The 72,089-nt window shown below is 39.8% G+C and overlaps 3 protein-coding genes across 3 annotated transcripts in view; all 3 read right to left on the minus strand.

The window, feature by feature from the left end:
* Positions 1-1,853: 1,853 nt before the first annotated feature.
* LOC117531392 (immunoglobulin-like domain-containing receptor 1) lies at positions 1,854-37,100 on the minus strand. The gene is made up of 9 exons (XM_034194490.1): positions 36,868-37,100; positions 33,570-33,740; positions 30,817-30,966; positions 18,075-18,194; positions 17,715-17,861; positions 12,212-12,334; positions 11,146-11,321; positions 2,831-3,445; positions 1,854-2,667 (listed from the first exon to the last, which is right to left on the minus strand). Exons 1-9 carry the CDS (start codon positions 36,914-36,916, stop codon positions 2,629-2,631), a joined length of 1,590 nt encoding a protein of 529 aa, XP_034050381.1. The 5' UTR covers positions 36,917-37,100; the 3' UTR covers positions 1,854-2,628.
* Positions 37,101-43,660: 6,560 nt separating this feature from the next.
* LOC117531403 (immunoglobulin-like domain-containing receptor 1) lies at positions 43,661-52,941 on the minus strand. The gene is made up of 4 exons (XM_034194501.1): positions 52,660-52,941; positions 50,302-50,472; positions 49,843-49,992; positions 43,661-45,163 (listed from the first exon to the last, which is right to left on the minus strand). The coding sequence occupies exons 1-4, from the start codon at positions 52,703-52,705 to the stop codon at positions 44,994-44,996; spliced, it is 537 nt and encodes a 178-aa protein (XP_034050392.1). The 5' UTR covers positions 52,706-52,941; the 3' UTR covers positions 43,661-44,993.
* A 15,548-nt stretch (positions 52,942-68,489) lies between these two features.
* The window catches only part of LOC117531413 (immunoglobulin-like domain-containing receptor 1), an 8,106-nt gene continuing 4,506 nt past the window's right edge, over positions 68,490-72,089 (minus strand). The window contains exon 4 of the mRNA XM_034194512.1: positions 68,490-68,821. Coding sequence (XP_034050403.1) covers positions 68,652-68,821 — 170 coding nt within the window. The 3' untranslated portion in view covers positions 68,490-68,651. The remainder of the gene's footprint in view (positions 68,822-72,089) is intronic.

Here is a 72,089-nt window from a genome sequence, read left to right on the forward strand (position 1 = left end):
TTTGTCATGGTAAAGGTTTTCATTTATATGTGAAAGTCAAAAGATGCAGTTGAGTTCAGAAAAGTACACATCTGTTTTTAACTTGATATTACAAATTCCTCAAGTTAATTAAGTACAAGTATGTATAAGTATTGAGTTAGAAACAGACATGCAGCCTCATTGGCGTCAAAGCCCACAAAAGACACCTGTATGAACAGCTTTTGTGTATTTAATTTGACGAATTAAAGTGTATCAGAGCAGCAATGCTTTCTATATACAGGTTCCCTGTTCTATTGTACCACTAGATGCTATGTGTATGCACCGTCAGAGTTGTGCCTACATTTACACACATTTCTAAATCAAAGCACAAGTTCATAAATTCCATACTTTGCGACAAAATGTTCGTACACAGTTTAAACATAAATCTGTGTGCATAAATGGCTGATTCAATTCAATTTATTACATTTATATAGCACCAAATCACATTTCCTTAACATTTCCTTAAGGTGCTTCACACAAGTAAGATCTAACCTTACCAGCCCCTAGAGAAAGCACACAGGTGACAGTGGTGAGAGAAAAACTCTCTCTGATGATTTGAGAAAGAAACCTCAAGCAGACCAGACTCAGAGGGGTGACCCGCTGCTTAGGTCATTCTACCAGTTACAAGGCTTTTACAAAGTTTTACATAACTGAAGAAACAGAAAACAGGAATTTAAAAAAATCTGCTGTATCAGCTTCAGGCATGACATCTCATTGTAAGTCCAGCATCCCATTGTCCACAGACACCACTCCCGCGCATTTCTCTTCACACCTCGGACAGAGAGAGCAGAATCAGTCGGCCGGAAAAACCACACCTAATGCTTAATCAACATTAAATTGACAGGAAAGCAGAGAAAATACTAAGGTGATCACCGGCCACTAGCCCTAAGCTTCACTAACAGACTCAGAATTTAGATAAAATTGAGGCCAAGATCTATTCCATTACTAATAAAATTAATTTAAAGGGATAGGAAGCATAGTAACATACTATGCCAGTAAGTAAGCCATACAAAAGCGAAAATAAGTGCGTCTTAAGTCTGGACTTGAAAGTCTTTACAGAATCTGACCGTTTTATCTCAGATGTGAACAGATACATTTTAACTTCCTGGAAAAGTTTTGTCATAACCAGACATTAGCACATTTAGTCTGCACAGTACCCATATGAGCATGCGCAGAGGCTCTCGCATCACGGGCCTGTGCTCAGTACTGCTTGTAGTCGACAACTTTAGTCTCCTACTCTAATGAATTGTGTCTAGTGCCCTCATTTTTGGAATCAGGAAAAGCAATCAAAGCACGACCCCCACCCCCAAAAAATGGCAAGGGGAGACCAGCTTAAAGCTGTATTATGTCCTTTCTCAGGAGTGAGCAGGTTTGCCTCCAGGTTCTCCGGCTTTCTCCCGATTCCAAATATGTACACGTTAACTTTAAACTGAGCACGAGTGTGAATGTGTGTTGGCGCTGTGATCGACTGGCAGCTTGTGCAGGATGTATCCCACCTCTCACCCAATAACTGCTGAGCTAGGCTCCAGCTTCCCTGTGACCCTTAACTGGAATAAGCAGGTACAGTAAATTAATGAATGTTGTGTAGACACTCAGAAATGTACATTTAGTCATCAACCAACAAAACCACCATTAGCCTACAAAACATAAAATGAGGAAATCATTTTATTTGTATTATTTAGAAGCTCAATATGTCAATTAAAATATACCACTGTCACAAAGGACCACAATATTAACATCAGGAGGAGAATAATCTCTTATCTGCTGTCAATTCCATGAAAATAATTGCATTAGTTTTACATACTGTACTACTGTGACATGAATTTAACCAACTATTGTGAGCCTGCCTCAATCTTTATTTGCATCATTTAATTCCTACATTAAAATCACACAAACTACATTACTTACACTTGGATAAGTACTGTATTAGTCTTATGTACATTTGATATAAAAAAAGAAAAAAAAAACATTTCAACACCAGTTAGAAACGGCAGTCAAAAATATTCAAAGAAAAAAGAAATAGAGTGAAGCCAGTCACTTCAACACATCCAAACTGAAAAAGCATTAAAAACAAAAACGTTTTACAAATGTAAGACATAACCAAATTTCCTGTTACTAATGCTAAAACAAAACTATTTTTTTTTTGTATTTTTTATTTACTGGCCCTGAGAAAGTCATTCCTTCTGGTGTCAGTTGTCTGGGTTTAAATAAATATAGGAAACAAAACCATGTTACAACCAAACTAAACCAATTGTAAAAGTCCAATTTGAAAATTATGCTTCTTGTGTACATTTCCTCAAAATATCACTGTATTTCCACTCATAATAATACATCTGTAGGAGACATTACACAGGCTTAAAAATAGTCTGTAAGAAGTTATTTAATCCAAGTAATTTCTTCATAAACATCATGTTTAATTTTTTTTTAAAACAGTGTGAATCCGTCTGTGCTGCACTGACCTGCTCGCTCCTCACAAAGCAAATGTCAGCGATTAATTAAACCATTACAATTAAAACTGGCGGCACACACTCCTTCCACACGACACGACCAGCTCTCAGGTGTCGTGAGGTTTGACACAGAGGTCACGGTGTGATTCACAGGTGCGGAGCTTCAGATGATGACACTGGTGCCACTGCGTGCACTCTTGTCCTGAGACAGACACACTGACTTTAGAGTCACACTACCAGCAGTCAAACATTGCATTTGTTACTATGTGTGCTGATGTTTCTACACCTCACAGGTGTGTGTGTGTGTTCAACTACAAGTATGTGTGACATTTAAAGTGTTTCAACTAAAGCAGCGAGTGCCTTACAGAGAAGCGCTCATTCTTCCGGGCTACTGGTTTTTGTCCGGGCTCATACTCCGTGTAGAACTGAGGTTTGTCCACCCAGCCACCGCTGCTTCCGCCGCCGCCACCTCCCCTCCCTTTTCCTCCTCTCTGACTGATGTCATCATCTGAGCACCAGGATCCGCCTCTTGATCGTCGTGATGCCGGAGGAGAGTAGTGTCCTCTGGACCTTGTGTCAAACAGGTCATCCCGGGAACGGGAGCGGGGACGGTCCATGCCCCCCCGCGCCCCACTGTGACTCCGTCCATCCAGCGAATCCTGGCTGTAGCTATGACGAACACCTCTTGATTGAGTCACTGAGGGGTAGCGTCTGGCCGCTGCTCCTTGACCATCACGACGCCCAAAGCTACTGCGGTTGCTCTCGCTGGAGCTTGGGGGCCGAGTCTTTGGTGCGGGAGGGGGAAATCTGCTCGGCTGCTGCTCTCGTATTGGTGGAAGTGTGATGACGCGGCGCTCCATAGGGCCATCATCAAGGGCGGAGATCATGCTGGGAGGACCAGGTGAAAATGGAACAGAGATAGGGATGTGCTGGGAAGGAGGTGGCACCTGCTGCAGGTGTGGGGGCGGAGCCAATTGTGGCTTTAGAACAGAAAGAAGAAATAAGTAAATACTGAAAACCACACAATCTGTGAACTAACAATCACACCAATAAAGACATTACCTCAAATCTAAGCAATTTATTAAACTATCAGTCTTCCATGATTCATACAGCACCAAAATAGAACGAAAGAAAGAGTCTGAGTATCAAGTGAAGAAAAGTCATTTTGGCAAAACGTATCCTCCTTTCTGCCACTCCCCAGTTTTCATGACCATAGATAATTGGAATGCAAATTAAAAGCTTTGCAGTCTGTATTTATGATGGTAACTTTACCTAATAGTGCAGCAGATAAGAGAATATTTAGAGTGGAATCCTACAAATGGTGAAGAAAAAAAAAAAAGCATCAGATTTGTCAGAAATAGTCCTCAGACAATCCTCTTTTGAAAAAACCGATTGGCCACTTGAATTTTCAGTTGGCGTTCAGGGAGAGGTCAATTGAAGAATTACACAGGAGTCAAAATTAAAAGATGCTCCAATCATATTGAAACCTATGCTACATTATTTGCCTGATCATAAAGATTCCAAAAAGGTATGGTTTGGACAGTCTGTAACTGAATTCTATGGAGTTATGGGATAAAAACGGCAAGAATGGTGACAAAGGTCAGTGTCGGTTTGTACAGGCGTCAAAAGTTAAAGTTGCTCCAATTTTGGTAAAAAGTGATGCAAATTACTAGTTAACACGGTTTTAAAAAGGAATAGTTTGGCCCATGTACCATCCTTACTTATCACGTTACGGGGTAACATATGTCACATGTCAGAATCCAATAGACGTAGACCTTGTTTGATCTTTACTTTGGAGACCAAGCATTCAACACTGTCAAAACGATTCCATTTATTAATCCTATTAGCTCAACCAATAATTTGCATCACTTTTTACCAAAATTGGAGCAACTTTAACTTTTGACCCCTGTACAAAATGAAACTGAGCTTTGTCACCATCCTTGCTTTTGTATCCCGTAACCCCATAGAATTCAGTCACAGATAGTCCAAACTATACCTTTTTGGAATCTTTATGGTCAGGCAAATAATGTGGAATATTTTTCAATATGATTGGAGCATCTTTTAGTTTTGACCTCTGTGTAATTCTTCAATTGACCCCTACCTGACCACCGACTGAAAAGTCAAGTGGCCAATCGGTTTTTCAAAAGAGGCATGTCTAAGGAGTATTTCTGTTGAATTTGATGCTTTTATCACCATTTGCATGATTGTTTCACTTATCTGCTGCACTATAACAAAAGGAGGCAGTTTCACACAGGTGAAAATGTCCAAGAAAGTTCCCTGGCACTAATAGGACTGGACTTGTGCTGAGCACAGACAGACGGATGGACAGACAGAATTTGCAATACTCGACGGCCATATTTTGGCCTTGAGTAATGAAACATTTAATATACTTTTGTCAGTTATTTTATAAAGTGAGACTTTCAAACATTTTAGATGTACTACATAGAAACAAAAATGTATCAGTTTTGAAAATGCTTGAAAACTATGGCTGACAGCTCAGAAAATATATATATAAAAATAGTATCTCAAAATATTAGATATTAGAATATTTAATTTCAAGTTTGAGTAGTAAATACCACTGCAGTGCAGTTCAGTACACACAGCCACAATCATGGGAAAGACCTTCGACTTGACAGTTGTCCAGAAGACACACACTGACACAAGAGGTCACTGGTGAAAGGGCTGGCTGTTCAGAGAGTGTTGCATCAAAGCATATTCGGGTGATTCTTAGACTACGGGCACTTTTATGTCCCTTGATCATATTTTATGAAAAAAAGAAAAAAGGGGAAATTTCACACTTTTATAGTTATCTTTACAATGAAAGTGTTAAGAAATTTGTCCTAGTAGTCTATGATGACTTTTTCACCTTTTTTCAGCATCATTATATGCAAATATTGCCATTTTGTGCTTGTCCCACACCCAGACTTATGATCTTCAATGATAAAAATGAATAGTAAACAAACATTTTTTCTAATGTTTTAAAACATCTCTGAATAAAATATCAGTAAAATAATCAAAACATAATTGGGGTATTCAATGTCATACAACTGTTGTGATTTTTTTTTTTAAACGAAATGTAGTTGTCCCACACTATTACCGTAATTTCCACCACAACAATAATGTCCCTTTAAAAAGTTTGTATGAAAGATTGTGTGGGTAGTTTCTATGGAGATAAACAGTAACATCAGAGCACATGTATATAGCACCAAATCACAACAAACAGTTGCCCCAAGGCGCTTTATATTGTAAGGCAATGGTGTGGTGGAAATTACATTTACAAGGCCAATAGTGCCCGTAGTTAAAGAATCACCCATTCACGGAAAGTTATAAATGGCAAATGGACTGCATGTATATAATACTTATCCATCTGAATCAGAAGCTCAAAGCACTTTACAATAATGCCTTCATCCATTCATTCACACACCGGTGTCAGGGCGTTGCCATGCAAGGTGCTCAACTGTACACCAAGAGTAACTGGGGGATTAAGGACCTTAACCCATTCCCCTGAGTGATTTTCCGGTTTGGGTGGGGAATGGTGGTGGTGGTGGTGGTGGTGGTGGGGTGGGGTGGGGGGGGGGGTTGAACAGAGGATTTTCTGGTCTCTAACCAACTGTTTGACCACAAAACCATAACCTCCCCCCTTGTTGACTGGAAGGGAAAGTGTGGTAGGAAAAGATGTACACACAACAGGAATGACCACAACCTTGAGAATTGTCAAGCAAAGCTGATTCAAGAACGAAATAAATCTTTATGCTATTCAGTTCCACGCATCACGGCCACAGAAACAGATAAACTTGAGTTGCGTGGGCATGTTGGTGGTTCACTTGTCTCTTCTTGCACAGTCAGTTTTTGAGAACTACCTACTCCAGAAAGACTTACCATAGATGCCATTCTGTTTGTATTTCCCAATGAGTCATGACAATTAAGTCCATGATACACATTCAGTGACTAGGAAATGTTCCATCCCCTGTCTAAACAAAACTGGTTGTAAAAGTGATGATTTGTACTAAAAATAATCCTTACAAAATTCTCCAGAGAATGTCCAATGCAAGCAAGACTTGGAAATAAAAAAAAAACTTATCAAAGAGCAGATTTAGAAAGATAATCAATGGATTAATGTTTCATTGAAACTGTGGCTAAATTTCATAAATAAAAATTAATTTACAGAGAGATTAAAGCCTTACGCTGGGCTTCTCATGATGCTCAATTTACGCCTGGTAAAACAGACGCAAGGTTTAAAATTTGGCAAAAACAAGGCTTATCAGCATATATTACTTTTTTCATAATGGAACAATAAGAAATTTTCAGTCTATAATGAGACGACACCAATTACAAAATAGCTTTTTTTCAGGTTTTTACAAATCCGTCATTATATAAATAGTTTTATGTCAAAGAGCAGGAATGTTTTTGAAATGCCTATTTTGAAGACAATTATAAAATTATATGCAGCAGATTCAGGTCTAAAATTGATTTCAAAATGATAGATACTTTCAAGAGATTAAAAAAGTAAACACAAATTACATCAAGCAACGTAATAACGGATAATATCTGGTTAAAACACTGTGCTTTTCAGTGGTAAATCACTAGTTCAAACACACTGAGAAGTTTTGGCTGGAAGAGCCTTTGTAGCCAGCTCAACCTGAAGGTTCCTAGATGTCGAACTCAGGTTGGGACTCGAGCTTTCACACACGCTGCACCACATGTGTGGAACTCTCTACTCAGTGACATTAAAATCCTAGATTTGGACAATTTTAAGAGACACTTAAAGCTATATTATTTTAAACAAGTATTTTAAGCTATTATATTTTATCATTTTAGTTATATCTGTGTTTTACTTTAATTTATTGTAAGTGCATTGAGATGTTTATTATTATGCACTAAACAAATAAACTGTTAAACTGTTAGATACTTTATCACTCCAGCACAAAGTTCACACTACTCTGGTTCTTCTAATTGTTGGAAAAACTGCAGGGCACAAGGAGTAAAACTATACCATTTGTTTTGGTCATGCCCATCATTAATTTTTTTGGGGAATTTGGTTCAAATTGAATTGAAAGCAATGTTAAATTTTCAGACAACCTTAAGCTGTTATTTGTTTTATATATATATATATATATATATATATATATATATATATATATATTCTATAGACACAGATAAAGGCACAAAATGTTTGTTTGAAATGCTGAGTTTAGCAGCACGGAAATGTATTACTAGGAAATGGTTGAAATCTTCATCTCCAAATCTGGATGACTGGCAGAAGCTTGTGTATTCAATATTTGTCATGGAATGCATTATATTTCATAAGAGACTTCAAAAGGTTCAAGTTTGACAGAATCTGGAGAAATGGAGAGCATATATTTTGCCTTGACGGCCGGAATTTCTATAATCCTGTGTATTACTGGTAAAAGTAACACTGAATGGTTATTGTATTATGTACATCTCTTGTTCTTGTTTGTTCTTTTTTGTATGCATAATGAAAAATTTTGAAGAAATAAAAAATAATCCTTACATTTAGTGTAAAACCCATCACTATAAAGTGCCAAAAAAAGTTTCTAACAGTTTGGCACAGAGCCACTCCAGCAGTACCCAAGGATCCACCTTTGGATATGAGTGAGCGTCTCACAGAGTAATGCTGCGTTCACGTCGGTGGCAGAAAAACCGTCAGAGTGTTTGTCATAGCAGAATTTCTGTCACCTGCATTGGCAGACTGTAGGCGATAACGTGAGGCACCTTGCACAGCTTTATAATGAAAACAGGAAGACCTGGCTCTGATGGCAGCCTAAAAAGTTTATTTACCTTAATAAAACCAGGTTAATCCATTTCTTGCTGTCTGGTTTTGCTCCTTGTTAAGATAAAACAATATCTGGTTTATCCTTGTCGTTGCGGTAAATGTTGAAGGCAAGTGCCGACATGCCGCATGGTTGCCGTGCTTACAGCCAGAGGCTGCAGAATTTTTCCGTCAACCTCTCATTGAGAATAATGGAACATCCACTTTAGTCTGCTGCTCACAGCCAACATGTGAAAGCGGCATTAGACAGGTAGCAACAGGAGCGTAAAGGCTGGGATCTTCGTTCTTCTGCAAAGACATAAGCATCGCCAAACAGCTCTGTCCAGAACCTCACTATGTCACCATCCCAATACTTATGGACCTGACTAATTCATTTTCCCTATTTGCTGTCTTTGTGGAATCATGCATTGGGCTACAAAATCATTATTATTCTGATCTAACAGTTGAAAATCCTCAACATGTGGACCTCAGCCAGAAGTTCCCAGGTTAAACTCACCTTTAGTGCTGGTTTCCAGTAGCCTCCTCCACTACCCCACCTACCAGAAGCATTTCACCACCACGTGATCAGCTGAGAGTTCTGTTCCCCCCATATGACCAAAGTGGACAGCACACATCTGTAGAGCTGATACTACATCTACAGTAGTACACCAATGAAAGCCCCAATATTCAAATACGGTGTTTTTTTGTTTTTTTTTTAGCTAGCGTAGATGTCCAACAACAAAACACCACTCTGGTTCATATCACACAGGTTGCTTCTCCAACCCAGTCTTGTGAGCATTAAAGTCCACCAGCAGAACAATGAAGCCACCAGGTGGCAGCCTTTCCACAACTCTACACAATGACTGCAAGAAGACCAGACACACAATCAAACAAAACACAATAACTTTCCTCCCCAAGAGACAAACTGTGTCAAACAACCAAGTAAACCTCAACATTTTGTGGCAAAATGTCCCCAAGTCAGCAAAGAGCAAATTTTGTGGATGACCCAAAATCTGCTTCAAAAGGTTTCTTTGTACCTCAGTTTATTCATATTTAAGGGGAAATCACTGGAATTTTTTTTACATGAATGTCTAGTTGCCAGAACAGAATTACAACAAAATGATAAAAACTGAAACGTCACATCTGATGCAATCTACAGACGTTAGAGTTGAATGATATACATAAATGTCATTATTTGACAAATCTAATCATACAGTGTTCTCATTGTGTAAATCAAGACTATAATAACACTCAGGAACAAGCCTTGGAAATGTCAGACCTCACCTCAGTTCCTAGTGTCAAGGTTGAGGTGAGTGTTGTAAACATTATCTAAAAATGACGACAACAAGCAGTTTGCTTTGTTGCTTGATGGGCATCCCTGAGGTGTTATCTGGTTTCAAAAATATTTTTACATTTAGAAGTGTTTATTTCTTGCTACGTTTTACAAAATATATGAGAAACATATTAGAATTGTAGAGAAATAAGCTGTTTCAGAGTGTATTCTGCCATCTCAGATTATTTTGTTTGAGCAAATATGAAGACAATCTGAAATTGTGTGTAGGGATATTTTTTAAGTTTAAATTTCACATGGAATCTTTAAATTCTCTGAATATTAGTTACTTGTTAAGGAATTACACACGTAAGTCAACTATGGAGGAACAGAGGATTTTAAACAGTTCTCATCTCTTACCCATCAAAATACAATATAGTGATGTATGCAGATGATTCTGCCATTTATGCATCAGCATGCTCACACAATGATTTAGAAACTGTCTTAAACATTGAACTGCTTAGGTAGATGACTGGGTTACATCCAATAAGCTAGTGTTAAATATAGCAAAGACTAATTGTATGATTACTGGCTCTAGTCACGTTATGAAAAATCCTGTATTAAAATTAGAATTAATAATATGAGAATAAATCAGGTACAAGAGACTAAGCGGCTGGGTGTAACAGTAGATTCTAAACTATGGAAAAAACATCTAAAAATATTTTTGTAAAAATGAGCAGAGGTATATTGATTATGAGAAGACATGCAAGGTTTTTAAGTTGTACAACACTGCATTACGCTATCAAATCATTATTACTAGTATACCTGGATTATTGCCCAGCAGTTTGGTCAAATGCTTCTGGTGAAATGATTAATAAACTACAGATTACTCGAAATAGGGCTGCTTGTATAACACTTAAATGTAGTTATAGGACCAACATTATTACAATGCATAAAAGTTTAAACTGACTGTTAGACTTTTATATTCACTGATTATTTTTACTAGAAAGATTGTCACCAAGTTACCTCGTATTTTGTTCTGGAATTTCTCCTTCTGTTCAGAAAATCATAGATACATAACCAGACATGCTGTGGTGAGAAATGTTACGTTACCTGTGGCCAGGACTAATGCCATAAAAAAAAAAAAACAACACACTGTCTTATTTAGGGGTATGAAGGAATGGAATTCACTGCCGCAATGTATTAAACTTATTGCAAATGAATGTTGGTTTAGGGAACTTCTGCAGCAGTATTTACTGACGTATTGAGTAATCTTGGTTTTTTTTCTATTTCAGACAAGTTTTTTGTGTATATTGTTTGACCAGAAGTGATGATTAATGTGAGAGGAAGCTGATAGTTTTTTTTCCTTTGTTATTTTTTATATACATATATTTCTTAATGCATTTTTGATTTTTGATTATTGTATATTTTGGTTGTTTTGTGTGGACCCCAGGAAGAGTAGCTGCAGCTAATAGGGATCCTAATAAATAAACAAACAGGTGATGTAAACCCCCCCATGTAAAGAAGTTGCACTACACAACAAAAAAAGAGGTACATTTTGCTCAGAACATATTTTGTGTTAAAAATAAGTGTTGCCGTAAAGATAATTGGATTAGGTGATGAAATTGGAGATGACACACCTGTAGGAGAGGACTGGTCATGTCCATCCCCCTCACCTGGCTCTCCAGGTAATCAAGCATCTGATTATTGTTGGCATGGTTACTATGGACACTAGGGGGAGGCATGCTGTACGCTGAAGACTGAGGAGGGGGTAGAGGCATCGGCTTCAAGGGGAAGCTTTTCCCTGAAACAGATCCTGGAAAGACACAAACATTAAAGTATATAACTAAAAACCCAATATATTCAAATGTATAGAAAACGGGATTGTACCATCAGCAACGCAATGCATTGTGGGCCTTTTGTTCACACAAGCTGTACATTAACACTAGCACTACCAGAGGTAAATGTTGTGTTTTGAAATTCCACAATGCAGTTAGACTTTTCAGATCAATCAGATTGCCGAGTGAACAAAGACAAGTACAAACATAGAAGCAAGTATTAAAATAAGTTACTTGGTTGTGACATGTTTGTGTTCGACAGTGAGACAGATGGAGTAGCAACCTGTATTTGTGCACATGATGGACTTCTTGTTGCTGCATTTAAACATCTGCACATCCTGCAGCCAGCCCCTGGTCAACTGAATGTGGGCATCGAGTGATTTGTAATTCAGAAACACCTTGTATGTGTAGGTGTTGACCCCTCAAATGATGTAGGAGAAGATCTAAGGGAACCTTAGCATCCACAGCTCATCAAAATCAGCAGAACACTGTGTTCAAACTGTCTCTAGTTTGGCCAAATAACACTTGTTTGCCTCCTTGCTGAGCTTCTTTCTCTAATTTGCTGTGGATTTTCTCACCCAATATTGTATTTTTATTTTTCCTTCGGTTGTTTGTTGTTACTTGTCAAGCGTCGCTGCGTGCGTTTATTTTTTATTACTATTCAGTAGTCATGACATGGAAATACAGTACACACAAACAAATTAACACAAATGTGCAAAAAAGAGGAAAAAAAAATCATTAACACACCCAGTCGCCGCTGTTGATTTCCGTGTGAGTGAACATGAACATGGCGGCAGCAATCCCAGAATGCAATGCTTTGTGACATCATGGCCCATTATCTATAGGGGTTATGCTTGAGTGTGAGTACCTGCGTATAACAGTGGGTTCATCTGGGAGGAGGCGTGGCCCATGGGCCCGTATATGGGCTGGCCTCCCAGCCACGGAGTCATGGCTCTCTGAGCTTGCTTCATCAAACGATGCTGTATCATTGCTGAAAGATGAGGAGAACATGGACTTTAACAGTATATTATACAGAAAGTCTTCTCGTGGAATAAATACATGATACAGTGACATTTCCTCAAAACAGTGAGTGAGTGAATGTAACTGGGTCTGTGTTCAAAACATACAGCACAACATTATGTATTAAGGTTTGTGTTGACATCAGCCACCAATGTAAATCAGCAATTAGCACCTTAAAACATTGCAAAGTCAACCCCTCTGAGCAGTGATTAGTGGAACTTGTTAAAGCACAGCTAACTAGTTAACCAAGTGTAATGACACAGAAACCGAAAATTCGGACTTATGATTTGAGAAGGTGGAGAAGGTTCAAGTTCAAGTTTATTCTGCACTTTGCAATAAAATAATACAAAACTGATTTCTGAGCCAGTCAACCCATGCAACTGAAAGGGTGTAGGTAGAAGCAAAGCTTATATACACCTACCCCTTTTACCTCAGTAACTTTTACTTATCACAGCAAAACCAAACAAAACAAAGTGAGCAGAACATCAGAGACCTTAAAATAATCAAACTCAAATTCCTCATCATATCCACACCAATAACAGCACACATTGCATAATCCAAAAAAAACAAAAAAACAAACATTAATAACTTCATTGTCCATACTTTAACCAACAACTATATAGTTCTTCAACCATATATTGAATTTTCAGAGAATTTAGACAATATTCACATATTCAGAGAACATCATTTCCTTATATTTGTGTTTAAACTGATTGACATTTGGACATCGCTTGAGGTCCTTTGACAGATTATTCCATATTTTAGGGCCACAAGTAGAAACACAAAAGCCTTTCCTGGTTGTCCGAGCGCCAGCAATTTTAAAATGATACAAGCCCCTTAAATTATATTTTCCCTCTCGCTCCTTAAAAAAAATTCTTGAATTCTGACGGGCAGTTGCTTATTTTTCACTTTATACATTAATTGCACAATTTTAAACGTAATCATATCATGAAGTTTTAATATTTTGATTTAATAAACGTGGTAAGGTGAGGTTTAATAAAGCGCGGCGCGGCTCCACCTGAAACCCGAAGCGTCAGCGCAGTTCCACCGGCGCGGCTTTACCGAGGCCCGAGGTGCCAGCGCGGAGTTATCTGACCATGGGTCCGAAGAAGGCACTGACGGCGGAGGAGGGAGATGATATCAAGAAGTCCCTGGACATTTTGTCTGAGGAAATCTCTGTTGTTAAAATGCAGCAGAAATCCATTATGGAGCTGGTGGAAGAAGTGAAGGCTCTCCGGATCCAGAATGCAGAGAAAGACAGGCGTCTGGTGTACCTGGAGAACCGTGTTGCAGAGTTGGAACAGTACACAAGGATGAACGACGTTATTACAGGAATTCATATTAAACCTCGATCCTACGCACGGGCGGTGTCAGAACACAGCGGAGGGGAGGCCAGTGAGCAGGAGGTCAGCTCAGTGGAACAACAGGTGGCTGACTTCCTGCAATCTGAAGGTATTCAAATGGACTGTAATAACATTGAAGTGTGCCACCCCCTGCCCAGGAGAGAGGATGGAGACAAGCGAGCAGTTATAATGAGGTTTGTCAACAGAAAACGGCATTGTTAAAACAGGGACGGAAACTCAAAGGAACAAACGTGTTCATCAATGAACATCTGACCAAAAGAAACGCAGACATCGCCAGGAAAGCTCGTTTCTTAAAAAAGCAGGGAAAAATTCAACAGACATGGACATCCAACTGCAAAACATTTATCAAATTGAATGGAACACCAGAACAAGCGAAGGTTATGGTAATCAGGAACATCAAGGATCTGGACAAATACGACCAATAAGGTATGAGGACACAAACACATCACAACACCATGACACAGACCAGAGGAACCTATTCATCTACTACATCATCTACATCTGGAGACAAGAAGGATATAACTCAAAGGATTGCTGATCATGGAGAAGAAGAACTGAGAACATTTAAATACACCGGACAATAATTTCTTCTCAAATATCAATGACAGTTGTTGCTATTATACAGATGAACAGTTTAATCGGATCATTAAAACGGATAACAAATTATCAATAATCCATTTCAACAGCAGAAGTCTATATGCAAACTTTAACAACATTAAAGAATATTTAAGTCAATTTAAAAAAATATTTAACATAATTGCTATATCAGAAACATGGATCAATGAAGATAAAGGAATGGATTTTGAACTGGATGGATATGAATTTAATTGTGTAAACAGAAAGAATAAGAGTGGAGGAGGAGTGGCTGTGTATGTGGATAAGAACATGGATTATAAAATAGTAGACAATATGTCAACTGTGATTGATAACTTATTAGAATGTATAACTATTGAAATATGTGAAGAAAAAAAGCAAAAATGTATTAGTCAGCTGTATATATAGAGCACCAGGATCTAGTATTGAAACATTCACTGACTGTATGGAAAAAAAACGTTCTCAAAAACTAATCAAAAAACTGTATTCATTTGTGGTGACTTAAATATTGATCTGCTCAATCCAAATAGGCATAAAATAACAGATGAATTTATCAGTATAATGTACAGTATGAGTTTATATCCAAAAATCACCAGGCCAAGCAGAATTACATCCCATAGTGCTAACTTAATTGATAATATATTCAGCAATGATATTGAGTATAACACTGTGAGTGGATTATTAATCAATGACATTAGTGATCATCTACCAGTTTCCATCGTTTATAATAGAAACCATCGGCGGAATCAGCCAGAGGAGAAAATAAAATACAGGCGAGTGTGGACAGAGGAAAACATGAACACACTAAAGAAGGATTTACAGGAGCAAAACTGGGAAAAGGTATACAGTGAAAGTGATGTTGATAGTGCATATGAAACTTTTTTACAAATATTTACATCATTATATGATAAAAATTGTCCAATTAAACAAGACTACAGAAAACAAAAAATCCAAGATCAACCATGGATGACGAAAAGGTTACGAAATGCATGTAATAACAAAAATACATGTATAGAGAATTCATAAAACTAAAGACTAAAGAGGCAGAAAATAGATATAAGAAATACAAAAATAGATTAACTAATATTATACGGGTATGTAGGAAGGAATATTATAGTAACATATTATATAATAACAAAAACAATATTAAAGGAATATGGGATATATTAAATAGCATTATCAAAAATGGTAATAAAAAACAGAGTTACCCTCAGTATTTCATTGATAATAATGTCAAGAAGGAAAATAAGGATGAGGTAGTCAACGGTTTTAAAATTTTTTTTGTAAATATTGGACCAAGCTTGGCAGAAAAAATTCCCAATTCCCAACCTGAGGATTGGGATAATAATCTCATAGAAAGAAATTCCCTGTTCAATGTTCCTCACAGCAGTGGATGGAAAAGAAATTATAGACATTGTGAATAATTGTAAATATAAAACATCTACTGATTTAAATGAAATTGATATGGTGGTGGTAAAACAGGTCACTGAATGGATTGTAGAACCATTAACATACATCTGTAACTTATCATTTCAAACCGGTAAATTTCCCAATCAAATGAAAATAGCTAAGGTTGTGCCGCTGTATAAGACTGGGGATAGACACCACTTCACAAATTATAGACCTGTTTCTTTGCTTCCACAATTTTCCAAATTATTAGAAAAGTTATTCAATAATAGATTAGACAAATTCATAAATAAGCATAAATTACTTACTGATAGTCAATATGGATTCAGAGCACATAGTTCAACATCACTTGCATTAATAGAATCAGTTGAGGAGATTACAAACGCCATAGACCACAAATTACATTCAGTTGGAATATTTATAGACCTTAAAAAGGCTTTTGATACAATCAATCATGACATATTAATCAGTAAACTTGAACAGTATGGGATTAGGAGGTTGGTGTTGCACTGGGTGAGAAGCTACTTAAGTAACAGAAAACAGTTTGTGAAGTTGGGGGAATATAGATCATCATGCTTGGACAATGCTTGTGGCGTCCCACAGGGGTCAGTATTGGGTCCAAAACTGTTTCTAATTTATATAAATGATATTGTCAATGTTTCCAAAATATTAAAATTAGTATTATTTGCAGATGACAAGCATTTTTTGTTCAGGGGGGGATTTGCAGGAGTTACTGAGGAGGATCAGTATAGAAATGGGAAAATTGAAAATATGGTTTGACAGAAACAAATTATCATTAAACTTAAGTAAAACAAAATACATGTTATTTGGCTATTGTAATACAGACATACAGGTTCAGTTACAAGTCGAGGGGGTAGATATTGAAAGGGTACATGAAAATAAGTTTCTGGGGGTGATAATAGATAAGATAAACTGGAAGACTCATATAAAACATATACAAAGTAAACTGTCAAGAAGCATTTCAGTTCTAAACAAAGCAAAACATATTCTGGACCACAACTCACTCCGCATTCTTTACTGCTCACTGGTTTTACCATATTTACAGTACTGTGCAGAGGTATGGGGTAATACTTATAAAGGCTATAAGAATTATTCATAATACTGGCTATAGAGATCATACAAATCCACTATTTTTACAATCCAAATTCTTAAAATTCACAGACTTGGTTCATTTTCAAACAGTACAAATCGTGTATAAAGCAATAAACAATTTACTTCCAGCAAATATTAAAAATATGTTTAACAGATCAGGGGATTGCAGTCTGAGGGGGAAATTTAATTTAAAGCATCAGTGGGCACGAACAACATTAAAAGGTTTCTGTATTTCTGTCTGTGGGGTGAGGATGTGGAACAGATTGGGAGTGGGGCTCAAGCAATGTCCAAGCATGAACCAGTTCAAACAGCGGTACAAAAATATGTTTTTTTCTAGGTATAGGGAGGAGGAAGGGTAATGAGGGTTAGGGTGTTTTTGTTTTTTGCTTCGGCTTGTAAATATATAGTATTTGTATGTAAGTAGGTATGTGTAGGTGTATATTTATGTTTGTGTATATATATATATATATATATATATGTGTGTGTGTGTATGTATATATATGTATGCGTATATGTGTCTATGTTGATATATATTGATATCGGTTTAGGTGTGTAGGAATCTATGTGTATATGTGGCAAAGGGTATTACTGGTTGTGGGGAAGAAGGGGTAGGGATAAATAAGCTGATGCTTCACCCTACCCCTTTTCGGACATGTTGGGTACACAGTAGGAACTTTTTTGTTGTTGTCTTTACTGATCTATCTTGTAATTGTTGTATCAAATGTTCGAAATAAACAGTTTTCATTCATTCATTCATTCATTCAAAGCTGGTACTAGTAACGTGTGCTGTAACACTCAATATGGGATGGGGTGTTACAACATCCATCTATGTCAAATGGAGGAACGTTTTCTCCATCAGTCACTGGTTTCTACCTTTTTCAGGACAGCAGCATTGTTGAGGGCAGCAGGGGCAGCGCACATAGCAGCAGCACTTCTGTGGGCAGCACTGGCAGCAGCAGATGCCGAGGAGAATGATGAGAAGGACCCCACCAAGGATGATAGCCAACACCGTTAACCAGTCTGAGAAAGGAGAAGGAGGGCGACTGTGTGACGCTACTCAACTGGCACAGGTCGTTCTAGCTCCCAACATCCAGATGACACCATTTACACAACACGCATTTTCAGGCACATTCAAACTTCGAAACACTGTGGCCCCCATTTGTAGCTACAAACAGCCATAAATGGAATTTTTCTTTTTTAACCACTGATGTTATTTTTGGTTTTATTTCTTACTGTACACAATGAGTTTGATTTCTTTGTCCGAGTCTCCAGCGGTATCTCCAGGAGCGTCGACAGAGCAGAAGTACACCCCGTTGTCCCACCACATCACCTCACTGATCACCAAGTCTGCCTCTGTACAAACACACAGAGATATATGCTGTTTGTTACACAGCGGTTCACCACTGGTTTTATAATACGGTCATATCAGGTAAAAGAGAAAGGTGCTTGTGCATTTTCAATGACAGTGACCTAAGTGGGAACTAACAATGTCAGAACAGTGACCAACTGGGCATGGCAGTCTCGATTGAACCCCTGTGTGATATGGTGGGATTTGACCACTTCTGGGGACAGCCTGCACAAACACAGCATCACTTCTAAAAATGGTGTACGATTTTGTTTTGGGCTGCACTCACTGAAGCATGATACTGGGGCTGTCCCCGGAAGTACATCATATACTCTTTCATTGAACCCCTGAATTGCCCGCTCACAAATAAGACAGTTCCCTATAAACAGGTCAGGGAGCCCTGGTGCTGCAGCTGCATGTCACCGGATTCACCACATGACGGAACTAAACTGGGTTTTGTTTGGCTATCTGGACTCGTGCCAACCAGTTTATTTCCGCCTCCTGAAAGTAGCCATCTATCTGGCACAGCCAGCTGTGGGCATCGTTATCGCTGAAGCGCCTGCACATTTGATCATGCACAGAGTAGCACACGTGAGAGTTCAGCTCAGCTAGACTGGCGGGACATTGGAAGGCCTTTTGTGGGGCGGGGCTGGAAAACACGCATGTCCCACACTCTGCTCCAAAAAAAACCCCAAAAAACTAAAACAAACCACCAACAACTGTCTAAATAAAACATTACTGTTATTTCGCAGATGTCCCAGAATATCTTGAAATACCGAGCTTGAACATGGTGGCAACACTGCGCTATCACACCTTCACAAATAAATCCACATATTAAACAAAAAGCCAGGCGGCCGAGGAAACATGTATTCATAATACAAGTACGTTTCATCAATCGCGTGTGTTGCGGATGCTGCATCTGCCTCTAAAGGGAAGACCGATGTGCCATCCCCTGTCAAGTACACCTACAGTAGTCTTCAGAATAATAGTAGTGCTATGTGACTAAAAAGATTAATCCAGGTTTTGAGTATATTTCTTATTGTTACATGGAAAACAAGGTACCAGTAGATTCAGTAGATTCTCACAAATCCAACAAGCCTTCATGATATGCACACTCTTAAGGCTATGAAATTGGGCTATTAGTAAAAAAAAAAAAGTAGAAAAGGGGGTGTTCACAATAATAGTAGCATCCGCTGCTGACGCTACAAAATCAAAACTATTATGTTCAAACTGCTTTTTTAGCAATCCTGTGAATCACTAAACTAGTATTTAGTTGTATAACAACAGTTTTTCATGATTTCTTCACATCTGCAAGGCATTACAGACATAAAGACATGGATGACCTCTAATTTCCTGCTTTTAAACTCAGATAAAACTGAAGTTATTGTACTTGGCCCCACAAATCTTAGAAGCATGGTGTCTAACCAGATCGTTACTCTGGATGGCATTTCCCTGATCTCTAGTAATACTGTGAGAAATCTTGGAGTTATTTTTGATCAGGATATGTCATTCAAAGCGCATATTAAACAAATATGTAGGACTGCCTTTTTGCATTTACGCAATATCTCTAAAATCAGAAAGGTCTTGTCTCAGAGTGATGCTGAAAAACTAATTCATGCATTTATTTCCTCTAGGCTGGACTATTGTAATTCATTATTATCAGGTTGTCCTAAAAGTTCCCTAAAAAGCCTTCAGTTGGTTCAGAATGCTGCAGCTAGAGTACTGACGGGGACTAGCAGGAGAGAGCATATCTCACCCGTGTTGGCCTCCCTTCATTGGCTTCCTGTTAATGCTAGAATAGAATTTAAAATTCTTCTTCTTACTTATAAGGTTTTGAATAATCAGGTCCCATCTTATCTTAGGGACCTCGTAGTACCATATTACCCCATTAGAGCGCTTCGCTCTCAGACTGCGGGCTTACTTGTAGTTCCTAGGGTTTGTAAGAGTAGAATGGGAGGCAGAGCCTTCAGCTTTCAGGCTCCTCTCCTGTGGAACCAGCTCCCAATTCAGATCAGGGAGACAGATACCCTCTCTACTTTTAAGATTAGGCTTAAAACTTTCCTTTTCGCTAAGGCTTATAGTTAGGGCTGGATCGGGTGACCCTGGACCATCCCTTGGTTATGTTGCTTTAGACGTAGACTGTGTTTCATAATTATTGTATGGCCTTGCCTTGCAATGTGGAGCGCCTTGGGGCAACTGTTTGTTGTGATTTGGCGCTATACAAGAAAAAAGTTGATTGATTGATTGATTAATTTTGTTGGTTTGGAACCAAGATTTTGCTGGTTTACTAGTGTGCTTGGGGTCATTGTCTTGTTGAAACACCCATTTCAAGAGCATGTCCTCTTCAGCATAAGGCAACATGACCTCTTCAAGTATTTTGACATATCCAAACTGATCCATGATACCTGGTATGCGATATATAGGCCCAACACCATAGTAGGAGAAACATGCCCATATCATGATGCTTGCACCACCATGCCTCACTGTCTTCACTGTGAACTGTGGCTTGAATTCAGAGTTTGGGGGTCATCTCACAAACTGTCTGTGGCCCTTGGACCCAAAAAGAACAATTTTACTCTCATCAGTCCACAAAATATTCCTCCATTTCTCTTTAGGCCAGTTGATGTGTTCTTTGGCAAATTGTAACCTCTTCTGCACGTCTTATTTAACAGAGGGACTTTGCGGGGGATTCTTGCAAATAAATAAGCTTCACACAGGCGTCTTCTAACTGTCACAGCACTTACAGGTAACTCCAGACTGTCTTTGATCATCCTGGAGCTGATCAATGGGTGAGCCTTTGCCATTCTGGTTATTCTTCTATTCTTATATCCATTTTCTTCCACACGTCTCTGTTTTTTTGTCCATTTTAAAGCATTGGAGATCATTGTAGATGAACAGCCTATAATTTTTTGCACCTGCGTATAAGTTTTCCCCTCTCTAATCAACTTTTTAATCAAACTATGCTGTTCTTCTGAATGTCTTAAACGTCCCATTTTCCTCAGGCTTTCGAAGAGAAAAGCATGTTCAATAGGTGCTGGCTTAATCCTTAAATAAGGGACACCTGATTCACACCTGTTTGTTCCTGAATGCCACACTACTATTATTGTGAACACTCCCTTTTCTACTTTTTTTTTTTTTACTAATAGCCCAATTTCATAGCCTTAAGAGTGTGTATATCATGAATGCTTGGTCTTGTTGGATTTGTGAGAATTGACTGAATCTACTGGTACTTTGTTTCCCATGTAACAGTAAGAAATATACTCAAAACCTGGATTAATCTTCTTAGTCACATAGCACTACTATTATTCTGAACACTACTGTATATGTTTTCATATCTCAAAAATATAACTAACACCAGATTCAGATTCAGCGCCCCCAAATTACCCAAATTAAAATCCGTTGAGAAACTCCATGCAAGAAAAATCGTGTTGACCAGCATTATTTATTTAGTTGAAAATCAGGAAGTTTGTGTATTCAGAACACTGAATTTGAAGTTTTGTTTTGCATAAAACTCAAAAGCGTTCTTGAGGCAAAAATTGGAATATGACCGAGTTTGAAACAAATGAATATTGAACTAGAATGGGAACATTCTGAAAAATGAGGATAATATTGTTCTATGCTGTGTGTTTGTTTGATTGAATACTCTTCAAATACACCTTAAAAAACTGAAGTGGAAAGCCAGTTCTGTTGTTGCTAATTTTTATTTATTTATTATTTAGGATCTGCAGTAGGTTAAGATAATAGAGGATACAGATAAAGTGCTGACAAGCAAGGAGAGTGTGTTGAGAAGGTGGAGGGAATATTTTGAGGAGCTGATGAACGAAGACAATGAGAGAGAGAGAGAGAGAGAGAGAGAGAGAAAATGCTGGATGATGTGGAGAGAGAGTAAATAAGGAAGTGCAAGAGATTAGTAAGGGTGAAGAGAGGGCAGCTATGACTAAGATGAAGAATGAAAAGGCTGCTGGTCCAAATGACATTCCAGTGGAGGAATGAAAATGTTTAGGAGAGATGACAGTGGAGTTCCTATCCAGGTTGTTTAATAAAATCTTGAAAAGTGAGAGGATGCCTGAGGGGTGGAGATGAAGTGTGGTGGTTCCTATTTTTAAGAACAAGTGTGATGTGCAGAGCTGCAGTAACTACAGAGGCATTAAGCTGATCAGCCACAGCATGAAGTTATGGGAAAGAGTAGTAGAAGCTAGGCTTAGAAAACAGGTGAAGATCTGTGAGAAGCAATATGGTTTCATGCCAAGAAAGTGCAATACAGATGCAATGTTTGCTTTGAGAGTACTGATAAGATGTACAGAGAAGGCCAGAAAGAGTTACACTGTGTGTTTATGGATTTAGAGAAAGCTTATGACAGGGTGCCAAGAGAAGAGTTGTGGTATTGTATAAGGATGTCTAGAGTGGTAGAGAAGTATGTGAGGCTAGTGCAGGACATGTAAAAAGATAGTGTGACAGCGGTGAGATGCGCAGTTTGAATGACAGACTCATTCAAGGTGGAGGTGGGATTACACCAAGGATCAGCTCTGAGTCCTTTCTTGTTTGCAATGGTGATGGAGAGGTTGACTGATGAGATCAGACAGGAGTCTCCATGGTCTATGATGTTTGCAGATGACATTGTGATCTATAGTAAGAGTAGAGAGCAGGTTGAGTCAAGTCTAGAAATGTGGAGTTACGCTCTGGAGAGCAGGGGAATGAAATTCAGTAGGTGCAAGACTGAGTACATGTGTGTGAATGAGAGGTAGCCCAGTGAAATAGTGCAGTTACAAGGAGTACAAGTGGTGAAAGTACATTAGTTTAAATACTTGGGGTCAGCTGTCCAAAGTAATGGAGAGAGTGGTAGAGAGTGCAGGCAGGGTGGAGTAAGTGGAGAAAGGTGCATACTGCATCGCGCTACCACGCAATGCAATATGGGACGATTTGTCCCGAGCAGTTAATTTATTTTAATTTTAGTTGTGGGTGGCAAGATGGCGCCTGTGTGTTTGGCATGCGTCAGTCCTGTCTCTACCGCTCGTCAAGTTTTTTGTTATTTGTAGCTGTGTTTTTGCTCTGTGTGTTCTGTCGGGACATCTCTGCCTTGCTTGTGTATAATTGTCAGTCTCTCTTGGACATTAATGCTCTATGAGCCGCTGCTGTTGTTTGGGTCCGGGCTGGGAGAGCCCCGCCCTGCTCTGCCACCTGTGCTCGCGGAGGTCCCACTGCACCTGCTCCGTTTTCCTTGCGCTCCTCTCCGGAGGAGGCGCTTTAGAAGGCGCGGAAAGCGAAGCAGTGCGTTGGTGAAATTTAAGTTCTACCTGGCAGCCTTCACTAGTGCAGTGCAGAGTAGCTACCTAAACTCTGAAAGTGAGATAGAGTATCTCGTCAATAGTTTTACATCCTCATTGAAGACAACTTTGGATGCTGTAGCTCCTCTGAAAAAGAGAGCTTTAAATCAGAAGTGCCTGACTCCGTGGTATAACTCACAAACTCGCAGCTTAAAGCAGATAACCTGTAAGTTGGAGAGGAAATGGCGTCTCACTAATTTAGAAGATCTTCACTTAGCCTGGAAAAAGAGTCTGTTGCTCTATAAAAAAGCCCTCCGTAAAGCTAGGACATCTTACTACTCATCACTAATTGAAGAAAATAAGAACAACCCCAGGTTTCTTTTCAGCACTGTAGCCAGGCTGACAAAGAGTCAGAGCTCTATTGAGCCGAGTATTCCTTTAACTTTAACTAGTAATGACTTCATGACTTTCTTTGCTAATAAAATTTTAACTATTAGAGAAAAAATTACTCATAACCATCCCAAAGACGTATCGTTATCTTTGGCTGCTTTCAGTGATGCCGGTATTTGGTTAGACTTTCTCTCAGATTGTTCTGTCTGAGTTATTTTTATTAGTTACTTCATCCAAACCATCAACATGTCTATTAGACCCCATTCCTACCAGGCTGCTCAAGGAAGCCCTACCATTATTTAATGCTTTGATCTTAAATATGATCAATCTATCTTTATTAGTTGGCTATGTACCACAGGCTTTTAAGGTGGCAGTAATTAAACCATTACTTAAAAAGCCATCACTTGACCCAGCTATCTTAGCTAATTATAGGCCAATCTCCAACCTTCCTTTTCTCTCAAAAATTCTTGAAAGGGTAGTTGTAAAACAGCTAACTGATCATCTGCAGAGGAATGTCTATTTGAAGAGTTTCAGTCAGGTTTTAGAATTCATCATAATACAGAAACAGCATTAGTGAAGGTTACACATGATCTTCTTATGGCCTCAGACAGCGGACTCATCTCTTTGCTTGTTCTGTTAGACCTCAGTGCTGCTTTTGATACTGTTGACCATAAAATTTTATTACAGAGATAAGAGCATGCCATAGGTATTAAAGTCACTGCGCTGCAGTGGTTTGAATCATATTTATCTAATAGATTACAATTTGTTCATGTAAATGGGGAATCTTCTTCACAGACTAAGGTTAATTATGGAGTTCCACAAGGTTCTGTGCTAGGACCAATTTTATTCACTTTATACATGCTTCCCTTAGGCAGTATTATTAGACGGCATTGCTTAAATTTTCATTGTTACGCAGATGATACCCAGCTTTATCTATCCATGAAGCCAGAGGGGACACACCAATTAGCTAAACTGCAGGATTGTCTTACAGACATAAAGACATGGATGACCTCTAATTTCCTGCTTTTAAACTCAGATAAAACTGAAGTTATTGTACTTGGCCCCACAAATCTTAGAAACATGGTGTCTAACCAGATCCTTACTCTGGATGGCATTACCCTGACCTCTAGTAATACTGAGAGAAATCTTGGAGTCATTTTTGATCAGGATATGTCATTCAAAGCGTATATTAAACAAATATGTAGGACTGCTTTTTTGCATTTACGCAATATCTCTAAAATTAGAAAGGTCTTGTCTCAGAGTGATGCTGAAAAACTAATTCATGCATTTATTTCCTCTAGGCTGGACTACTGTAATTCATTATTATCAGGTTGTCCTAAAAGTTCCCTGAAAAGCCTTCAGTTAATTCAAAATGCTGCAGCTAGCGTACTAACGGGGACTAGAAGGAGAGAGCATCTCTCACCCATAGTGGCCTCTCTTCATTGGCTTCCTGTTAATTCTAGAATAGAATTTAAAATTCTTCTTCTTACTTATAAGGTTTTGAATAATCAGGTCCCATCTTATCTTAGGGACCTCATAGTACCATATCACCCCAATAGAGCGCTTCGCTCTCAGACTGCAAGCTTACTTGTAGTTCCTAGGGTTTGTAAGAGTAGAATGGGAGGCAGCATATCTTTTTCCTGGTTCTCTCCCTCAGCCCCAGCAGAAGACTGCCCCTCCCTGAGCCTGGTTCTGCTGGAGGTTTCTTCCTGTTAAAAGGGAGTTTTTCCTTCCCACTGTCGCCAAGTGCTTGCTCACAGGGGGTCGTTTTGACCGTTGGGGTTTTACATAATTATTGTATGGCCTTGCCTTACAATATAAAGCGCCTTGGGGCAACTGTTTGTTGTGATTTGGCGCTATATAAATAAAATTGATTGAAATTGATTGATTGACTAGAGGGTCTGATCCTTGCATCCTCTGGGATGGATGATATTTTTGGGTGTGAGAGCGCGCGCTGCGCACAAGAGGCTGCTGGATTTGTCCTGTTCCTGGACTGTGCTCTCCGATGACCGGACCGGCTCCGCTAAAGCTGTGCCCGTTTTTGCTGCAGCTTTCTGCTGCTGCCTCTCGCCGGGCTGTGGAGTTTTTACGCCGGTGCTGTCGTCTGCGGGCTCGCAGACGCGGTGTTTCACCTGAGCTTCTCCGGCCGCCGAAAAATGCTGCGTCACTGGCTGCTGAGGAGCTGAACTTCCGCATGACTTCATTAAAATCTGCTGATCCCACCGAGATCCTTAGTTTGGGTCTCATTAACATCAGATCATTGTCTCTGAAGTCATTGCTGGTGAATGACTTAATTGTGGATCATTGCCTGGATATGATTGGATTATGTGAAACCTGGCTTAAATCCACAGCTGTCCTTCCTCTGAATGAGGCCTGCCCACCGGCGTACACTTTTAGTCACGTTTCACGTGATGTGAGGAAAGGCGGGGGTGTTGCTTTTATTTATAAATCCAGGTTTACTTTAGTAACTGTTGGGGGTCATAGATAATTCATTTGAGCATCTGATTCTCCGTTATGCCCATGATGCTAAGTACTGTCAAGGTCATAGAACTGGAAATCAGCTATGTTATATTGTCACTGTCTATAGGCCTCCTGGCCCATACTCTGATTTTTTTTTTTTAGATGAATTTGGCGCGTTCATCTCTAGTCTTTCAACTAGTGCAGACATTTTGATTATTGGTGACTAACATTCATATAAATAAGCCCTCTGATCCCCTTGGTAAATCATTTATGGAAATCATGGATGCATTAGGATTTCAGCAGTTCATTCATGGTTCAACGCATATCAGTGGTAATACTCTGGATTTGGTTCTTGCACGTGGCCTTGCTGTCACAGATATCGACATCCTGCCTCTTGCATCAGCGGTCTCTGACCACTCGCTTATTAGGTTTACAATTACGCTGCCGCACTTAGTGGAGCAACAACCTTGCCTATCATTACGGCGACGTATTGAACCTTTAACTTTGACTGAACTCAAAGCGAGACTACCAGAAATCTTAACTTAAAGCTTGATGAATTTTCAGTCGGTAGACAGTCTTGCGGATAGCCTGAATTTAGTGCTAAAAACCACACTTGATAAGATTGCGCCTCCTCTATTAAGGCCATGCCTTCCCAAGGCACAGACACCTTGGTTCAACAGTTATTTGCGTGACCTTAGGCAGAAGGCTAGAGGGTTGGAACGGAAGTGGCGTATTTCCAAATTAGAGGTGTTCCACCTGTGGCTTGAAGCTATTTTAGATTATAAGCATGCTTTATTGGCTACGAAGCAGGCCTATTACTGTGAATTGATAAACAAAAACAAGCATAATTCAAAGTCTTTGTTTGATACAGTGGCATTTCTTATTCATGGACAGCCACCTGTTGGTCATTCTCCTTTTTCAGCACAGGACTTTCTGGACTATTTAGAAAATAAAATAGAAGATATTAGGTTGAGCACATGTCAGCATACTTTGGTCCAATCATTGTATCCAGCTACTGAGCTGGGGACTACCACTTAGGTGCTACTTAGATTCACGGAATTTGATAGTATCTCACTAGGTGTGCTGACGAAACTCGTGATGTCTACTAAAAGCACAACTTGTTTATTTGATCCTATAACAACAAAATTGTTTAAGGATCTTTGGCCCATTCTTGGGCCGACTGTGCTGGAAATTGTTAACCTTTCTCTAAACTCTGGATCTGTTCCAAATTGTTTTAAATCTGCAGTGGTTAAACCACTACTCAAGAAATCTAATCTTGATCCTGGTGTATTGAAAAATTATAGGCCAATATCAAATCTATCATTCTGCTCTAAAATTCTGGAAAAGGTGGTTTCACGGCAGCTTGTGGACTATCTTACTGAGAATGACCTTTTTGAGCCACTTCAGCCTGCTTTTAGAAAACATCACTCCACAGAAACAGCACTTATTAAAGTAGTTAATGATGTTCTGCGAGCAATGGACTCGGATACTACTACAGTATTGGTGTTGCTGGATCTCAGTGCTGTGTTTGACACCGTTGATCATCATATTCTACTTGATAGGCTAGAAAACTGTTTCGGGATTACTAGAACTACTCGTGTGGTTGACGTCTCATCTGTCTGGTTGTTCCCCTGTGTTTTTTGCAGCGACACTACCTCTAATGAAGTTTGGGGTTCCGCAGGGATCCGTTCTGGGTCCCCTGCTTTTTTCCCCTGTATATGCCACCCCTTGGGAACATTTTGTGGTGTTTTGGGGTTGCTTTTCATTGCTATGCTGATGACACTCAGTTGTATATGCCGATAGCTGCTGGAAATCCTGTCCACATAAAATCTTTACAGGACTGTCTCGCAGCAGTGAGACGTTGGATGTCTAACAACTTTCTACTTTTGAACTCTGATAAGACTGAGATGATGGTTCTTGGTCCAGCAAGACATCGGCATCAATTTGATCAGCTAGCGCTTAGCCTAGGTTCATGTGTTATATATCATACTGACAAAGTGAGGAACCTTGGGGTAATTTTTGATCCTACGTTGTCCTTTGATCTCCACATTAGGGACATTACAAGGACTGCTTTCTTTCATCTAAGAAATATAACAAAGATTCGTCCCATCTTGTCTATGGCTGATGCTGAGACTCTGATTCATGCTTTTGTTTCTTCTAGATTGGACTGTTGTAATGCTTTGTTTTCTGGGTTTACCACAGTCCAGCATCAGGGGTCTTCAACTGGTTCAAAATGCTGCTGCCAGACTTCTGACACGAAGCAGAAGGTTTGACCATATTACGCCAGTTCTGGCATCCCTTCACTGGCTTCCGGTCTCTTTGAGATCGAATTTTAAAGTATTACTATTGGCCTATAAAATTGTTCACGGACTGGCACCCTCCTATCTGGCCGGCCTAGTTGAGTCCTATGTGCCGGCTAGGGCTCTGCGTTCACAGGGTGCAGGACTATTGTGTGTCCCGAGGGTGAAGAAAAAGTCAGCGGGTTACAGAGCTTTTTATCACCGTGCCCCAGCTCTGTGGAATGATCTGCCTGCGCTGATACGACAGTCGGACTCTGTGGAGACTTTTAAAGCCAGGCTCAAGACACATTTGTTCTCCCTGTTTTATCATTAGTATTTTATATGATTGTGTGTCTTTTTTATTCATTTTATTTATTTTATTTCTTTTATGTTTTTATGGTTAAATTTTTTTTTATTGTGTTTTAATCTTATTTCATTTTATTCTGCTTTTAAATGTTTGTGAAGTGCCTTGAGGTGATTACTCGTGATTTGTCACTATATAAATTAATAAATTCTAAATTATTATTATTATAAATTATAATTGCATTTTTCCAAGGAAACTTCAGGAATTCAGGAGTTACAGCAAAAATGAGCAATTAGTAGTGCTACAGGTGATTAAAGAATAACCTAATTAATTACAAGGCTTGCAATTAGTCTGAATTAATCCTAGGATTTTTTTTAAATGTCACCCCTCAAACCAGAAAAAAACCCCACATATACAGGCTCTCAGAAACATAGAAATTCACTCTTGAAAACAATTATAGAAATATTTTAAGATGCAGTCTATGAACCATCATAATAATAATGAGCATGATTATTGCTGCACTCCAAAATGTGGTTGAAGATGGTACAGTGTGTGATGTAGCAATTTCACTTTCCATATAAAGGTTTTTTTTGTGATTTTGGAATACAGCTGTATTCCTGAGCTATTGAGAAAGTGTGTGTGTGTGTGGGGGGGGGGGGGGGGGGGGGGTGAGGATATGACGAGATAGGCTATTTGTTACATGTCACAGAGGTGCTAAACAAGCTGAGTCAGTCAATTTCTGTTTAAATCAAGAGAATATCTATGAAAACACTGTGTGACTTTAGAGATGTTGAACATTAAATAACAAACGTGAAATGTAACGGATTTACAAAATACTGATTTTGCACAATAAGACCCCTTTAATAATTATCTTGTTGGATAGAAGACCATTTCATTTGAAAATCTGTCCACTGCCGAATAAAATCTGGATGAAAAACATTCCCCACACATGCATTACACAAGGTCAAAGGTAACCTCTGGTAATTTCAAAACCTCATGCATTAGCACACGCACATATTCCTGAAGACTGCGTTAAAAGGAAAAGAAAATATTTATTGTGGAATTCACCCAGATAAAAATGAGCAGTAATTTTCTTTTCTTTTTGTATCATTTTTTTCCCTTTGTTTTAAACAGTCCACAAATTATCTCCGTCTGTTTACTCTGAAGTCACGTTTAATCTCAAGAGATTTTGCAAGATTTCCTGTCTGACCTGGGAATGTTCATGTGTGAAATCTGTTTGTTTGTGGTGTGTTGACTTCACCGTGTAGCTGAACACTACACTCTATGACCAAACCTGTCAGATCTATGATTTTTTTTTAATCTCCATGTGTGTGGTCGCTCAGGTTTTGGAAACCTACAGATAATTTTAAAATCCTGCCGCCTGAACCAGGCATTAACAGCACTATGTCATCCACAAAGAGACATGGCACCATCACCGGCGGTGACCTGATCACAGGTGTATTGAGATGAGATATACTTTATTGATCTCACAATGGAGAAATTATGTTTATACTCCAGTTACCTATTAGTCCACAATTATTACTTGTTTACCATAATAATGGCACACATCAGAATTAAAGACAGCACATACACATTTGACATTGTTTATGTGCACTAAGTTTGAAGAAGTCCGTTAACCGAACTGAGGCAAGTGGGTGAAGGCCACGCAGCAACCCTGAGATGCGCCGCCGTATTGTTCTGCTCGGACTTTACCTGACTACATATGCAAGCCTGTCACGTTACATAGATGTCAGAATGACGTCTTAAACCTGCTTTTCAGTTCAGTTCAATTTTGCTGCTGAGAAGCAAGAATGACTGTCACTAAAAAATTACTTCACTGATGTTTTTAAACACTAGATTTAATGATAATGTCCATGAACAGTATTGTACGAGTCCACACTTGTACAGGTGCAACGTGTTGGTACAAACTCACTGTTTTGGATGGATATCTTGCGCTCTCTGTAGTCTACACCAAGTATAGGCTCACTGTTTCCTTTCCTTTGGATCACTATACGCACGGTTCGCCGACTATCCGGGCAGTCATTCGATGGGTCCTGTCCCAACTGTAGTGCTGACTGGTACGCTGTAAAAATAAATAAATAAATAAATAAAAATCATGCTATATTTTCATTAAAACAACAAATACAGTTTCAGTAAGACAATGTTTTACCTATGGGCCAGGTGCAGCCTCTGAACCAGTACTTTGAGACAGAGATCTACAACATAAGCTCTCTAAAGTTCACGCAGAACTTAAGAGACATTGTAAAATTAAAATCATATCTAGAAACAAAGGACAAAGTAAACTAGAATTATATACGCCACATACTAAATATTTGGACATTTATTTGTGCTTTTGTAGCTATTAAGCATTAGTTAAAACCAAATGGAACACGAGTTCAGTCATCATAAATTTGGGGAGATACTAAATTTAAGCTCAGTTCTGCTGGAAACACGTGGGACACGTCAGCCGAGACTTCATGTTCTCATTTTACGACTCTTTTCCAATGCACAATGAAGCTGTGGGAACTGGGGAAGCAACCCCCCCCCCCCCCCCCCCCCAAATGATTTGTGCATGTGCCGTGTGCATGAGCTACCGAACGCAGTACAAATGTACGTGGAACGCACAGTACCTGGACAGCTACCAGATTGCAGTAAGAAGCCCCCGTCACACATAGCAAGAATGTGCAGGAACCAGGCTGACATGACAAATATTGGCATCATCGGACGCAGTCGGGAGGGAAAGAGGCGTGGTCAGAAGTGTCAGAACGCAGCCAGCCTACCTCGTCAACACCTGCACGATGGCATCCAAAGCGTATGTAGACAACAGGTAGATGAGACAGACTGCCATCAGACGGCCATAAAAGGCGGTGAAGACTGCCCAATGTCCAAATGTCTGGATGGCAAACACGGGACTGGAGTGGAAGGGAGTGCTGTGCTCCTCCCTTTGCACAGTCCCTGCCGGTACTGGACACTGGAGTACAACCAATGTATGGACCGGACTCACACCATATGTGTCCAAGTGTTCATAACAGCTGAATGAGCCACTAAGCATGCGCACGCCCCACGGGTGCTGAAATGATCACTCAGCTGTGTGTGTGTTCATAATGGCTGCTTGAGCCACTAAGCGTACTACTGGACACCTTTGCTGAAAGTTTGCAGCAGTCACACCATGCGTCAGACGCAGCCCTTCCAGTGAACTTTAATTTCTGTGCACCGTGATGTCAGTTGGATTATCAGATGGGATTTAATTTTGCCATGGTTATTTGCAGCATACAGCAGCCAGGTGAGAAGCTTTTCACCACAGGCTGTGGTTTGGATCCTGTGTGCTCTGCACTGTCCTGGTTCTGTGCTGGAGGTGAGTTTCATGTTTAATAATGTTGTCGTGGCCTGGCGATACAGTTCCACGTCACACCTCCTACAGAGTTTAGATGGTGATCAAGTAATAATATGTATATTACAGCGGTGAGATCCGTTCAGCTCTGACACGTGCAATGACACATTACTGCACATGAGACCACAGAGAGGTGCAGCGGCACACAGTGCTTTTGGTTTGATTATGCACTGTTCACATTCACTGTACATGATGAACGTGTGCCACATACATGTTATTACATATCAACATTTCCTTTGCCCTCCCTGGCCGGGGTCCGGGGGAGGTGGACATCCATGGCACAACATGCCGACAGGCTTTGGTGTGACTGATCGATCTCAGAGCTCAATCAACCACAATCAGATTGTTTCAGATGCTGTTATGATGCTGTCAGAATATGTAGATTGTGATCAGATGACACAAAAACTGCACATACACCACCGTCAGCTATGCGTTCCATCTCGATGGTGCCAAGAGTGTTTTGAACATTTGCAACACACTCGGTACAGCCAAGCAAATGGGACCAAATATGTAGACTACCGTCCGTTGGTCTTTAGACTGCACCTCAATACTTCCCGATTGTGGCCGGATGTGTCATTCTGACGCCTCAATCGGCGTATGTGTGATGAGGGTATTAGAATGCAGTCAGACTGCGGTCAGACGGCACATCGACAGTGGTTCCACCTTGACTATGCCACGACTATTTTGAACACGTGCAAAACATTAAGAGGCGGCCACATGACTGGTTAGACTGCTCAGAGAATGCTGTCCGATGTTTTCAAATGCACCTTGACACCTTCCGAATGTGGGTCAAATTTTCCTCCAGACGCGATTCAGGCTCATTCGGCCTCTTGTGTGATAGGGGCATCACGGACAGTCATTCAGTATTGGAGGACTGTCTATTCTACGCAGACTCACTGTACTGTTCCACACATTTATCTTTGTATGACTTGATGCACCCAGTGCCAAGGAATATGTAGCATCAGCCTTCCTTGTTTATTTGTCAATGAAATAACACACAGCAACATATGTCCAATTAGTTTTGATCCCTTAAACTAAAAGGGATCACACACGAACACTTAAAAACGTAATTCTTGTAAAGCTCACCAAACATACATATACGGTAATTATGTTTAAATTAAAGCTGACAGTCTGCACTATGGTATCACGTGTTATTTGATTTCATCTCAAATATGCTGCAATCAGGTTATCATTTTACTGGCAGTTGAAATGGAGTTAACATCGTAAGGTCATCTGAAAGGCATAATGAGGCGTCTTCCTGCATTACTCTCTCTCTGCTGTGCACTGCTTCTTACATGTGGAGTAGTACTCCAGAACCGGGTCCTTGCAGAACGACTTGTATCTCCAGGTGAGCAGGACATCTTGGAGGTTTGCAGAGGTAGTGTAGTCACAACGGAGGATCACAGAAGCAAACAGGGTTGTGCTGCGCTCCTGCTGTGGAACGATCACTTGAATGCACACAAGCACTGAGGTGCGACAGAAAGCACAGCCGTTAAAATACATAAAACTATCATATGAAAGATTCAAGGATGTTAAAGAATTGTACATATGGAAATAAAATGGAGCCCACTCAACTCACCAAATATGACTAATAACCCGTGTTGTCACAGTTACTTTGAAAAGCTACTTTATACAGTTACTTCGTTAGTAGCTGCCGGCAACTTGTAATCTAGTAATCTAACTTGGTTACTCTTAACATTGAGTACTCAGAAAAGTAACTGTTACTTTTCAAGAGATAAATCCAAGCCCTTAAATGTGTGAAGTTCCTTTGAAATCCATATGGCAGTTTAGGACGAGCTGCCCTTACAAAGTCAATGTGATGTAGTCTCATCTTATCTTCAACTGCTTATCTGGGAATGGGATGCGGGGGCAACAGCTCCAGCAGGGGACCCCAAACTTACCTTTCCCTTGCCACATTGACCACCTCTGACTGGGGGATCCCGAGGCATTCCCAGGCCAGTGTGGAGATATAATCTCTCCACCTAGTCCTGGATCTTCCCCATGGTTTCCTCCCAGATGGACGTGCCTGGAGCACCTCCCTAGGGAGGCGCCCAGGAAGCATCCTTACTAGATGTCCGAACCACCTCAGCTGGCTCCTTTCAACGCGAAGGAGCAGCAGATTTACTCTGAGGCCCCCACAGATGACCAAACTTTGCACCCCATCTCTAAGGGAGACACCAGGCAACCTCCTGAGGAAACCAATTTCGGCTGCTTGTATCTGCGATCTAGTTCTTTCAGTCATGACCCAACACTCATGACTATAGGTGAGAGTAGGAACAAAGATTGACCAGTAGATTGAGAGCTTTGTGATACAGTATGATACATTAATTAGACACATAACTGCAATTACTGCTCATTGAAGGCATTTGACCATAATTATTTCCCTTCATTGTCATCTTTATATGGCGTGGCAGCATTGCGTGAAATTTCATTAAAATGCACTTCCCCAAAAAAAGAAAAAACATTTCAGTGTCATATCATCATAAGTAACTGTTACTTTTCTGAGTACTCAATCAAAAGGTGCCTGTGGGCTTTCTGTGTGGAGTTTGAATGTTCTCGTGTTTGTGTGGGTTCCCTCCAGGTGCTCCGGATTCCAACCACAATCAAAAAGCATGCAGGTTAGGTGAAGTGAAAACTTTAAATTGTCCGTAGGGGTGCATGTGTTTGTTTCTCTATATGTGGCCCTGCGACAGACTGGCATCCTGTCCAGGATAGACCCCGCCTCACGCCATGTGACTGATGGGATGGGCTCCAGCCCCCCATGACCTTTAATAGGAGTGAAGATGAGTGAGTGAGTCTCACTCAGTGTATTATTTCAGTTTCCTTATGGTCTAGTGTTACAACAAAGGCAAACAAAAAGTCACAGTACATTGTAATATCAAATGACAATACCTGTAGAGTCACGTTTCTTACGCATTATGAGATGTATCGAATCGGCACTCAAGTATCATGATGTGTATCTTATCAAGAGATAAATCCAAGCCCTTAAATGTGTGAAGTTCCTTTGAAATCCATATGGCAGTTTAGGACAAGCTGCCCTTGCAAAGTCAATGTGATGTAGTCTCATCTTATCTTCAACTGCTTATCTGGGATTGGGACGCGGGGGCAACAGCTCCAGCAGGGGACCCCAAACTTACCTTTCCCTTGCCGCATTGACCACCTCTGACTGGGGGATCCCAAGGCATTCCCAGGCCAGTGTGGAGATATAATCTCTCCACCTAGTCCTGGATCTTCCCCATGTTTTCCTCCCAGATGGACGTGCCTGGAGCACCTCCATAGGGAGGCGCCCAGGAAGCATCCTTACCAGATGTCCGAACCACCTCAGCTGGCTCCTTTCAACGCGAAGGAGCAGCGGATTTACTCCGAGACCCCACAGATGAACAAACTTCGCACCCTATCTCTAAGGGAGACACCAGGCACCCTCCTGAGGAAACCAATTTCGGCTGCTTGTATCTGCGATCTAGTTCTGTCAGTCATGACCCAACACTCATGACTATAGGTGAGAGTAGGAACAAAGATTGACCAGTAGATTGAGAGCTTTGTGATACAGTATGATACATTAATTAGACACATAAGTGCAATTACTGCTCATTGAAGGTGTTTGACCATAATTATTTCCCTTCATTGTCATCTTTATATGGCGTGGCAGCATTGCGTGAAATTTCATTAAAATGCACTTCCCCCAAAAAAAGAAAAAACCTTTCAGTGTCATATCATCATAAACTATTTAAACACCAAATTTCAATTGCCTCCCCTTGAAGACACTGGAACAGAATTATTTTCCTTCATGTACCTCTTCATATGGTGTGACACCATTATGTCAAGTTTCGGTTTGAGAGGAGTTGCGCTTACGAGACTCCGGGACAAACAGACAGACGGGGTGATTCCTGTCGCACTCTGAAAATAACAAATAAGACTGTTTGTCTGTTAGTGCTGTGAGAGGGAACACTCCGCTACTGGTATTTTTATGTTTTCCATCCACAGACTGAGGACAAAATTAGGAAATTTTGATTATGTTAAGGAAGAATACATTGGAGAAAATGACGGAAACAAAGTATGTGTGAGTGTGTGTGTGTGTGAGTGTGTGTGTGTGTGTGTGTGTGTGTGTTACATAAACAAGGAATTCACTCCACAGTAGAAGAACCAGAAAAACAGGTGGCACAGACAAAGGTACATACAACAAATGACTTACTGTGAAACTGCCTACCACACAGCCAAACGGAGAAGTGAAACTTGTGTTATAGTTAAAAATGAATATAATAATGACAATAATAATAATAATTCTGAAGCTTACATTAAACTAAACTGGAAGCAGTTCTGTCACAATTTAAAGGTAATATTTAATTGAGACGTGTAAAGTGGCCCTAAAGATGATGGATCAATAAGTACTGACAGAACTGACCTGCTGAAGGAAATAAAAAAATAAAAAAAATAAAATAAAGATCTGCCAGTCAAATGAATCAGTCACGTGACTGATACTTCATGCTCCACTGCCAGAGAAACGTCACTTATTTATCAAAGACTTAGCATTAAAAAAAAAAACCCGAAAAGAAACAACACAGACATAGTAAACCATGAATAAATGTAAATTACCTTTTAGCAGCGATAAGAATAAAAGAATGGCAGCAGGTGTTCTCGTCATGATGGCGTCAGAACGCTGAGACTGAGCTCAAATAAACCGGTAAATTAACAACAAAAAGAGTGTGAGGAAACCAACTGAAATAAAAGTACTATTTTCTAACTTTAAGCTAATATTAAAGTAATCATTGTGCCGCCCCGTGTGTTGGATGTTCAGAGTAAAACACCTGACGCTGTCTGCGCGCACCTCTAGCCACGCCCCAAAACAGGTGTGTGCGCGTGATATCAGGTTGCCAGGTATGTATGTGTTGATTGATTTTTTTATTCGTATAAAATGCAAACATGCGTAAGATATTACAGTATAAAAATGTATTAAATAAACATGGATACTATTGTCTAGTTGGGACATTTTGCAAAATAAAAAGTGTTTAACCCTGTTTTTAAATAAGGACTTTGAATCACAGTGTCTAATTTGACTGGTAGACTGTTAAAAAAGTTTAGCACAAGTGTACATAAAACCGGAAGCACCAAAGGATTTAACATGGGGAATGAGAGGTGTTCCGGGTATGTCCCATCAGGAGGAGGCCCCGGGGAAGACCCAGGAAACGCTGGAGGGACTACGTCTCTCGGCTGGCTTGGGAACACCTTGGGGTTCCCCCGGAGGAGCTGGGGGAGGTGTGTGTGTGGATTGGGAGGTCTGGGCGGCTTTGCTTGAGCTGCTGCCCCCGCGACCCGACTCCGGATAAAGTGGAAGAAAATGGATGGATGGATGGATATTTATGATGTTAAACATATGATTAAGTTTTAACTGTTGAACTCTGAGTTCCACTGGCAACATATCGACCTGTCTGAATTGGTCCTGGACCTATATGGGTCCGAGAATGAGCAGAGAGGAGAAAACGTATAATTTTGTTCTGCATAATCTGTACCCTCCCCTGGCTATGCTTGGACAGGCCATCATACCAAGCAGAACTGGCATAATTTATATGACACTGTATTAGGGTGACGTAAGAAGTTGTTTTGTATGTTGATTCAAATCTTTGGATTAAATCTTGTCTATGTAAGAACTTTAATTTTGCAATGGATTTGCTGAACACTTTATCAGATATCAAATCACCAGATAGGGTCTGTTCTAAGTCCAGACCAATGTACTTTACACAGGATTTACTAACAATTTTATTGCCAGCACATGATATGTCAACAGCGTCATTTACCCGGAGTCGTTTTTTTTTTTGTTTTTTTTTTTTGGGATCCAAACAGGATCGATTCAGTTTTACCAAGATGGAGAGACAGTTTTTTTGTCAATTAACCACTCTCTAACCGACTCAAGTTCATAGGACAGGGTTTGCTGAATAGGTGCTGCATTTTTGCCAGTTACTAATAAAGCAGAGTCATCAGCGTACAACAACTGTTTGAGGCGAACTGTAGAAATCCGCCAAAATAAGGCAGTGGCAGGAAGCTGGTGATTTACATAACACAATAACCAAAGTATAATCTGTGTTGTAATAAGATAAACGTACTGTTGTTGGTTTTATTACATCCACCAAGGACACAATAAAATCATCGGCATTTGTTTATTTGTCTGTCTGTTAGCAGGATTACGTCAAAACTACTGCACAGATTTTTATGAAATTTTCACGAAAGATAGATATTAGACCACAGAACACTCCATTAAATTTTGAAGGTGATCCGGATCCGGATCTGGATCCGGATTCTGACTCACGTTTTCACTTTATATAGGCTTTGAAGGATTATGTAAAAACAAAATTTTCAAATTTTCACCACACATTGGTGTTAGGCCTTGGAAGACTCCATTCAATTTTGAAGGTGATATGGATACGGATCCAGATTGTGGATCAGGATTTCACTTTGTAGACTTTTAAGGATTACGTCAAAACTACTGCACCGATTTTGACCAAATTTTTACTAATAGATTTTAGGCCATGGAAGACTCCATTAAATGACTTCACTGAACATTTTAGCAGGAAAAGCATTTAAGAAAAACAAGACAGTTTTATCATTAAATATTATTGAACTAGTAACACAAGAAGTAATGCGTCTCCAGTAAAACTCAATCAGCGACCATAAAATCCAGCATTAATCTTCGCAAATCAATCAGACACAACAGGCTTATTCTCTAAATCTTAATCCAGAATCCAGATCCAGATCACCTCCAAAATTGAATTGTGTCACTTTCTTTGTTTCAACATATGATGAAACAGAAAAATGCTCAAAGCCCAAAGTGTAGGAATAAATATCTAATTTTGCTGATAAATTATATCCAATTGCACTTGAAGCCAAAGAATATCTAAGACTAAAGCCTTGTGAAATGTTTAGTAATTTTTAATTTTCTTTCTTAAAAAAAAAAAAAAAAAGCCCAAAAGTCAGACAGATCAGAAAGACAGTTTTCTTCTTTTTTGGATAAAATTTAAAATTACACACAGGACATATGTGAACAATAACAGTTACACTGTGTTACAACCCCTGGCAAAAATTATGGAATCACCGGCCTCGGAGGATGTTCATTCAGTTGTTTAATTTTGTAGAAAAAAAGCAGATCACAGACATGACACAAAACTAAAGTCATTTCAAATTGCAACTTTCTGGCTTTAAGAAACACTATAAGAAATCAGGAAAAAAAAATTGTGGCAGTCAGTAACGGTTACTTTTTTAGACCAAGCAGAGAGGAAAAAAATTATGGAATCATGAAAAACAAAAGAACGCTCCAACACATCACTAGTATTTTGTTGCACCACTTCTGGCTTTTATAACAGCTTGCAGTCTCTGAGGCATGGACTTAATGAGTGACAAACAGTACTCTTCATCAATCTGGCTCTAACTTTCTCTGATTGCTGTTGCCAGATCAGCTTTGCAGGTTGGAGCCTTGTCATGGACCATTTTCTTCAACTTCCACCAAAGATTTTCAATTGAATTAAGATCCGGACTATTTGCAGGCCATGACACTGACCCTATGTGTCTTTTTGCAAGGAATGTTTTCACAAGTTTTGCTCTATGGCAAGATGCATTATCATCTTGAAAAATGATTTCATCATCCCCAAACATCCTTTCAATTGATGGGATAAGAAAAGTGTCTAAAATATCAACGTAAACTTGTGCTTTTATTGATGATGTAATGACAGCCATCTCCCCAGTGCCTTTACCTGACATGCAGCCCCATATCATCAATGACTGTGGAAATTTCCATGTTCTCTTCAGGCAGTCATCTTTATAAATCTCATTGGAACGGCACCAAACAAACGTTCCAGCATCATCACCTTGCCCAATGCAGATTCGAGATTCATCGCTGAATATGACTTTCATCCAGTCATCCACAGTCCATGATTGCTTTTCCTTAGCCCATTGTAACCTTGTTTTTTTCTGTTTAGGTGTTAATGATGGCTTTCGTTTAGCTTTTCTGTATGTAAATCCCATTTCATTTAGGCAGTTTCTTACAGTTCGGTCACAGACGTTGACTCCAGTTTCCTCCCATTCGTTCCTCATTTGTTTTGTTGTGCATTTTCGATTTTTGAGACATATTGCTTTAAGTTTTCTATCTTGACGCGTTGATGTCTTCCTTGGTCTACCAGTATGTTTGCCTTTAACAACCTTCCCATGTTGTTTGTATTTGGTCCAGAGTTTAGACACAGCTAACTGTGAACAACCAACATCTTATGTTATGTTTTTAAATGTCTCGGCCATTGTCTGATGTATTGTGTGGTGTACTGTGCTTTTATGTTGTGAAGCACCTTGTGGCTCTTGTCTGTGAAAGGTGCTATATAAATAAAATTTACTTACTTCTTACTTACTTATCTTTTGCAAGATTGCGTGATGATTTACCCTCTTTTAAGAGTTTGATAATCCTCTCCTTTGTTTTAATTGACATCTCTCGTGTTGGAGCCATGATTCATGTCAGTCCACTTGGTGCAACAGCTCTCCAAGGTGTGATCACTCCTTTTTAGATGCAGACTAATGAGCAGATCTGATTTGATGCAGGTGTTAGTTTTGGGGATGAAAATTTACAGGGTGATTCCATAATTTATTCCTCAGAACTGAGTGAGTCCATATTTTTTCCCTCTGCTTGGTCTAAAAAAGTAACCGTTACTGACTGCCACAATTTTTTTTCTTGATTTCTTATAGTGTTTCTTAAAGCCAGAAAGTTGCCATTTGAAATGACTTTAGTTTTGTGTCATGTCTGTGATCTGCTTTTTTCTACAAATTAAACAACTGAATGAACATCCTCCGAGGACGCTGATTCCATAATTATTGCCAGAGAGAGAGAGAGAGAGAGAGAGAGAGAGGAGAGAGAGAGAGGAGAGAGAGGAGAGAGAGAGAGAGAGAGAGAGTGTCCCTCTCCTGTCTAAATGGCACCTTGGAATTGAGACAAACTTAGTACACATATACTTTGTCATACAGAGACTGACATAGGCTGTTGAGCACTTTAATAGTAGTAGTAGTAGTAGTTAGTAGTAGTCACTCAGAAATCCTGCCTCTCATGATTATTCATAGATGTCATGATGTAATCAAGTTGCTGAGATCTGTTGTCGAATGTACCTGTCAATAAATACTGTCATTTCTTTAGTCAACTCATATCGATTATATGCATCACATAAACACCTTTGGACACCATGGACTTCAGTATGTGCACTGTAGCTCATCAATATAAGGGCTGTACTTCTGTGTAAACTCTCTTGCAATGAAAACACATGATTACTCCAGTAAACAAGAGATCAAAAAAAAAAAAAAAAAAAGGCTCCCGCTGGTGAAACTCCTGCGTCGGGGAAAAAAAAGCTTTAACATTAGAAGAAAAGATGAAAGTACCGCCGCAATATACACCCCTTGGGCAAAATTGCAGAATTTTGGGATTACCTTTCATTGCTATGCTGATGATATTCAGTTATACATGCCAATAACTCCTGGTAATCTCATCCTCATTGCATCAGTGAAAAGCTGGATGTCTAGCAATTTCCTCCTTTTAAACCCTGACAAGACTGAAATGATGGTTCTTGGTCCAGTGAGACATCAGCATCAGTTTGACCAGTTAATGCTCAGCCTATAGGTCATACATCACACTGACAAAGTGAGGAACCTTGGGGTAATTTTTGATCCTACATTGTCCTTTGACCTCCACGTTAGAAATATTCTTAGGACTGCTTTCTTCCACCTGCGAAATATAGTGAAGATTCGTCCCATCATGTCGATGACTATGATTCATGCGTTTGCTTCTTCCAGATTGGACTTTGGACTGTTTTATTTGCAGTCCAGCATCAGGGCTCTCCAATTGGTTCAAAATGCTGATGCCAGACTTTTGACAGGAAGCAGAAGGTTTGACCACATTACACCCATTTTGGCATCTCTTCTCTGGCTTCCTGTCCCAGTGAGATCAGATTTTAAGGTTCTGCTATTAACGTATAAAATTGTTCACAGACTGGCACCTCCCTACTTAGCTGACCTGCTTAAACCCTACATACTGGCCTGGGCTCTGCGTTCTCAGGGTGTAGGACTACTTTGTGTCCCTAGGGTGAATAAAAAGTCTGCGGGTCACAGAGGTTTCTCTTATCGTGCCCCTGTTCTGTGCAATGATCTCCCTGCATCAATAAAACAGTCAGATTCTGTAGAGACTTTCAAGTCCAGACTTAAAGACTTAAGACACCTCAATCTAAAGTCTGGGGCTTTTAGTGAAGCTTCAGGCTTGTGGCCGGTGATAACCTTAGTATTTCTTTTGTTTTTGTTGTTGCTTAATGCTGACAAATTATTCCTTATTATTTGTAGTCTTCCTGATTCGTTTTTTTTTTTTACCTCTCTGTTTGAGGTGCGGCTCCATCCAGAAGTGGGAGTAGGTGTCTTCTTCTGCAAGCCTTACATTCTGGACACCAGCATGGACTCCCAAAATTTCCTCTATATTTGAATTATCAAGTTTGTTGCCGAGGGTCACACCGTTGAGTCTGGTCTGCTTGAGGTTTCTTCCTCAAATCATCAGAGGGAGTTTTTCCTTACCACTGTCGCCTGTGTGCTTGCCCTAGGGGTTGGTAAGGTTAGACCTTACTTGTGTGAAGTGCCTTGAGGCAGCTTTGCTGTGATTTGGTGCTGTATAAATGAAACAAATTAAACTGAAAGTCATTTTTTGGAATGAGAAAGGAGAAGGTTCCTGAAATTTAGCTGTTGGTTTCAGTGTTGGTAAAACGCAGATCAACAACATTCATACAAATGCTGAAGATGTACTACAGACAGAATCTCTTGCATCATGTCCTGATGGTAATGGATGAAGTTTTCAAGACATCTGATGTTGCCAGGCAAGTTAAAGATTTATCTGCTTAACAATTTTGTGGACTGATCTTGTTTTTATATAATTTTTGTGACTTTAAAGGATCCAATTGTTCTACTGTGATGTTTTGAACTGAGATTGAGTGGAAGACATGGTTTGTCTCTGACTGTAGTCAATATATCTGTGATGTTTTTCACCATACACCATGCTTGTAGCAATACAGTATGTTATCGGGTACTGTGCTGTACACATGCTGGATTTTGTCTCCCCTTCAACAAAAGCCTCCCATCTGATGTGGCTACTTTTAGTCTGCAGTACAGGCGGCCTTAATAGAGAGGGACACTGTATGAGTATATAGTACATTTTCGGTGGCATTTGTTGCTGGTTTCTTGTCAAGTTTCTGCCAAAATAAGACCCAGATGTGACTGATGGAGGGAACATCTGCCTAAGACTTGACTTCCTTTTGACCGTTTGAAGAAAATCAAATTAAATTCTATATTTCTATCAAAATTCTGAGCTGTACACACACACACATACACACACACGCGCGCACATAATCATTTTAATACGGACAGTTTATTCTGTCCTTTCACAATTATATAGTAACACAGGTTGACATTGTCATGACTATGATTATACAGTGCTAACTGGAACAGCTTGTACAAATCATTCAGGAGACAAGAGTCTTTTCCTGTCATATGCACAGTGAAAACATTGTGTTGCATCATACAATGAAATTCTTACTTTAGTCGTCTTTTGGTCGTTTGGCACACTATCAATTAAGAAGTTAAAATCAATCAAAACACACAAAATATCAAATAGTATACACTAAAAAGAAACAAACATCAACACAAACAACAATATGTATGAGACACTTAGAGCCCATTCCAATGATTACTACGAACAAACAGCACGATCAAAAAAGGCATCTTTCTTGAACCTTGTGTCACTTCCAGAGTAACATGACAACCAATGAACATCACATAACCACGTGACTAGTGTCTGCCCAATAACACAAGTGTTTGTTAGCCCAACAACCGGCCCGGCTATGAATTGAGTCGGATACTGGCTTCCATTTTGGAGTGAGATTTCCCACTCCTAAACGACCAATAGGAGAGCAGCGCTCGCACCACATCAACGTGAGGCAGACGCATGGGCTGACGTCAGCATCTCGGCTGCCAACCAATCACAGACTAGGAGAGAGAGGCCAGTGTCTGGCCCAGTTCAGGGCCGGTTGTCGAGCTAACCCTAACCTCACCTTAACCTAACCCTAATCATGACCTAAACTGGTTCTTGTGTTATAAATTGAAAAAAATGTGTGTTGTGTCTGAAATCAAATGCCATCGATTAAGACATGAAAATTATAATATAAATTAAAGCTGCTTTGTCTATAACCACAGTAACCACAACAGAACTAGAAAGTTGTTACGTTCAGTAGATTGCAGCTTTAAGTAGGAGGAAACGTGAGGAGTGACACCTCAACGTTGTTCTGCGATGTGTCCACATCCTAAAAAAAAAATCACATTTGGTGAGATGCAGTGGTCATGTGACACTCTATGGAAACATGATACATAATGGGAATGTTTCTCTTTACCACAACACTGTCCCATTGCATGATGGGAACTGACACACCTCCAGACACAATATGTTTTATGTTGATTAAAGCAATAATAATATTTTGAGGGCCTGTTTGATAAAGTATTTCAATGGGCCTTTATTTGAAATTCCCTTTTTAATTTTTTTTTTCAGTGATTAACAGTAGGATCATTTATTTAGTCCAGAATCGATCAGAAAATAAGCAAAAGTCATCCATGACAGACACCTTTAAATTGGTCGCTTTGTCTAAGCAGTAGTCTGTAATTCACTGTAGTACGTATAATTATAGTTGTCTTATCTGTAGTTTTTCTGTGGTTGCACTTTGTTCCTCAGGTTTGACGAAGAGTTTGACTTTTTTGTCGTTGTCTCCGGTGAAATCTCCAGCTGCATCCACAGAGCAGAAGTACACTCCAGCATCCAACAGCTTGACCTCACTCATCACCAAGTCTGCCTCTGTACAAACATCCAGACACATCCAGGGTTATTTTTTACAGACACTAGTTGAGACACATACAGTGCATCCGGCTTCATTTTTTAATAAATTTAAATTAAAAAAACAAACCCTGTGCTGCCAGTTTTGTTCCAATTTGCAATTTCATCTGTTGATTTTTATTTTTCTGCACACTTTCAACAAAACAGGATTAAATTCAGTCTTGTAAAATCTCTTTTTAAAACTTTTATTAACACAGTTCCTCCTTGAGTATAGATCCTTTAAATTTCTTTCACTTGCATATTAAATAAATTACCTTAAATTACTTAAACACATTTTGATCTTAAAGGAGTGTTAATGCTATGTCACTGTCACTAGCATACAAAATGGGACACTAAATACATTTTGTGTGTGTGTGCATGTGTGTGTTTTGTATATCAGTCGCTCATATCAGACATCAGACTGATGTTCATAAATCAGTGTTTGAGAAAAAAGTGAAAATCCAATATGACAGCTAGGTAGGGGTCAATGAAGAATGACACAGGGTCAAAATTTAAAAATGCTGCAGTCATATTGAAAGCTATACCAAATTATGTGTCTGATCACAAAGATTCCCAAAAAGGTATAGTTTGGACTATCTATGATAGGGATGGGTATCGAGAACCGGTTCCTTTCGGGTACTCGTTAAGAAATGATTCGATCCACCGACATCAATAAGCTTTGTGCTTAACGATTCTGTTATCGGTCCTTCAGAGTGGCCGTTGTTTTGGCGGGTGTTTGTCAGGAAAATGATCATTTCTCTACATTGATTACAGACCCTGCAGCGGGTCCTTAATCAACTTTTCTGCAGCGCGGCTTTGCTTTGAACCTTGAACCAATCGAAGCGTGGTTCGCAAATTGAAGCAATGCTTTGGTCGATTGCTTCGTTTATTTCTTTCGCTTAATTTCCCCCCGCTAAACCCTAAAGAACATACATCTGTGAGTATTATTTACCTTTTCTATGTTAAACCGACCTGTTATGGTCTTCTGAAACAGTTGATTAACTTAAAACACGGTGAGCGATGCTAATGCGTTAGCATGTCTATGGCATTTCAATGTTAAAAGTAGCATTTAGCAATTGCAGCCGTCATCACGTTCGGGTGCATTTGTTTTCAAATTGTAATATTCCTTAATTTATTTTTGCTCTATATTAATAATCTAATTATTATTAATTACAATTTTTGAGAAAGAGACAAAAGAACCTGAATAGAAACAACAGAAAATATATAATAGCAACTAAAATAAATAAATACATACAGAAATATACTCAACAAAAATATAAACGCAACCACTTTTGGTTTTGCTCCAATTTTGTATGAGATGAACTCAAGATCTAAAACTTTTTCCACATACCAATATCACCATTTCCCTCAAATATTGTTCACAAACCAGTCGAATCTGTGATAGTGAGCACTCTCCTTTGCTGAGATAATCCATCCCACCTCACAGGTGTGCCATATCAAGATGCTGATTAGACACCATGATTAGTGCACAGGTGTGCCTTAGACTGCCCACAATAAAGGCCACTCTGAAAGGTGCAGTTTTGTTTTCTTGGGGGGGGGGATACCAGTCAGTATCTGGTGTGACCACCATTTGCCTCATGCAGTGTGCAACACATCTCCTTCGCATCATCCGTGAAGAGAACACCTCTCCAACGTGCCCAAAGCCAGCGAATGTGAGAATTTGCCCACTCAAGTCGGTTTACGATGACAACTGGAGTCAGGTCGCGACCCGATGAGACGACAAGGCATGCAGATGAGCTTCCCTGAGACGGTTTCTGACAGTTTGTGCAGAAATTCTTTGGTTATGGCAACCGATTGTTTCAGCAGCTGTCGACCGTGGATGGTCTAGACGATCTTGAGGTGAACATGCTGGATGTGGAGGGTCCTGGGTGGTGTGGTACACTGGGTCTGCGGTTGTGAGGCTGGTTGGTATGTACTGCCAATCTCTCTGAAACGCCTTTGGAGACGGCTTATGGTTAGAGAAATGAACATTCACTACACGAGCAACAGCTCTGGTTGACATTCCTGCCTGTCAGCATGCCAATTGCACGCTCCCTCAAATCTTGGACCTCTGTGGCATTGTGCTGTGTGATAAAACTGCACCTTTCAGAGTGGCCTTTATTGTGGGCAGTCTAAGGCACACCTGTGCACTAATCATGGTGTCTAATCAGCATCTTGGTATCGGCACACCTGTGAGGTGGGATGGATTATCTCAGCAAAGGAGAAGTGCTCACTATCACAGATTTAGACTGGTTTTGTGAACAATATTTGAGGGAAAATGGTGATAGTTGTGTATTGGAAAAAGTTTTAGATCTTTGAGTTATCTCATACAAAATGGGAGCAAAACCAAAAGTGTTTGCATTTATATTTTTGTTGAGTAAGTAGAAGCAAGACTGAGTACAGTGGTGTGAATGGGAGGGAGCCCAGTGGAATAGTGCAGTTACAAGGAGTAGAAGTGGTGAAAGTAGATGAGTTTAAATATTTGGGGTCAACTGTTCAAAGTAATGGAGAGTGTGGTAGAGAGGTAAAGACAGCGAGTGCAGGCAGGGTGGAGTGGGTGGAGAAAGGTGGCAGGAGTGATTTATGACCGAAGATATCATTAAGAGTGAAGGGGAAAAGTTTAACAAGACAGTAGTGAGACCAGCTATGTTGTACGGTTTTAGATACGGTGGCACTAAAAAAGACAGGAGGCAGAGCTGAAGATGTTGCGATTCTCTTTGGGAGTGACAAGAATGACAAGATTAGGAATGAAACATATCAGAGGGACAGCTCAGCTGGGACGGTTTGGAGACAAAGTCAGAGAGGCGAGATTGAGATGGTTTGGACATGTGCAGAGTAGGGACCCAGGGTATATAGGGAGAAGGATACTGAGGATGGAGCCACCAGGCAGGAGGAGAAGAGGGAGACCAAAGAGGAGGTTCATGGATGTGCTGAGAGAGGACATGCAGGTGGTTGGTGTGACAGAGGAAGATACAGAGGACAGGGTGAGATGGAAACGATTGATCTGCTGTGGCGACCCCTAACGGGAACAGCCGAAAGACAAAGAAGAAGATACAGAAATAAGTGTTTCCTGTGAACACCTAGTGACTCTCACACCTCCATTTCATCCCTGTCTTATTTAAGTTTAATGACAGTTTGTTTCGGTCAACCATATTTTCAGTTTGTTAATTTCTTTAGTGATTTCCTCCAGAACTATCTGCCAAGCTAGAAAACTGCTGAATCCTAGTAAGAGCAGAATACTACTGGAATGAGTCTGAATAAGGAAAGTTGTATTTTTTTTCTCACCTAAATGGATTAAGCACTCACTCCAGTTTGTCTGGAATAGTCCCAGATTGCATTCAGAGCTTCTAGAATTCAAACATTTTCGTGCAGGTGGTGTTGGTGCGTAATTTTGGGTTTCAGCTTTTTTTGTTTTTTCACCACTTTCATCCTGAATATGAGTTGTGATTCCTTTTGTGCAGATTAAAGTTACTAACTGGGACTCCGTCTTGTTGCGAGAAAGAAACGAGAATCATCCTCCGTTCTGTTCACACAGCTCCAAACGCTGCGCGGCTCTCTGACAAGTCAAGATAGAACGATAGAATTCAGTCTGAATTAATAACTTCAAAGCGAAACACAGTTTTGTTATTTTTATTTATGTCAGAGATCAAGGATACAGTGACTAATTTCATATTTATTTACTTTAAGACTCAAGGAAATACATAGAAAACCTGTAAAGCCTACTTTTAGTACAAAATTCATGAGGTATCAATAAGGGATCGATAAGGAATCGGATCGCTAAGCAGAATCGATAATGGCATCAATATCGATAAAACCTTATCAATACCCATCCCTATCTATGACTGAATGTTATGGAGTTATGGGGTAAAAACAACAAGAATGGTACGAAAGGTCAGTTTCAGTTTGCACAGGAGTCAAAAGTTAAAGCTGCTCCAATTTTGCTAGGAAGTGGTGCAAAATATTGGTTGAACTAATAGGATTAATAAATGGAATAGCTTTGACTGTGTTGAATGCTTGGTTTGCAGAGTAAATGTCAAACAATGTTGACGTACATTGGATTCTATGGCATATGACGTATGTTACCCTGTAACGTGATAACTAAGCATGACACATGGTGCAAACTATTCCTTTTTAAACCCCTATTAACCAATAATTTGCATCACATTTTACAAAAATTGGAGCAGCTTTAACTTTTGACCCCTGTGCAAACTGAAACTGACCTTTGTCACTATTTTTGCTGTTTTTACCCCATAACTCCAGAACATTCAGTCATAGATAGTCCAAACTATACCTTTTTGGAATAGTTTATGATCAGACAAATAATGTGGTATACCTTTCAATATGATTGGAGCATTTTTAAATTTTGACCCCTGTGTAATTCTTTATTGACCCCTACCTGGCCACCATATTGGATTTTCAAGTGGCCGGCACTTTTTTCTCAAACACTGATTTATGAAGAACATTCATGCCAAATCTGATGCTTGTATGACCAAGTGAACAATTCTAGCCAAAAGTCATACTTATCTGCTCCACTATTTAGTTGCTTTTCATTTCCCTCATGTTTTTTTTTTCTTAGCAAGGAACCTTTTTTTTTTGTTGTAATTTCACACTTAGAAACCCAACTGTGTTGTATGAGGTCATATGTGTTTGCATGAACTCACTGTTTTCAATGGTAAACTTGCGGCCAAAGTAGTTTTTACCCAGCACAGGCTTATTCCTTCCAATCTTTTGGATGACAGGGTGCACTGTCCTCTCACTGTCTGGACAGTCATTGAATCGGTCCTCTCCAAGATATAAGCCTATCTCCTCCACTGCAAAACCAGGCACAACATTCTTTGATTAATACAGTGCTTTAGTTTCATTTACATATTTGTAGCTCCTTCTCTTTTTGCCTAGTTTGTATATTTTGGACTTAAAACCATGCATGAAATGTGTATCGCCGTTAATCTCTAATAGAATAGTGGAATTGTGATTTAATACAATGGAAGAGTTCATTTTAAAATTCTGTTGCGTGTTAAAAGATATGGAATTACAACTACAAATTTTGGAATTGAACCAGAGCTTGTCACAGTGCAGATTTTGAGGAATATAACAATATTTTGTTGTGTGTTGTTTCTTACATATTAAGTTATTCTCCAGAACAGTAGGCTTGCAGAAGGATTTGTACCTCCAGGTAACGATAACATCGTTAATATTAGCGGATGTGGTGTAATCACATCGGAGGGTCACAGAGGACAATGGCACAATGGTGTAGGTTTGCTGTGGGACCTTCACCTCAATACACATCAACACTATGGAGACATGGAAAACAGAACATTATATGTGTACACAGCTTTAAGATATAGTATGTCTACCGTGTTCTTGGAAGAGGACCCGATTGTTGTGAAAGTGTAAGAGCACGGACCCACAACAGGGGGCGCAAATGAACGGACAATGGATAAAGCCAAATACAACACTTTACTGTTGTGAAATTGCACAACAACAACAACAGATTACAATATGAACTCCATATACACAGTGTTATGTGGGCAGGCTCGAAGATAGGAGACGTCAGTCCAAGTCGAACCGGAACCACACGATTTCCACCGCCACCGAACCCCGGGAATACTGGAGCCGCCAAGTCCCGAACTCCCAGGTGGCCACTGCCTACACGTGTCGGACCTGGTACTGCTGGCGAGGAGCAAACACAGTTAGAAGTGGGTGCGTGTGCACCCAGCAACACGTATGGTGGGAAATCACCTCCACCTCTCGTCGAAAAAAGGAACAGAGTAAATGCTGTCCAAGTCACACAAGCAACAGTTATTCCAAAATACAGTCAGCTGAGAATTTACCTCTTCGTAGAGCGATATCTCGGCAATGAGGTGGAGATGCCGTCTTGCTGATATACCACTGAAGATCAGATGATCGATGACAGCTGTCGTCGGTGATAAGTGACAGCTGTCACCCCGGCTACTCCTGTGAGGCGGCAGCGCCCTCTGGTGCCTGGAGCCCGCACTCCAGGCAGGGCGCCCTCTGGTGGTGGTGGGCCAGCAGTACCTCCTCTTCAGCGGCCCACACAACACCGATCTTCTATTGATCCTACCTTAGACCCCCATCACACATAGCAAGAATGTGCAGGAATCAAGCAGAATCAGCCAGAATGGGAAAAAACAAACATCAGAAGGATATCAAACCCACTAACTGCCAAAATTTGACTGACTTTGACCTCCAGGAACAGGAACAGAGAGGTTGGGAATGAGAGGATCAGTAAACCAGTACTGATCAGTATGTCTGGTATTTATATTGCGTATTTATATTGCAAACTGTTTTTCCTTTTTTACTTTCACGTTTGATGCTCTGTGTGCTTCTTACCCTGTGTGCTGCTATACAATTGTGCTGGAACCTCAATTTCCCTGAGGGAGGCTTCCCAAGGGATCAATAATGTTCTATCTAATATAATCTAATCTAATCACCAGATGACCTAGCCCACTTATTCCCTCACCCATTCTAGCTCTGCCCCCTCCCTTCAGCCCTCTCACAGCCCCTCCCCTCTATCACTACACTTCTTTTTCACAGTCTACTGAGGTCCAACCTAAACCACACAGACTTTTACACTGGCCTCTCTACAGTAATTTGGTTCTGTTGGGAAAACACAACAGACTGGCGTTTTATCTCAAAGAGCAAATCAGACATGAATGTGAAAGGGGCAGGGCAGGTCACCTGGAAGTCAAAGCCATCGATCAAATTTTGACAGTGTTTTTTTTTTTTAATCTCTCTTTGCATTGACGTGAGGGTCTGGGGCCATTATTTCAGATCTGACTTGCCATTTGGAGATATGCATTGCTAAAGTTAAGTCAGAAGCTCATGGAATGAATGAATGTGTTTGATTCAATGACAGATTTCATTTCAGGTGGCAGAACCAGAACCAGGTGGGACAGTCAAAAGTTCATGCAGGAAATAAGTCACTGTGAAAATACCAACCAAATATTAAAAAAATTATAATTTAGATATCATAATTTGCCCCATCCACATTCATTAGTAGTGTCTGCAAAATGTGATGAGAATTGTTTAGGAAGAATGTCTTCAGCTGTATATAAATTCATATACCTGACAGGTGCATTTGTACCTTCACAACATGGCAGCAGATTTGACATGTTAAAAGTATGTTTGGTATAACAACTGAATATTTTAATTATTCCTGTCAGCATAAACGAGCCTGCAGTCTACATTACGATGGAAATTATGTAAATAGGTTTGTTGTTTAGAAATACAGACGTAATAATTTTACCACAAAAATTACATTTTTTTGAAAAGATGACTTCTGTATGTTATAAACCACTGCTTGAGTCAAGTAGCATGTTGTAGGAACCTGAAAGCAAAAGGGGTTCGTCAAAGAAACAGCTCATCTGACTGGTCTCTCCAGTTCAGTCATTAAATAGAAACTATAGCAGCTTATTTAAAAATATTTGATCGGCTATAAGTTAAGAATTGTAAATTACCTTTTAGCAGCGAGAAGAAGACAATCGTAACAGGTGCTGTCCACATGGTGCTGTGATGAAGCTCAAACAAAAATCTGGGTCCAAATAAACAGTCAGGAATTAGGTGGAATCTTAGTTATTCGTTATTTTCCTGTAGACAATGTTTGCGCTTAGTCGTCTGTAGTCACATCCTAAAACAGAGGCGTGGCCACAGAATTCCTTCTGTCATTACAAGGAACAGGCGGAACAGAACAAGTACAAAAACAATTCATTGGCAGGAAGACCTGCTGTTCATTCACATAATAAATATAAAAGATCTATCTATCTATCTGCCTAACTATATGATTTACCAGTACTAGTTAGTATGTAAATGGGTTTCATCAGTGAGGTATTCCTTTAGGGGTCTTTCAATTTCTCTAGTAGTTTTAGAGGCCTGCGAGAGGAACACAGAGGCAGTGATGTCACCGCGACAGTGTAAACATTGGTGCCTCAGCCCCTTCGCTGAGGTTTTTCTGGTTTGACACACCCCGATGAACCATCTGTCATCTCTCCAAATCTACGATGCTGGTAACAGTAACACAAATTCATCATGTTGACCCAACAGATTTACACTTAGATCACTTAGCAAAATTGTTTGTGGCTTGGTTAAAACATTTTACTTGGGTGGAAATACTTTAGATTTTCTGTACACTGAGCAAGTTACAGTATTTTTTTGAGCGTGTGTGTGTGTGTGTGTATATATATATATATATATATATACACAAGGTCTGTGAGAAAAGTAACGGACCTTTTTATTTTTTTCAAAAACTATATGGATTTGATTCATATGTTTTTGTGTCAGCCAAGCTCGATCCTTCGTGCGCATGCGTGAGTTGTTCCACGCCTGTTGGTTGCGTCATTCGCCTGTGAGCATGCCTTGTGGGAGGAGTGGTCCAGCCCCCTCGTCAGATTTTCATTGTCAGGAAATGGCGGAATGATTTGGGCTTTTTTTCCATCAGAATTTTTTCAGAAACTGTTAGAGACAAGCAGCTGGAAACCATTCGAAAAATTTATTTGGCTTTCGGTGAAAATTTTACGGGCTTCACAGAGAATAAGGAGTGTTACTACAGCTTTAAGGACGCCCCACAATGGCGCATGGCGCGCCACGCTCCGAGCCGCCATCGAGAGGCAGAAACCACCACATCATTTCTAAACGGATCGCTGTGTGGAGCCGGGACCGTCGTGAGCAATTTCTCTGGTTATCACAAGAGCTGGACATCAGCCATTTTCCGGCAGATTTCACTTTTAACAAGAGATTTTGTCATGGAAAGCCGAGCGGAGTCAGGACCGATTCACTGATCGAGCGAGACAAAGGAACACCTTCGTTTCGGAGTGTTAAAGGACAAGTTGGGACATGCCCAGCTCTCCACAATTTCTCTTATACTCACTGGGCTGGTAAGCATTGAAAGCCGAGATAGGCATGTCCCAACTTGTCCCCTGGCACTCCGAAACGGAGGTGTTCCTTTGTCTCGCTCGATCAGCGAATCGGTCCTGACGCGCGAAGCCTCCGCGCGGCTTTCCATGGCAAATTTTTCTAATGGTTTCCAGCTGCCAGTGTCTAACAGTTTCTGAAAAAATTCTGATGGAGAAAAAGCCCAAATCATTCCACCATTTCCTCGCAATGAAACAAGACGAGAGGGGTGGAGCAGTGCTCACTCAAAGCCTGCCCACAGGCGAATGACGCAACCGATAGGCGTGGAAAAACTCACACATGCGCACGAAGGTTCAAGCTTGGCTGACGTAAAAACATATGAATCAAATCCATATAGTTTTTGAAAAAAATAAAAAGGTGCGATACTTTTCTCACAGACCTCGTATATATATATATAATATATATATATGTATCCTACCTTTTTATTTTTTAAAAAAACTATATGGATTTGAATGACGTGCAATTACACCAATCATGCTTGAACCCTCGTGCACATGCGTGAGTTTTTTCACGCGTCGGTGACGTCATTTCCCTGTGGGCAGGCCTTGAGTGAGATGTGGTCCCGCCCTCTCGGCTGAATTCCTTTGTTTCACACGCTGCTCGAGACGGCGCGCGTTGCTTTATCAAAATTTTTTCTGGACCTGTGAGGAATATACGAGTGGACACTATTCGAGAAATTAAGCTGGTTTTCGGTGAAAAGTTTAATGGCTGATGAGAGATTATGGGGTGTTTCTGTCGGTGTAAGGACTTCCCACAGAGCGGGATGTCGCGCAGCACTTCCAGGCGCCGTCGTCGGCCTGTTTCGACCTGAAAACATCCTAATTTAAGGCTTAATTCACCCAGGACGTCGTGAGAGAACAGAGAAGATTCAGAAGAGGCCGGCATGAGGACTTTATGCGGACATTCCACTGTTTAAGGACATTTTGTAATGAAAGACGTGCGTGCGTGCGAATCTGTGTGCGCCGCGACAGGAAAAAAACCTCCGTGTTGAAAACCATTTGTAAAATTCAGGCGGCTTTTGATGGCTTTCAACAAGTGAATAACTGAGAAATTGTTTAACAGCTTGGGCATGTTCCAACTTGTCCGTTAAGGTTTCCAACGGAGGTGTTTTTCCTGTCGCGACCTCCCGCAGTCGGGTCCGGCCCGACATACGACTCTTCCCGCACGTTCTTTCATTACAAAATGTCCGTTAACAATGGAATGTCCGACTAAACTCCTCATGCCGACTTCTGAAAGTTCTCTGTTCTCTGATGACTTCCTGGGTCAACAGAGCCTGAAATGTGGAAGTTTTCAACTTGAAACGGCGAGACGCCGCCGCCTCGAAGCGCAGATCGCCGTCAGGCACCGTGGGCCGTCCTTACGGCGACATTACCAGACCAAAATCTCTCATCAGCCGTTAAAATTTTTACCGAAAACCAGCTGAATTTATCGAATGGTGTCCACTCAGTTGTGCCTTACAGTTTTTAAAAAATTTTGATCAAACAAAGCAGCAGTCTCTGAGCCATTCCTAAACAATGAAAAAATCACGAGAGGGTGGGCCACTCCTCACTCAAAGACTGCCCACAGGCGAATGACGTAACCGACAGGCGTGAAAAAACTCTTGCATGCCCACGAGGGTTCAAGCATGTCTCATGTAATCACACGTGATTCAAATCCATATGGTTTTTGAAAAAAATAAGGCTCGTATATATATATATATATATATATATATATATATGTATATATATATATGGGTTTTTTGGGGTTGTTTGTTTGAAGTGTGTTTAAAAAATGAATACAAATAAGACTGTCATGATATGAAAAATGTAAAGTATGGTATTGCTGGCACTTTTGGGGGGTCCTGGGGGGGAGCTGAGTGATTCAGTGACAGATAGTCTTTATTTTATTTTGTTGATTTATTTATAGTCTGTAAACAGCCTCCCAAAGTATCATTGTGCACAGTTAGAGAAAATGTTTTTGAAGTTTTTTTTTTTTTTTTTGCACTCAGTAACCCTTGTGATCCCAAAGGGATTCATTCAGAAAATCCAAAATACCACGACCAGACAGTCTCCCAATGACTGTCTGTGCCTCATTCCAGCAACTTTAATCCAACTGTTTTCCAGACAATCCTCACAGCATTCTCTGCACACCTTGTAGGAATCCTGATGGCATTAGTCCTGTGGTTAGTCCTGTTTTGTGTTTTGTTTTTTGGTGGGTGTTGGGGTTTGGGGTGTCATTCAGTCTGAAAATTTAGCTGTGTACATTTGCATAATGATTGTTTTGTCAAATAAACCATGATACACATTTTAATAGGGTGCTGTGCCAGTCTCATAGAATTAGTCACACTCCTGAATTGAATAAAGAAAATCTGTCTGTAAAAGTGATGCTTTTAACAAACAGTAGTCCTTATTTTTAGAAATCATTTGTGGTCTCTGGAAAAATTGAGGGACTGTGGATACAAAAGTTTTGAAATTCTTGAGGACTCAGACATGAATATCACTGCAGAGAAAACTGAACTTTTCCACCTCAGGCTAAACAGACTTTTGTCACCACAGATAGGGGGCGCTGATAGTCTTTTGGTTAAAGTGGTGGAGTTGTGATGGGGGTTCATGTCCTGCACAGCCAGCCCAGTCTCACATTTTCGTGCCCCTGTCACAAAATGATCGGCCCTATTTATTTTTCTGTCTTTGCACTACTTTCTGTCTCCATGTTGTCTCTAACCACGCCCACTGTGCACCTGCAGACACTCAAGGTGACTTCACTAAAAAGTGCTGCAAAAAGATCTGATCAGCTTTATCCTGTTTCTCTGCACAGTGCTTGAATCACAGCATAAACCTGCCAACTTCCATCAGCACTGCAGAGCAGCACATTTCAGGGACAACACACAGCATGTGTTTTTTTTCCAGGATTCTGGAACATTCTGGAGCTGTGAGTGGACATGTGGCCTTCCATGACACACACAAAATACATTCTTATCAATTATTTGTTCATTATTGTTTGATGAATTGTTTAGTCCATAAAATGTCAAAATAAAATTATTACTGTTTACATACTGTTCAAATACAACCCAGAACTCAAGTTAACTCAGAGTAAACATTAAAAAAAAGTTTTCATCAACTGCACCCCATCAGCATCAAGTGGATGCTTTGGCAGTTTAACTTTAATTTTTTTTAAACTGTTGACCTGTATTACAGTATCTTGCTGAAAGCATTTAGAATATGACACTTTATAGAATTTTTCTGTTTTATACCATCCAGTCTGAAGAAGATTCACTGTGCATCCAGAAAGTATTCACAGCAATTCACTTTTTCCACATTTCACAGCCTTATTCCAAAATGGATGAAACTTGTTTTTTCCCTGAAAATTCTACACACACTACCCCATAACGACAATGTGAAAAGTTGCTTTGTGATTTTTACAAATTTATTAAAAAAAAAAACTAAGAAATCACATGTACATAAGTATTCACACCAATACTTTGCAATAAGCTGCATAAAAATGTACTTATATAAGCGTCATAAATTGTTTTGTTTTAAAAGAATATTCACAGAGCACGTTAAAGCCAGTCATATGTTTAAAACAACCTTTTCATTAAAATGTTACAAAACTTTTCACAAACTGTAATTAAAAAAAAATGCAAACAAACAAGTAGTCATGAGTTACAAATAGTAAAATAAGAAGCATATATTGAAAATATTACATGTTTTTGAGCATTAAATTGTTAGAAAATGTATGTCATATGTCCTTAACATGAAAGATCATCTGAACAACAGCAGGTACAAAAAGGCATTTTTATTACCTTCGCCAAGGAGGTTATGTTTTCGGTCGCGTTTGTTTGTTTGTCTGTCTGTTTGTCAGCAGGATAACGCAAAAGGTTTTGAACGGATTCTGATGAAATTTTGTGGAGTGGTTGGATATGACAAGAGGAACAAGTGATTAAATTTTAGTGGTGATCCGGATCACGATCCGGTTCATGATGCTAACGTGTTAGCATGTCTATGGCATTTTCAATGTTAAAAGTTAGCATTAAGCAGTTGCAGCTGTCATCACCTTCCGGTGCATTTGTTTTCAAATTGTAATATTTCTTACATTTATTTTGTTTATATATTAATAATCTAATAATTATTATATACAGTTTTAGAGAAAGAGACAAAAAAAATAGATCACTGTGCCAAGGAGGGATCCGGATCACGATGCTAACGCAAATGTTAAAAAATTCATATATTTGCAGTTTAGTTGAATAATAAAGTGAATTTTGTCTCTTATTTGTTTTTGTCTATAAGCACATGCAATATCAATATCAGTGCTCGGATGACAGTAGCTTCTGGGAAAGGTGCAAGTTGCAATAAACTGTGATGCCAAGCGCTAAGGATACATGCTATCCAGTCACAGCAGATTAAACTTTTTTTTACTACTGAGGAAAGATCATGTTATACTTTTTTAGGTTCAATGATTCCACAGCATGTAGTCAGTGATCCCATGGCCTTGGCGGAGGTTTGCACTCTCTGAGTGCTTCTAGTATTGTATTATGTTATGGTCCATAATTACTCATCACAAAATAAAGTGTTTTAAGTACGTAGCATAATTTAGCATGAGGCAGAAATCTCTGACTGACCAAACTGATATAGCTGTGTTGTATACACACAAATGCACACACACAGAGTCTGTGTTTACAACAATGGACAAAGACATGACTCATACTCTTACATTGTCTCTTTTGCAGAAAAGTAAGGAGTCATCTCACTCTGTTCTCTCTCTCTCTCTCACATACACATAATGCTGTCAGTACCAGACAGAAAAACACACAATGATGGAACAAATCCAAAACACAAAGACGTTATTCTGGTCTGAAGCCGAGTCGGCCCAACACAAACACAACATAAGGAAATGTAAATCAAAAGTGTAATATGACTGGTAGAAGTTGACAGTAAACACGTGTTATGTGAGTGAACAACTGATGGTGTTAGATGAGTTGTTGACTCAGCAGTCATAACCAAAGACCAAATTACACTTGATCAACCCAAACATTTCACCTTATACCTGTGCGCTTAGACAAATGTGTTGTATGAATTATGAGATATCTCACACGCAGCATAAAGTGTTCAGCATGTTATAACATTTTGAAAATTTTTTGAAAGTTAAACACTCATGTTTAGGGTTCTTTTTCACAACAGTTCAAATGTTCATTGGTTCTTATCACTGCCAACTAATGGAGGAGGGGGTGAAATTTATACCTCCAAAAGATGGAAGTTGATGTGTTTGAAGAAGAGATGCTGGTCCATGTGTCGGGGATGAGTTGATTCATTTCTGGTGCTGATGTGGACCTGGTTCTTTAGTCTTACGGGTATATGAGAGCTGTTGTCCACAGTGTCTGAATCCAAGCTGTCCAATGGTTATGCCATGATGAAATGTACACAGTAATTCTGATGGGTCTCCTCTGTCAGTTGGCAGATGTGATGATGGTGATGACCGTTCATGCCCTCTGAGTGCTCCTCTTGTTCAGACTGCGACTGCTCTTTCTCTTACTAGTTTTCTGGGTGTCCGTTTCATGTACACTCACTGGCCACTTCATAGGTACACCTTCCAGAAGGCTGGACTCCCTATATCAGGGGCCAAAGTATTCCAGAAAGGGCCGAGAGGGTGCAGGTTACCGTGCTGCCAGTGACTCCAGCAGGTGATTTCATGATGAATCATCTCACCTGCTCAATCCAAACCAATGAGTCAGTTTTTGAGTGTATCACACAAACAATAACTCATTGGATGAACTCAGTTCACTTATGGGGACGGGGTGATTCCTGTCGCACTCTGAAAATAACAAATAAGACTGTTTGTCTGTTAGTGCTGTGAGAGGGAACACTCCGCTACTGGTATTTTTATGTTTTCCATCCACAGACTGAGGACAAAATTAGGAAATTTTGATTATGTTAAGGAAGAATACATTGGAGAAAATGACGGAAACAAAGTATGTGTGTGTGTGTGTGTGTGTGTGTGTGTGTTACATAAACAAGGAATTCACTCCACAGTAGAAGAACCAGAAAAACAGGTGGCACAGACAAAGGTACATACAACAAATGACTTACTGTGAAACTGCCTACCACACAGCCAAACGGAGAAGTGAAACTTGTGTTATAGTTAAAAATGAATATAATAATGACAATAATAATAATAATTCTGAAGCTTACATTAAACTAAACTGGAAGCAGTTCTGTCACAATTTAAAGGTAATATTTAATTGAGACGTGTAAAGTGGCCCTAAAGATGATGGATCATAAGTACTGACAGAACTGACCTGCTGAAGGAAATAAAAAAAAAAAAAAATAAAATAAAGATCTGCCAGTCAAATGAATCAGTCACGTGACTGATACTTCATGCTCCACTGCCAGAGAAACGTCACTTATTTATCAAAGACTTAGCATTAAAAAAAAAAACCCGAAAAGAAACAACACAGACATAGTAAACCATGAATAAATGTAAATTACCTTTTAGCAGCGATAAGAATAAAAGAATGGCAGCAGGTGTTCTCGTCATGATGGCGTCAGAACGCTGAGACTGAGCTCAAATAAACCGGTAAATTAACAACAAAAAGAGTGTGAGGAAACCAACTGAAATAAAAGTACTATTTTCTAACTTTAAGCTAATATTAAAGTAATCATTGTGCCGCCCCGTGTGTTGGATGTTCAGAGTAAAACACCTGACGCTGTCTGCGCGCACCTCTAGCCACGCCCCAAAACAGGTGTGTGCGCGTGATATCAGGTTGCCAGGTATGTATGTGTTGATTGATTTTTTTATTCGTATAAAATGCAAACATGCGTAAGATATTACAGTATAAAAATGTATTAAATAAACATGGATACTATTGTCTAGTTGGGACATTTGCAAAATAAAAAGTTTTAACCCTGTTTTTAAATAAGGACTTTGAATCACAGTGTCTAATTTGACTGGTAGACTGTTAAAAAAGTTTAGCACAAGTGTACATAAAACCGGAAGCACCAAAGGATTTAACATGGGGAATGAGAGGTGTTCCGGGTATGTCCCATCAGGAGGAGGCCCCGGGGAAGACCCAGGAAACGCTGGAGGGACTACGTCTCTCGGCTGGCTTGGGAACACCTTGGGGTTCCCCCGGAGGAGCTGGGGAGGTGTGTGGTGGATTGGGAGGTCTGGGCGGCTTTGCTTGAGCTGCTGCCCCCGCGACCCGACTCCGGATAAAGTGGAAGAAAATGGATGGATGGATGGATATTTATGATGTTAAACATATGATTAAGTTTTAACTGTTGAACTCTGAGTTCCACTGGCAACATATCGACCTGTCTGAATTGGTCCTGGACCTATATGGGTCCGAGAATGAGCAGAGAGAGAGAAAACGTATAATTTTGTTCTGCATAATCTGTACCCTCCCCTGGCTATGCTTGGACAGGCCATCATACCAAGCAGAACTGGCATGATTTATATGACACTGTATTAGGGTGACGTAAGAAGTTGTTTTGTATGTTGATTCAAATCTTTGGATTAAATCTTGTCTATGTAAGAACTTTAATTTTGCAATGGATTTGCTGAACACTTTATCAGATATCAAATCACCAGATAGGGTCTGTTCTAAGTCCAGACCAATGTACTTTACACAGGATTTACTAACAATTTTATTGCCAGCACATGATATGTCAACAGCGTCATTTACCCGGAGTCGTTTTTTTTTTTGTTTTTTTTTTTGGGATCCAAACAGGATCGATTCAGTTTTACCAAGATGGAGAGACAGTTTTTTTGTCAATTAACCACTCTCTAACCGACTCAAGTTCATAGGACAGGGTTTGCTGAATAGGTGCTGCATTTTTGCCAGTTACTAATAAAGCAGAGTCATCAGCGTACAACAACTGTTTGAGGCGAACTGTAGAAATCCGCCAAAATAAGGCAGTGGCAGGAAGCTGGTGATTTACATAACACAATAACCAAAGTATAATCTGTGTTGTAATAAGATAAACGTACTGTTGTTGGTTTATTACATCCACCAAGGACACAATAAAATCATCGGCATTTGTTTATTTGTCTGTCTGTTAGCAGGATTACGTCAAAACTACTGCACAGATTTTTATGAAATTTTCACGAAAGATAGATATTAGACCACAGAACACTCCATTAAATTTTGAAGGTGATCCGGATCCGGATCTGGATCCGGATTCTGACTCACGTTTTCACTTTATATAGGCTTTGAAGGATATGTAAAAACAAAATTTTCAAATTTTCACCACACATTGGTGTTAGGCCTTGGAAGACTCCATTCAATTTTGAAGGTGATATGGATACGGATCCAGATTGTGGATCAGGATTTCACTTTGTAGACTTTTAAGGATTACGTCAAAACTACTGCACCGATTTTGACCAAATTTTTACTAATAGATTTTAGGCCATGGAAGACTCCATTAAATGACTTCACTGAATTTTAGCAGGAAAAGCATTTAAGAAAAACAAGACAGTTTTATCATTAAATATTATTGAACTAGTAACACAAGAAGTAATGCGTCTCCAGTAAAACTCAATCAGCGACCATAAAATCCAGCATTAATCTTCGCAAATCAATCAGACACAACAGGCTTATTCTCTAAATCTTAATCCAGAATCCAGATCCAGATCACCTCCAAAATTGAATTGTGTCACTTTCTTTGTTTCAACATATGATGAAACAGAAAAATGCTCAAAGCCCAAAGTGTAGGAATAAATATCTAATTTTGCTGATAAATTATATCCAATTGCACTTGAAGCCAAAGAATATCTAAGACTAAAGCCTTGTGAAATGTTTAGTAATTTTTAATTTCTTTCTTAAAAAAAAAAAAAAAAAAGCCCAAAGTCAGACAGATCAGAAAGACAGTTTTCTTCTTTTTTGGATAAAATTTAAAATTACACACAGGACATATGTGAACAATAACAGTTACACTGTGTTACAACCCCTGGCAAAAATTATGGAATCACCGGCCTCGGAGGATGTTCATTCAGTTGTTTAATTTTGTAGAAAAAAAGCAGATCACAGACATGACACAAAACTAAAGTCATTTCAAATTGCAACTTTCTGGCTTTAAGAACACTATAAGAAATCAGGAAAAAAAAATTGTGGCAGTCAGTAACGGTTACTTTTTTAGACCAAGCAGAGAGGAAAAAAATTATGGAATCATGAAAAACAAAAGAACGCTCCAACACATCACTAGTATTTTGTTGCACCACTTCTGGCTTTTATAACAGCTTGCAGTCTCTGAGGCATGGACTTAATGAGTGACAAACAGTACTCTTCATCAATCTGGCTCTAACTTTCTCTGATTGCTGTTGCCAGATCAGCTTTGCAGGTTGGAGCCTTGTCATGGACCATTTTCTTCAACTTCCACCAAAGATTTTCAATTGAATTAAGATCCGGACTATTTGCAGGCCATGACACTGACCCTATGTGTCTTTTTGCAAGGAATGTTTTCACAAGTTTTGCTCTATGGCAAGATGCATTATCATCTTGAAAAATGATTTCATCATCCCCAAACATCCTTTCAATTGATGGGATAAGAAAAGTGTCTAAAATATCAACGTAAACTTGTGCTTTTATTGATGATGTAATGACAGCCATCTCCCCAGTGCCTTTACCTGACATGCAGCCCCATATCATCAATGACTGTGGAAATTTCCATGTTCTCTTCAGGCAGTCATCTTTATAAATCTCATTGGAACGGCACCAAACAAACGTTCCAGCATCATCACCTTGCCCAATGCAGATTCGAGATTCATCGCTGAATATGACTTTCATCCAGTCATCCACAGTCCATGATTGCTTTTCCTTAGCCCATTGTAACCTTGTTTTTTCTGTTTAGGTGTTAATGATGGCTTTCGTTTAGCTTTTCTGTATGTAAATCCCATTTCATTTAGGCAGTTTCTTACAGTTCGGTCACAGACGTTGACTCCAGTTTCCTCCCATTCGTTCCTCATTTGTTTTGTTGTGCATTTTCGATTTTTGAGACATATTGCTTTAAGTTTTCTATCTTGACGCGTTGATGTCTTCCTTGGTCTACCAGTATGTTTGCCTTTAACAACCTTCCCATGTTGTTTGTATTTGGTCCAGAGTTTAGACACAGCTAACTGTGAACAACCAACATCTTATGTTATGTTTTTAAATGTCTCGGCCATTGTCTGATGTATTGTGTGGTGTACTGTGCTTTTATGTTGTGAAGCACCTTGTGGCTCTTGTCTGTGAAAGGTGCTATATAAATAAAATTTACTTACTTCTTACTTACTTATCTTTTGCAAGATTGCGTGATGATTTACCCTCTTTAAGAGTTTGATAATCCTCTCCTTTGTTTTAATTGACATCTCTCGTGTTGGAGCCATGATTCATGTCAGTCCACTTGGTGCAACAGCTCTCCAAGGTGTGATCACTCCTTTTTAGATGCAGACTAATGAGCAGATCTGATTTGATGCAGGTGTTAGTTTTGGGGATGAAAATTTACAGGGTGATTCCATAATTATTCCTCAGAACTGAGTGAGTCCATTTTTTTCCCTCTGCTTGGTCTAAAAAAGTAACCGTTACTGACTGCCACAATTTTTTTTCTTGATTTCTTATAGTGTTTCTTAAAGCCAGAAAGTTGCCATTTGAAATGACTTTAGTTTTGTGTCATGTCTGTGATCTGCTTTTTTCTACAAAATTAAACAACTGAATGAACATCCTCCGAGGACGCTGATTCCATAATTATTGCCAGAGAGAGAGAGAGAGAGAGAGAGAGAGAGAGAGAGAGAGAGAGAGAGAGAGAGAGAGAGAGAGAGAGTGTCCCTCTCCTGTCTAAATGGCACCTTGGAATTGAGACAAACTTAGTACACATATACTTTGTCATACAGAGACTGACATAGGCTGTTGAGCACTTTAATAGTAGTAGTAGTAGTAGTTAGTAGTAGTCACTCAGAAATCCTGCCTCTCATGATTATTCATAGATGTCATGATGTAATCAAGTTGCTGAGATCTGTTGTCGAATGTACCTGTCAATAAATACTGTCATTTCTTTAGTCAACTCATATCGATTATAGCATCACATAAACACTTTGGACACCATGGACTTCAGTATGTGCACTGTAGCTCATCAATATAAGGGCTGTACTTCTGTGTAAACTCTCTTGCAATGAAAACACATGATTACTCCAGTAAACAAGAGATCAAAAAAAAAAAAAAAAAAAGGCTCCCGCTGGTGAAACTCCTGCGTCGGGGAAAAAAAAGCTTTAACATTAGAAGAAAAGATGAAAGTACCGCCGCAATATACACCCCTTGGGCAAAATTGCAGAATTTTGGGATTACCTTTCATTGCTATGCTGATGATATTCAGTTATACATGCCAATAACTCCTGGTAATCTCATCCTCATTGCATCAGTGAAAAGCTGGATGTCTAGCAATTTCCTCCTTTTAAACCCTGACAAGACTGAAATGATGGTTCTTGGTCCAGTGAGACATCAGCATCAGTTTGACCAGTTAATGCTCAGCCTATAGGTCATACATCACACTGACAAAGTGAGGAACCTTGGGGTAATTTTTGATCCTACATTGTCCTTTGACCTCCACGTTAGAAATATCTTAGGACTGCTTTCTTCCACCTGCGAAATATAGTGAAGATTCGTCCCATCATGTCGATGACTATGATTCATGCGTTGCTTCTTCCAGATTGGACTTTGGACTGTTTTATTTGCAGTCCAGCATCAGGGCTCTCCAATTGGTTCAAAATGCTGATGCCAGACTTTTGACAGGAAGCAGAAGGTTTGACCACATTACACCCATTTTGGCATCTCTTCTCGGCTTCCTGTCCCAGTGAGATCAGATTTTAAGGTTCTGCTATTAACGTATAAAATTGTTCACAGACTGGCACCTCCCTACTTAGCTGACCTGCTTAAACCCTACATACGGCCTGGGCTCTGCGTTCTCAGGGTGTAGGACTACTTTGTGTCCCTAGGGTGAATAAAAAGTCTGCGGGTCACAGAGGTTTCTCTTATCGTGCCCCTGTTCTGTGCAATGATCTCCCTGCATCAATAAAACAGTCAGATTCTGTAGAGACTTTCAAGTCCAGACTTAAAGACTTAAGACACCTCAATCTAAAGTCTGGGGCTTTTAGTGAAGCTTCAGGCTTGTGGCCGGTGATAACCTTAGTATTTCTTTTGTTTTTGTTGTTGCTTAATGCTGACAAATTATTCCTTATTATTTGTAGTCTTCCTGATTCGTTTTTTTTTTTACCTCTCTGTTTGAGGTGCGGCTCCATCCAGAAGTGGGAGTAGGTGTCTTCTCTGCAAGCCTTACATTCTGGACACCAGCATGGACTCCCAAAATTTCCTCTATATTTGAATTATCAAGTTTGTTGCCGAGGGTCACACCGTTGAGTCTGGTCTGCTTGAGGTTTCTTCCTCAAATCAGAGGGAGTTTTTCCTTACCACTGTCGCCTGTGTGCTTGCCCTAGGGGTTGGTAAGGTTAGACCTTACTTGTGTGAAGTGCCTTGAGGCAGCTTTGCTGTGATTTGGTGCTGTATAAATGAAACAAATTAAACTGAAAGTCATTTTTTGGAATGAGAAAGGAGAAGGTTCCTGAAATTTAGCTGTTGGTTTCAGTGTTGGTAAAACGCAGATCAACAACATTCATACAAATGCTGAAGATGTACTACAGACAGAATCTCTTGCATCATGTCCTGATGGTAATGGATGAAGTTTTCAAGACATCTGATGTTGCCAGGCAAGTTAAAGATTTATCTGCTTAACAATTTTGTGGACTGATCTTGTTTTTATATAATTTTTGTGACTTTAAAGGATCCAATTGTTCTACTGTGATGTTTTGAACTGAGATTGAGTGGAAGACATGGTTTGTCTCTGACTGTAGTCAATATATCTGTGATGTTTTTCACCATACACCATGCTTTAGCAATACAGTATGTTATCGGGTACTGTGCTGTACACATGCTGGATTTTGTCTCCCCTTCACAAAAGCCTCCCATCTGATGTGGCTACTTTAGTCTGCAGTACAGGCGGCCTAATAGAGAGGGACACTGTATGAGATATAGTACATTTTCGGTGGCATTTGTTGCTGGTTTCTTGTCAAGTTTCTGCCAAAATAAGACCCAGATGTGACTGATGACGGGAACATCTGCTAAGACTTGACTTCCTTTTGACCGTTTGAAGAAAATCAAATTAAATTCTATATTTCTATCAAAATTCTGAGCTGTACACACACACAATACACACCACGCGCGCACATAATCATTTTAAATACGGACAGTTTATTCTGTCCTTTCACAATTATATAGTAACACAGTTGACATTGTCATGACTATGATTATACAGTGCTAACTGGAACAGCTTGTACAAATCATTCAGGAGACAAGAGTCTTTCCTGTCATATGCACAGTGAAAACATTGTGTTGCATCATACAATGAAATTCTTACTTTAGTCGTCTTTGGTCGTTTGGCACACTACAATTAAGAAGTTAAAATCAATCAAAACACACAAAATATCAAATAGTATACACTAAAAGAAACAAACATCAACACAAACAACAATATGTGATGAGACACTTAGAGCCCATTCCAATGATTACTACGAACAAACAGCACGATCAAAAAAGGCATCTTTCTTGAACCTTGTGTCACTTCCAGAGTAACATGACAACCAATGAACATCACATAACCACGTGACTAGTGTCTGCCCAATAACACAAGTGTTTGTTAGCCCAACAACCGGCCCGGCTATGAATTGAGTCGGATACTGGCTTCCATTTTGGAGTGAGATTTCCCACTCCTAAACGACCAATAGGAGAGCAGCGCTCGCACCACATCAACGTGAGGCAGACGCATGGGCTGACGTCAGCATCTCGGCTGCCAACCAATCACAGACTAGGAGAGAGAGGCCAGTGTCTGGCCCAGTTCAGGGCCGGTTGTCGAGCTAACCCTAACCTCACCTTAACCTAACCCTAATCATGACCTAAACTGGTTCTTGTGTTATAAATTGAAAAAAATGTGTGTTGTGTCTGAAATCAAATGCCATCGATTAAGACATGAAAATTATAATATAAATTAAAGCTGCTTTGTCTATAACCACAGTAACCACAACAGAACTAGAAAGTTGTTACGTTCAGTAGATTGCAGCTTTAAGTAGGAGGAAACGTGAGGAGTGACACCTCAACGTTGTTCTGCGATGTGTCCACATCCTAAAAAAAAAAATCACATTTGGTGAGATGCAGTGGTCATGTGACACTCTATGGAAACATGATACATAATGGGAATGTTTCTCTTTACCACAACACTGTCCCATTGCATGATGGGAACTGACACACCTCCAGACACAATATGTTTTTATGTGATTAAAGCACTAATATATTTTGAGGGCCTGTTTGATAAAGTATTTCAATGGGCCTTTATTTGAAATTCCCTTTTTAATTTTTTTTTTCAGTGATTAACAGTAGGATCATTTATTTAGTCCAGAATCGATCAGAAAATAAGCAAAAGTCATCCATGACAGACACCTTTAAATTGGTCGCTTTGTCTAAGCAGTAGTCTGTAATTCACTGTAGTACGTATAATTATAGTTGTCTTATCTGTAGTTTTTCTGTGGTTGCACTTTGTTCCTCAGGTTTGACGAAGAGTTTGACTTTTTTGTCGTTGTCTCCGGTGAAATCTCCAGCTGCATCCACAGAGCAGAAGTACACTCCAGCATCCAACAGCTTGACCTCACTCATCACCAAGTCTGCCTCTGTACAAACATCCAGACACATCCAGGGTTTATTTTTACAGACACTAGTTGAGACACATACAGTGCATCCGGCTTCATTTTTTTAATAAATTTAAATTAAAAAAACAAACCCTGTGCTGCCAGTTTTGTTCCAATTTGCAATTTCATCTGTTGATTTTATTTTTCTGCACACTTTCAACAAAACAGGATTAAATTCAGTCTTGTAAAATCTCTTTTTAAAACTTTTATTAACACAGTTCTCCTTGAGTATAGATCCTTTAAATTTCTTTCACTTGCATATTAAATAAATTACCTTAAAATTACTTAAACACATTTTGATCTTAAGGAGTGTTAATGCTATGTCACTGTCACTAGCATACAAAATGGGACACTAAATACATTTTGTTGTGTGTGTGCATGTGTGTGTTTTGTATATCAGTCGCTCATATCAGACATCAGACTGATGTTCATAAATCAGTGTTTGAGAAAAAAGTGAAATCCAATTATGACAGCTAGGTAGGGGTCAATGAAGAATGACACAGGGTCAAAATTTAAAAATGCTGCAGTCATATTGAAAGCTATACCAAATTATGTGTCTGATCACAAAGATTCCAAAAAAGGTATAGAGTTTGGACTATCTATGACTAGGGATGGTATCGAGAACCGGTTCCTTTCGGGTATCGTTAGAAATGATTCGATCCACCGACATCAATAAGCTTTGTGCTTAACGATTCTGTTATCGGTCCTTCAGAGTGGCCGTTGTTTTGGCGGGGTGTTTGTCAGGAAAATGATCATTTCTCTACATTGATTACAGACCCTGCAGCGGGTCCTTAATCAACTTTTCTGCAGCGCGGCTTTGCTTTGAACCTTGAACCAATCGAAGCGTGGTTCGCAAATTGAAGCAATGCTTTGGTCGATTGCTTCGTTTATTTCTTTCGCTTAATTTCCCCCCGCTAAAACCCTAAAGAACATACATCTGTGAGTATTATTTACCTTTTCTATGTTAAACCGACCTGTTATGGTCTTCTGAAACAGTTGATTATAACTTAAAAACGGGAGCGATGCTAATGCGTTAGCATGTCTATGGCATTTTCAATGTTAAAAGTAGCATTTAGCAATTGCAGCCGTCATCACGTTCGGGTGCATTTGTTTTCAAATTGTATATTCCTTAAATTTATTTTTGCTTATATATTAATATCTAATTATTATTATATACAATTTTGAGAAAGAGACAAAAGAACCTGAATAGAAACAACAGAAAATATATAATAGCAACTAAAATAAATAAATACATACAGAAATATACTCAACAAAAATATAAACGCAACACTTTTGGTTTTGCTCCCATTTTGTATGAGATGAACTCAAAGATCTAAAACTTTTTTCCACATACACAATATCACCATTTCCCTCAAATATTGTTCACAAACCAGTCGAAATCTGTGATAGTGAGCACTTCTCCTTTGCTGAGATAATCCATCCCACCTCACAGGTGTGCCATATCAAGATGCTGATTAGACACCATGATTAGTGCACAGGTGTGCTTAGACTGCCCACAATAAAAGGCCACTCTGAAAGGTGCAATTTTGTTTTATTGGGGGGGGGGGGATACCAGTCAGTATCTGGTGTGACCACCATTTGCCTCATGCAGTGCAACACATCTCCTTCGCATCATCCGTGAAGAGAACACCTCTCCAACGTGCCAACAGCCAGCGAATGTGAGAATTTGCCCACTCAAGTCGGTTACGATGACCAACTGGAGTCAGGTCGCGACCCCCGATGAGGACGACAAGCATGCAGATGAGCTTCCCTGAGACGGTTTCTGACAGTTTGTGCAGAAATTCTTTGGTTATGCAAACCGATTGTTTCAGCAGCTGTCCGAGTGGCTGGTCTCAGACGATCTTGGAGGTGAACATGCTGGATGTGGAGGTCCTGGGCTGGTGTGGTTACACGTGGTCTGCGGTTGTGAGGCTGGTTGGATGTACTGCCAAATTCTCTGAAACGCCTTTGGAGACGGCTTATGGTAGAGAAATGAACATTCAATACACGAGCAACAGCTCTGGTTGACATTCCTACTGTCAGCATGCCAATTGCACACTCCCTCAAATCTTGCGACATCTGTGGCATTGTGCTGTGTGATAAACTGCACCTTTCAGAGTGGCCTTTTATTGTGGGCAGTCTAAGGCACACCTGTGCACTAATCATGGTGTCTAATCAGCATCTTGGTATGGCACACCTGTGAGGTGGGATGGATTATCTCAGCAAAGGAGAAGTGCTCACTACACAGATTTAGACTGGTTTGTGAAACCAATATTGAGGAACTGGTGATATTGTGTATGTGGAAAAAGTTTTAGATCTTTGAGTTCATCTCATACAAAATGGGAGCAAACAAAAGTGTTGCATTTATATTTTTGTTGAGTAGTAGAAGCACGACTGAGTACATGTGTGTGAATGGGAGGGAGCCCAGTGGAATAGTGCAGTTACAAGGAGTAGAAGTGGTGAAAGTAGATGAGTTTAAATATTTGGGGTCAACTGTTCAAAGTAATGGAGAGTGTGGTAGAGAGGTAAAGAAGCGAGTGCAGGCAGGGTGGAGTGGGTGGAGAAAGGTGGCAGGAGTGATTTATGACCGAAGATATCATTAAGAGTGAAGGGGAAAGTTTACAAGACAGTAGTGAGACAGCTATGTGTACGGTTTAGATACGGTGGCACTAAAAAAAGACAGGAGGCAGAGCTGAAGATGTTGAGATTCTCTTTGGGAGTGACAAGAATGGACAGATTAGGAAATGAACATATCAGAGGGACAGCTCAGCTGGACGGTTTGGAGACAAAGTCAGAGAGGCGAGATTGAGATGGTTGGACATGTGCAGAGTAGGGACCCAGGGTATATAGGGAGAAGGTACTGAGGATGGAAGGCCACCAGGCAGGAGGAGAAGAGGGAGACCAAAGAGGAGGTTCATGGATGTGCTGCAGAGAGGACATGCAGGTGGTTGGTGTGACAGAGGAAGATACAGAGGACAAGGGTGAAGGGCAACGATTGATCTGCTGTGGCGACCCCTAACGGGAACAGCCGAAAGACAAAGAAGAAGATACAGAATAAGTGTTTCCTGTGAAACACCTAGTGACTCTCACACCTCCATTTCATCCCTGTCTTATTTAAGTTTAATGACAGTTTGTTTCGGTCAAACCATATTTTCAGTTTGTTAATTTCTTTAGTGATTTCCTCCAGAACTATCTGCCAAGCTAGAAAACTGCTGAATCCTAGTAAGAGCAGAATACTACTGGAATGAGT

Source organism: Thalassophryne amazonica, chromosome 2 (genome assembly GCF_902500255.1).
Source record: "Thalassophryne amazonica chromosome 2, fThaAma1.1, whole genome shotgun sequence".
NCBI classification, from domain to species: domain Eukaryota; kingdom Metazoa; phylum Chordata; class Actinopteri; order Batrachoidiformes; family Batrachoididae; genus Thalassophryne; species Thalassophryne amazonica.

What these genes read in the sequence shown, in the direction of transcription:
- LOC117531403 (XM_034194501.1), bottom strand. Translation starts at nt 52,705, where the DNA reads ATGTGGACAGCACCTGTTACGATTGTCTTCTTCTCGCTGCTAAAAG. An exon ending in CTTCTTCTCGCTGCTAAAAG is followed by an intron (nt 50,473 to 52,659) that starts GTAATTTACAAT and finishes ATGTCTCCATAG; the next exon opens with TGTTGATGTGTATTGAGGTG. An exon ending in TCTGGAGAATAACTTAATAT is followed by an intron (nt 49,993 to 50,301) that starts GTAAGAAACAAC and finishes CTGGTTTTGCAG; the next exon opens with TGGAGGAGATAGGCTTATAT.
- LOC117531392 (XM_034194490.1), bottom strand. Translation starts at nt 36,916, where the DNA reads ATGACGAGAACACCTGCTGCCATTCTTTTATTCTTATCGCTGCTAAAA. An exon ending in ATTCTTATCGCTGCTAAAAG is followed by an intron (nt 33,741 to 36,867) that starts GTAATTTACATT and finishes GTCGCACCTCAG; the next exon opens with TGCTTGTGTGCATTCAAGTG. An exon ending in GAACCCACTGTTATACGCAG is followed by an intron (nt 11,322 to 12,211) that starts GTACTCACACTC and finishes GTGTCTTTCCAG; the next exon opens with GATCTGTTTCAGGGAAAAGC.